Raw genomic sequence first — 72,089 nt, 5'->3', positions numbered from 1 at the left:
TATATAATGGACATCCAAGGGAGGGTGTTATGAATAAAATATTTATGGATGTCCATGCATGTTGCAACTCTTTTGAGCAATTACTTGAAAACTTCTCTTTAAAGAAATATGTTTCTCCCACATTTATCAATAGAGTTAATACTAGATAGCTTGTAATTTACATTTTCTAGCCTATAAATAGAGGTTTTGTATGGATGTATTACACACAACAAAAAGCATATGAATAAAGCATAGCCATCTTTATACAATCTCAATATCTTGTTTATTATTCTTTTACTTTATTTATAACATTTTTATAGAATTTTACGACACAAAAAAATTATGATATTTAAAGCCTCATTTATTTCAATGCTACTAAATTTTGACTTCAGTAAATACCAGAATCTCTTTCTTTCATTCAGGGGACTAGTATACCTTTTTGTTTTCAATAGTTGCCATACATAATCTTAAGCGCATCAAATCAATTGCATAGCTTAGGCCTTAGGCCCAGTTATTAGTGGGTTTCCCAAGTCCAAAATGAAAAATTAACAACTACCCACGCGGAGAAGACTAATCTTTGAGTTGCCTCCTGGTATCACTTTAATTATTATATTATTTATTTGTTTATTTTTAAGTAAGATTGTCTTCATTCTGACCATATAAATACGTTGAAAATATGAAATTTATATTAAAAAAAAAACTTTCTGAATTCTAAATAAGACCGAACCATCCGTAAATAACTAAAATAATAGGACTATTTTTCCTTTTTAGAAAAACAAATTAACTTGAATTTACTAACCAAACTTGAATTTAATGCATTATTAGTGACACAAGACAACGTTAAAGATCAACCGCTCGGAACGTGTTTTGACATGCGTGGCGCACTCTTAATATATGGTAGATAAATTAGGGGACAAAATTATCTTTGATCCCTGATAGTTTGCTTTTGAAATTGATAGATATTAGTGAAAAGTTAATGCACACAGTATTTTTTGTTTGAAATAATTTAGGAAAGAAGTTATTATTATATATATATAAAGAGAGAGATGGGTTACAGTGAGTTGCGAAGTAAAGCGATTATTTTACTTCACGCTCATATTTTGCGATTTTAAAGTTCAAAACGTCGATCCGAACCGTTCATCTTGTTCTCCATATTGAAATGTGCTTGGAGACCAAATTTTACATTTTTTGAAATTTTTTTACTATTTATTAAGCAATTTTGAAAGTCGCTGGTCCAGAAAATTTTACTGTTTTCACTGTTCACAACAAAACAGCAATTTTCAAAAATGCTTAATAAATAGTAAAAAAAAAATCAAAAAAATGTAAAATTTGGTCTCCATGCACATTTCAATATGGAGTAAACATCTAACGGTTCGGATCGATCATTTGGACTTCCAAAATAAAAATACGGCGTGAAGTAGAAACGCGTTTTACTTCGCAACTCACCGTAGCCCATCTCTCTCTATATATATATAAATGAACAATAGCTCATGCCTCCTTTTCTTTTCATAAACCTCAGTAGAACTGATTTTCAAATGTACTTCTTTCACATGAAAATCAATATCTTAGTAAATTGTGTTAGATATGATTATTGGACATTGGTTGTCAAATTTCTGTTAAAATTAATATGATTGATCAAAGATGTCAAATCGTCCAGGATGGGGAATATGATATAGCGTGGTGATGATAAAATTGAGGGCATTATTTAGAACCTTTTCTTTTATTTTACTTCCTTCAAACAAAATTAATTTGACTTCACTATTTTTTGTTTTTTTGAAATCTTCGCAGAGGCTGCGAAGTCGTGAGCGGATTCGAACTCTCGATCTTTGAATAACCACAGTCCTAAGACCTTTTTTCCTAACCAACTGTGCTACCGTCTCATCTAGACTTCTCTGTTTTGAGTATGTATTAATGTACATGAGCAGAAACAATTCAGCGTCAACCCAGTGGAAATATGCTTATACATGGAGAACAGCAGCAATTAATTGCCAATTGCCAAATTCCAGACCAGAATAACTTTGCTCGTATGGAGGTGTTATACAGTTCAATTTCCCGAATATCCAATGCTAATTAATGCAATGATCCTCGCATGCTTTCTCGGAGCACAGTTTGATGTAGCCAGGGCCAAACCAGAAAATTGAGATTGGGGGGTGGATAATTAGTGTCTTGTAATTTTATTTTATAAGGGATGCTAATGGTATTAAATCTTGTAAAAATTAGAATTTTTAAAGTTAAGGTATCTGTATTTGCATAATTTCATGTTAAGATCAGAGGATGTCAGTTATGAATGGAGTTCCGATCTGATTAATAAGTTATAAAGTAATGGCTTTCTGTGAATAGATGGGCGTTACACTCTTATTTGCAGAGTTGATAATGCAAATGTAAACAAAGCATAGAAGAAGAAGAAGAGGAGCGAAAAATACTAGAGAATGCTTGGACGTCATGTTATGGTTGTTATCAAAATGAAAAAAAGAAAAGAAAAGAATAATCGAGAAATAAAAAAGAGTACCACCGGGTACTACCTAATTATAGGTACAAGTTAAACATGTATTTTCTTTTTGGGACTTATTCTGAAAAGCCATGTTTCATGCTCAGATTCATGTTGAAATTTACAGTTTTTTTAAAAAAAAAAACCTTGTCAGCGGCATGAACAACGTTTTATGAATGAATCAATTAACTATATGTACTATGAATTAAATGACCATATTTTCAAAAAAAATAATTGCTATTATATGATCAACCACATGAACAATGTCTAATTTCTATTGAAGATATAATAAACAGTCGAGGGACAAAATTAATATATGAAACAGACAAGGAATAAATTTACAAAGGTGCCCTGACAATGCAAAGGCTGAGGAGTGAGGAACCAAAGCGAAGAGCTTTTTCAGTACAAAAAAGAGAAACAAGATCACCAAGAACAAATGTACAAACGTGCCCCTGGACCATATGCAAAGGCTGAGGATACAAATTAAGAGAATATTGCCTTAGTCGGCAAAGTAATTTACAAACAGGACCCTGCACCATACATGCAAAATGTTTTTTTTTCTATTAGACTAAGCTTTTTAAAGAATAAAATATAATTTATACAAACTTTCAGTTAAACTAAAAACTGCATTACTCAATTCCGAAAACATTTTCTAAATTGTAAAAGATAATAATTAATAATCAATTTAAATTGTTGTACTGTCTTGAAAAGAGTATTGCAACTGAAAAAGAATAACAAATAAAAGAAGAGAAAAAAAAAACAGAGCGAAAATCCTGCTGCGGAGTTTCCCAACATGCATTGATAAATATAATCTCAATGAAACTATTTCATCCAGATAAATTGTAAAAACAAAATAAGGAAGCAGAGAAGGAGAAGAGTCAATTTTTAACGTGGTATCTCCCGAAGGAACTAATCCACGGGCCTGAACACCTCTCCAGGAGGTGGTATGGTCGGCCACCCCAAGCAACAATTCCACTATTCCATGAATCATTCCTTCTCGGCGGAGCAGCCGTTACATACCTATTACAATATTTTCTTTCTTATTCTTTTTTCCTTCCTAGATCTAATTGAGCCTTTAGTTCTTTTGCTTAATTTTTTTTTTTTCATTTTACAAGGTTATAAAGGTGAAAATCCAGCATACAACGATCTAGTTAAGCTGCATCAAAAGTTTTAAATTATAGTTAAATAGCTAAATTAATATTATAGTAATAATCAAACATAAGAAAGAAAGTTATCAGTTGCTATTTACAGTTCAACATAAAGCATTTGTAAACCAAACATATGGATAAGATCCGTAATAGTCCTAACTTAATAATTGAAGCAGTTCGTACAATCCAAGGCATGACAAGTACTGATGAAGTACCAAAAAAATTGGTAGGTATATTAACATTAATGGAAAAGGGATGGAAGAAGAGTGACTCATACCAGGTACTATGCATTGTTGTATTCTTCTATAATCACCTTAGGTATCTGAGAAAGTTTAAGCCAATCTGGACCTGATTTCTCACACCTCATTCGCAACTTAGGACAGCAATCATAAATATATAGCTCTTGGAGAAGCGGTGGAAGTTCTGGCAGTGACTGCAATTCTGAACAATCTTCAATGATCAATTTTCTGACAGCAGATAGGTTCCTTATTGGCTCCACAGAAAGTAACAACGGATCATCTATGTCAAGCTTATCCACAGAGAGCATAGGTTTTTCCTGAGCAGAGGTTTTTCCAGTCTCCATTATGCTGCTTGGACTTGGTGGTTGTTGTTGGGGTGAAGATAACTTGGAACATCCACGAACTTCCATGTATTCTATAGAGAAGAGCCCAAATAAGCTCTCTAGGGATGTCAAGGCCGTGCAATCATAAAGAATAAGTTTTTTTAGTGTTTTCCATTTGCTAAACACTTCTTTAGGAGGAAGACTTGTAATATTTGCACAGTTACGCAACTCCAATTTACTGAGAGAATGAATGCTTTCAAGAGCTTTTGGCAAGTTACTGTCTAAGTTACCACATGATGAAATTTTGAGCTTGTGCAGAGAAGAAGGGAGAAAGCATTCTTGCACCAGTAGTCCATCTATTTTTCGGCATAAACCTATACTCAATTTTTTCAGTGAATTTAATTTGCTGAAACCTCCTGATGGTAAACTAATCAATTTCTCACAATTATAAATGTTCAATTCTTCAAGAGCCACAAATCGTTCAGGATTTTGGAGCAAACCTTCAGTTAGTGATACAATATTTTCACAAGAATTTATTGACATAGCAACAAGATCTGGTAAGCTCTCTGATTTGCTGCTTTGATAATTCACAAGATTTGGGAGAACATTCAATCCCAATTTTTTAAAGCTCAGTTCCTTAACGCCAACAGGAATAGGAGGCAAAACCCGTAAATTTGGGCAATTAAGAACATCGAGTTTTTTCAAACATTGCATCCATTTATTGGGTTGCTTTGCCACACACCATTCTTCTAGTGCTCTCATCCTATCAAAGGAGAGCCTTTCCAGAGACGGAAAAGCATCTACCGCAGATGACTGGTTGCATTCATGAATGATCCTCTTTATTGCATTCATAGAAAGAATATATATATACTTTAAGAGAGGTAGTTGTTCCAAACAAGGTAAGTGCACAAAATTACAATTATGAATTGTTAAACAAGCCAACTTTGAAAGAGCTAGTGTTGTGAACCAAATAGGAGGCCTTCCAGTACCCTTGTAGTCTCTTATTGTCAACTCCTTCAAACTAGGAGGTGGTTCAAGGTGATCAAGCACATCTTCATTAAGATGTGGTTTATTTGGTTCTATGGGAGTCCATGTCAAACTTAGTTCATTAAGATTAACTTTGTTTTTCAAGTTGGCTTGGATAACTTCCTGATAACCGCCAACATTTTCAATTCTATCAATTCTTAAGCTACGAAGCTCTCTCATATCTCTTAGCTCACATATTTTAAATCCAAGATCCTTGCCCACAATAAATGAGAGCTCTTGTAGTGAAGTGAGCCTTCCTATCCCAGAAAATCCTATCCCAGAAAATCTGTCTAACAACCACTCCGGTGCAATGAGATGCCTTAGATTAATAAGCTTACCCAAGGCATCTACCTGTTTTAGTTGTCTGGTCCCAAAATTATCATAAACTATTGTTTCTAGAAGGTAAAGCTTGGACACTGATTTTGGGATTGCATTGATTGAAGATGAACCAATATATAAGTATCGAAGGTGCAGTAATTTACTAGCACTCTCGGGAACTTCACTCAAGTTATGAGCAAAAAATATTAAAAGCCGAAGACTTTTCGTTCCTTTCAAGATCTCGGCAACAAGTGAATCCTGCTTGGGATGATGAGATTCGTCAAAATGTAAAATGAGAGTGCGTAAGTTCTTCAAACAAGAAACACCCAACTCATGACTAGGACCATCAATATGAGCATACAAATGACGAACTGTATTTGGTACGTGCACCAATTTATTTGTACTTGTTCTCAAGCATTCACCTTGAGAAACAAGTATCGAAAGGTCATGTATCAAATCATGCATGACAAATGCATCATCCATGATAAATATATTTTTTTCAAAATTATGACTAAGACGGATGAAAATTGATTTACTTAGCATATCATCAAAGTATTTGGACCCTACATCCTCTGGTCTCACTACACCACTGAAGCTTCGGGGCACCATACCCAGAGCAATCCACATGTTAACTAAATCATGCTTATGAAAGACATGATCTTGGGGAAATATGCTACAAAATGAAAAGCATGGTTTCAAATGTGAGGGTAAATACTGATATGTTAATCTCAAAGCTGGAATGATGTCATTATCCCCTTGCTCTAAGCTCCATAACTCACTTTCTAATATACTCCTCCAATGCACCTCATTTAGATCAGAGCACAATATCCCTCCCACTGTCTTTGCTGCCAGAGGGGACCCTTTCAGTTTTTTCACAATATCTCTTCCAATTTCCACGAGCTCCTTATGTTTTTGAGGGTCTTCACCTCCAAAACTGCACTCCTTGAAAAGATTCCACATACCGCAATCATTCAAACCCTCCAAAATAATTGAATCCATCACGTTAGGTCCAGTTAATCTGGCAACTGCTTTCAATCGAGTTGTTAGTAACATCATGCTCCCACTCTTTCCATTTTTTAAAGGAGCTACGAGTTTCTCCCATCCTAGTTTATCATTATCATTCCAAACATCATCAAAAACAACCAAAAACCTCCTAGACTTCAATTTATCTTTAAGTTTCTCTTGAATCAGATCAAAACTATCAAAATCAGCTCTTTGCTTAAAAGCAGATTCATACAACTTCTTTGTAAGCAAGACCACATCAAAGTTGTTAGAGATACAAACCCACATCCTCAACTCAAAATACTTTTCCACATTTGGATCATTATACACAAGTTGAACAAGAGTAGTCTTACCAACTCCACCAAACCCTATGATAGGCAATACTGTAAAATTCTCTCCCTCGGTTTTGCAATCGGGATTCAATAACATCTTAATGATATCATGTTTCTCTTTCTCTCGACCAAATACATGAGTTCCGACGTTCAATAGTGAGCTGGTTTCACGGCTACTCATGGCCGACTTAACCACCTCCTTGTGATCCTTGTCCAAGTCTTTCACGAGCATGTAAAACTCCCCGACACCAATAGCAACGTCATTAATTTCATTCACAGCCTCTTTTAACCTCTTTAAAAAGGGGTCCTTGTAGACCGCACGTAAAAAGAAAATTTTAAAATTAGTGATAGCATTTTTTACCTTGCTTTCCTCAGCCTCCACTCTTTCCTTCTCATAGTTGTACTTGATCTCGTCCATGATATCATCTGCGTGGTCAGCAGCATCCCTCAGCTGCCACAACCATTTCTGAAGTGGCGGATTCTCCACCCTAATCAACCCCTGGTCTACACTGTTCACCCCGTTGCATCTTTTTTTGGTCCTTAGAATACTCGATGAGCTCGTTAATCAGCTTGGAAATTACCGTGCTTGCAACCCGCCCACCAACAGCGAGTCCCGCCTCCATTAAGATGTCAAAATTTCAGAGAGAAATGAGAGAGCAATAACAGTTGACTTTTTGGTACTCTTGTTTAGAAAGCAGATTAAGAAAAACCATAGTAGGAAAAATCGGCCGATTCGAATCGGAATCGGACCAGACCGATCCGATTTTGGACCGATTTACACGGAGAGCGAGATTTAGGGGAAAATCTGGGTCAAACAGGGTTGAATCAGCCGATTCGTCCGATTCTGCACCAATTCCAGACCGAGTTACTTGATTTAGACTGAGTTTTTCTATTTCAGTTCGATTTTTTCTTTTTCTAGGCGGAGACAGGGATATCGTGAGAGAGAAGATAGCTAGGTTTTGAAAGGAGAAGAAAGAGACGGAGGGAGGGACGAGGTTAGGCTGACGAAGTGGGTCTACGTTTCAAAGAACAAATGAAAAGCCTCCCATTGGCATAGAGAGGCGGAGAGGTGGGGTCCCGTTAGTCAGTTTAAATGAGAAACATAACAATGGTTCTGTCAAAATGAACGTGGAGTTTGTGAACTGTGACACTTGGAGACAGCCCTTTCTTGTTCAGTTCTTCAAGACCAGGCCCAAATCATTTTATTCATTTTGTATTAGTGCAAGTTCATTATCCTTTTCTTTATTTCTTTCACTGATAGTGGGGTCTATTGTCAGGTTGATCTGTTAGGGGCCTTATGACCAGCTTGGCGGTTTTTTCTAGCTTAATGTTATTACTATTATTTTCATATGTCATACTTTTCTTTATTTTGTAACCCAATAAACCGTTTGGTGGTTTTCTAAAATCACAAACAAATCATAGTCTTACAAAGGATAAAATTAAGTCTAAATCATGGAAGGAAAAACCGTCGTTCAACTGTTTTAGCCAGCACAACATAGTTTCTAACGGTGAAAGAGTGTGTTTATAGTTTTAATGCTTGTATTATATTGTATTAGTGGATTATTTGATTGTGATCATTTATCCAAATATAAATTATTGACAAATTAATTTTTTTTATCAATTTTTTCATTTTTTTTAGTGTAAAACAAGCTTCTAATCAAAAATTCCGATTTTCCGATCCGAATCGGCCGATACCGGCCGATACCCCGATCCCATATAGGTATCGGCCGGGACCGATCCCAATCCCAATACCGATTATTCCTACTATGAGAAAAACCTGGCCGGAATCATTATATACATATATAATATGCTCATTATGCGTACTTTATTTAATTTTTTAAGTCAAGTTGATGATGCCAATATTGAAAGCAATATTAGAAAATTGAGGTCATTAATGTCTTCCTTCTTGGCTCTGGTGAGGGGACTTAAATCACATGCCACATTGAAATACTTAATGTGCGGTGAATCACCGACCATCCAGTAGTTTCTGAAATTTATCTTCACATGTGGAATTCACCAATGATTCAACTTCTGGTACACATTTTTTTCAACATTTAATTAGGCCTTCCTCATCAATTATATTTTTTTTAGCCTGATCTATCATTTATTCAGCCAGTACTTAGTTATATTACTAAATGTGATGGGCAAGCTTATTTCAATTTTGACGCATTATCCCACTATCGATGTAGATCAGAGAAAGATGAGAGAAAATCCAACTGTTTGGTGATTTGATCAGCATCTGCAAGCAAGATCGGAGGTGTTTAATTAATTAATTGGTGCGTCCATCAACATCAACAATTTAAACATGTTTAGATCAACCAGGTTTACCTAACACTCACTGCATGTGCCACAAATGACTTATGAGCTACATACAGTAGACCACACTCAAGCCTAGCAAGTGGTGCTATGTAACTCAACAGCTAGCTAGGCCACTGTCGTACTTGCACCGTTGTGGTTAAATTAATTAATTCTAATCGGACAGTCCGAATCCAAACCCGGTTATAGGCTGATCATATTTTGATCCGCTCACTACTACAAAACAAAACCGGTTCTTGTATGTAACACTCGTTGTAGGTTCTCTGTGTCAATTTGGTAAATAAGTATAACTTATCCCTGCCGGTTCATTTATAATAAACCGTTCTTAAAAGAGCAAATAAATACATAATAGTTTCAAATTAATCTCAAACATTATCTATTCTTTACGAAATTAAACAGTATCGTTTTAATATTATTTTTTTGAGTAAAATATTGTTTTAATGTTATTATTTTCTATGTAAATAATTTTATTTATTGACCAATAGGTTAAATGTTTTCATCTGGAAAATTGTTTAGAAATGATGATTCAGATAAATGTCAAATTTAAAGTCATAAAATTACTTTTTTCCTAACGTTTAGAAAGTATACCTCTTAATTAATTGGGTCAATTAATGGAGTTAGTTCATTAATTTCCTCTGGGAAAGCTCGTACAACTACAAAATATGTTTTATAAGAACCCAAATTATAGGCTGCTCTCCCTGACCCCAACTCGATAAAAAAGAAGAGGGCCAATTTCAAACCCCGACCCAAAACGGAGGACCCAGAAAAGATTAACAAATAATAGATAATAAATAATCGAACTGGAATTGGAATTGAAATATTGAAACAGCTTGTGGCCTGACGTATACTGTTCAGTAAAATTAGTGGATTCAGATTGTTGTTTTAACTTTACACAAATTTTAAAGCTGATCCCTTCATTTAAATAGAAATCATATTGAATTTGATTGGCTGAAAGTAAATCTGGACTCTGAGCCTCACTGGTTCAGTGCCACCGCCGCCAATCCATACAACGCACTGACAGAGATATGGTCTTCTAACCAATGGCATTCTTGTTATTTGTACATAATTGAGGACTTCTTTTATTTTCTACCCTCTTCTCATTTTCTTGTTTCTAATTTTTTATTTTCTTTTATAATTTTAACAGTAAACATTTTTAAATTGATAAATATATAAAAGTTTACACATAAAATGGTAATTTACAAGTAAATTGTTAAATAAATAACAACCTACCAACAAAATTTTAAACCATTTTCCAGTATTGTTTTGTTATGCATCAATGAACATTAATTTTAAACCATTTTCATTAATCCTCTAATCACAAATATAATTTTCTTAAACAAAGAAACTTTGACAATATTGAAATTTCCTAAAACAATAAAGAATTAGGAATTTTCGGATACGAAAAAGTCAGATGATAGATGAACATGAGCTTTCTGGTTCATCTACAATGCAATTTTTCTTCATTTTGGACCATGAGATTTTCGCTCAAGGTTATATCAGTTGTACGTTCATGTCCTCAGCGATACGGGAACAATTTGGTTCCGATACTGATGGATTTCCAATCCGTCCAATTTGTTTTAAGATATGTATATATTGCTTTAATATTTGTACGAGTTCGTTTTAATATTTGTACAAATTTAGTGCTTGTGGATGATATTAAAGCAAATTAGACGAATATAGAACTCATCAAATTCAAATTTGAGCCTAATAAACATTTGAGATCCAAATTGTTCCAGCGATATCTTATTGTATTTGCTTTTGAATTGAAAAATATATTTGTAGTCATATTTGTGACAAAATATCTATAGTTGTATTCGTAGTTGTAAAATATCCAAATCTAAACCTTCAAAAAAAATATATATATATCCAAATCTATATTTGTATCGGTGAATAATTTAAATACGGTCCGACTATGAATAAATAATATCTGATTTGTTTAATCTCCTAAGATTTGTTGCCAAAAACAGAAAAGAATGAAGCTAGCTGTCTTTTTCTTGGGCCAAATTACAACCAAACAAAGAAATGGAAATGGTGTTTTGCAAGTCCATTTTTTTGTTGCAACTTGTTTAATTTGCTCTTTCTTTCTTTTTAATTGTTGGTTGATATTGCCCGTGGATTTAATTTAATAAAGGATTAAGTTCAGTTACATATCACCATGGATTTAGAAATTCCATAGATTTTTATATAAAAGCAAAATACCCTTTGCGCTAAAAGCAGTACGACCTTGCACATTAATAACTCTAAGTTTTCCAAATAATATTTTCATTTGTAAGTTGCAATTTTTTATTCGAGTAACATCTTACATTCAAATTTATAAAACACCGCAGTAAAGAAAAAAAAAAAAGAACAGAAGTTTCAAAGTTTTTATTCGAGTAACATCTTACATTTCAAATTTTGGGCTTAACAACGGATTTTTTTATTTTATTTTTTTAGAAAATAACAACGGATGTTTTTGGGCCAATCGTTTAATAGGTCTGTACAAAAGCCTTCAATCTTGCGATTTTTAACCTAAACCCTAGCTAGGTTCATCCTCTCACTAGGGGTGTACAAAAATACTGTTGACCCACCCGATCCGTCTGACCCGTCCGACCCGACCCGTATTTTACCGGGTTGAGATGTTACTGGGTCAGGTACGGGTTGGATTTTGACAAACCCGTTACTTTGGGTCGGGTCATGAATTTGCTCTTAATAACCCGTTTATACCCGGACCCGGCCTCAAATATAGATTGAATATAGATTGAAGGCGTGTCGGCTAATATAATAAGTACTATGTTGTTCTTTTGATTGCATGATTAATTGTTAGTCCTCATTTCTGAATTTTTCGCTGGCCACTGCTCAAGCTCTGGGTACCATGCATGCATGCATGGAATTCTTATCAACTTATAAGGTAATATTATATTATTCCTAAATAAAAAAAAGCTAATATTATATTTCTATTTAGATCTGAACAGTTTGATAGGAATTCACACAGGTTCTGTGTATTTCACTTCGGGATCGGGTGGTCCGGATATAAACATAAATATTTAGTTATCTCAGGATATGAATTTACTAACATAAATATTTATAACTTTATATGATTTTATTTATGTTTGTCACTTTTATTTGTAACTAGTTTTAATAAAAATAGTAAAAAGACATAATAGATTTTCAATCAAAATTATAACCCGTTTAACCCGTCTAACCCGCATAACCCGTAATAACCCGTATATAAAAAAATAGATGGGTTGGGTTGGGTTATGGGTGGGTCAAGTAAAAAATATTTTTAACCTGGTGTAATCGGGTTGGATTCAAATTTTAATAAAATATTATCGACCCGCCCGTTGTACACCCCTACCTCTCACTCTGCAGCCTCCATTTTCCCCGCTTCTCTCTCATATCCGTCATTCTACCTAGTGATCATCATGTCAAATTCAATCCAATATTCAGTTGTAGTTGTCTAATTTATATCAAAATACATAAATATTTGATTTCACTGGTGAAAAAACAAGAATCATGATTGACCTATCTGAATCAGCTATATAAAACAACCGATACTAATACCTATTTGAATCGATTTTCTGAACAAAACCAATCCTAAAAACTAATCAGGTCGGATTTTTTAGTCAACCAATCATAATTAATAGACTATTAGAATCTGTTGTTTGTTAGAACCGATCTAGATATTATCAATGCGGGTAAATATAAGATTTAGAGCAATTATTCTTACATTTTTGTGAACATTTATGGGGTGCAAGAATAATTGCTCTAAATATTATATTCAATGTGGACCAAAAAAATGTAATAGGATGTTGTCAAAATTTTAGAATGAGATATATTTATAATTATTACTTTTAACAATAAATATATTTTTGCATATTTTCTGAAAAAAATTATAATAATGAAGCGTATTTTTGTATAAAAGAAAATTGAACCAGAAAATGACAAGTGTTGCTTTCATATAATTCTACCTCTTATTCATATTCATAATTGTGACAATGCGTAATACACGTCATGAAATTTTGGAAGGTAACGGAGAGGGTTCGTATCCTTGACGGCATTAGATGTGTTCGAATGCCCTCCCTTCAATAAAGATTTCATGACATGAATTTTGATTAAACATAAATTTTAATAAATTCTCTACATGCTGCAACTTTTTCAGGACAATAAATTTGGAAGCAACATTTTTGGTGAGGGTCTTTTGAGAATAAATTATTTTTTAATTTTCAAACTCACACATTTGAAATGTGACAAGTGCAATATGTACAAAACCTATAATAAATCTGATATAAATGTACAAAACGGCTTAAAATTTACAACAAATCATATTCTACGGCATTTGAAGGAATATTGGGACACTCAAATTGTATGAAAATATTTGATACAAGCATGACGAATCTATAAATCTAATGATACATATTATATTTTGGATACTTTTTTGACATCTTTTATGAATAGAAGTGAAAATTATTTCCAGAGTTATTAATTTAATTCATTTACTAGAACTAGATCTATAAATATATTTAAAGAGAAATTTTAAGCATTGATAAAGTGGTCTTAGTTGGATATGAGGGTAGCGCATCTTCACCCGGATCAAACCCGTTAATATATCAAGAATTCCGGACAAATCTCAACCTAATTGGATCAAGTTGGATCCATACAATAAATTATAAAAATCGCACAGACCAACAATTAATATTTCAGGTGGGTAAATATATTGACCGAGCGGTTTGTGCGTCATGCAGCGCAGGGACAAGAATGCCAATACATTGCTGCATACAACTCATGGGCTGCAGTTAGAAAATTTTACTCTGTCAATACTTAACCTATTTCAGGAAAATAAGCCGGCTCCGGGAACTATTATTTATGAACCGGCTTGAAATAGCAAGATGACACACCAGTCAGTCTCTAGGAACCTGAACCGGTTGCAGCGAATATCTAAAAGAGGATTTGACAGGAACAGTGCGGTCGAGCATTCCGGCAACGAGTTCCACAGACACTTTTTGCTTAGACCATGAATTTATGAACCGCAAAGTTACCGACATCGCTGGCCCACTAATCCACTATCCACTAGACCACTAGTCGATATCCGTGTGCTGGGTCCGGTCCTTTAAACTTTAAAGTAACCCAATTTTTTTAGTTTAGATCTGGACCGTCCCCCAGAATCAGGCCAATTCCTGTCTGATGTGATCATGTGAAAATTGTGAAATGCACGGGTGCCTGTAATATTCGTGCCAGAACAAATCAGACGATCTAAATCCAAACATAAAATTTGGTTTACTTGTCATAATTTCCAGCGACGAGTCCAAAGCCACTTTTGCTTAGACCATTGACTACGAACAGCAAGTCACCGACATCGCTGGCCCACTAATCCAGTATTCCCGAGTCGATCCCAGAGTGCTAACAAGTAGCTTTTTTGAAGTTTCGACCCGTCGTCGCGTTTGCGTGGTCCGTAATTGCTCCGCGTTAGCAACCACCAGTGGACTGCTTTTTCCATGCTAAGAGAGGGAGGAGAAGAGCGAGCGCGCGAGAGAGAAACGACGAAGCAAAGAGAGATACGATGAGAGTGGCAGTGTACTCATCGTATCCAGTTGTGGAGGCCAGGAAGCGGAAGCCTAAACCCAACAAAGTATTTCTCTTTTCAAATTATTTCCAACTCAAAGCAATTTTGTCACATATGCAATTAATTGCGAATATAAACAAAAAGAAGGTGAAGAATTGAAACTTTGATATCTAATAGACTGTGTGTGTGTGTGTGTATTGCTTTAGGATACTGAAAACACGGTTAGAAGAATCACTTCAAATGTTAGACAGAACTTACAGTTCGTCAAATTAAGGGTAAATTTCTTTGTTAGTACTGTGATTTCTATGTATTGTCTCCACCATTTTGCAATTTGATGATTTTGTTTATTTGGGACTTACCAATAGAACCTATATATCTTGGTAAATTGGTACTGGTACAATACCATGGTCCGTCTCAGAGCATTTTTTTTAATGCCAATGTCAATTATCAATTGTTGAAACCTTATGGCCTGGTGCTTCAGGCTAAGGTCAATTTATAACATATGCTGCCTGGTTACTTGAGGGCCTCCGGCTAAGGTTAACTTATACCAGAAATTCTCTTATTAGTCTCAATGTTAGTTAAAAATTCATCCTTTTGTTGGCATTTATTTGTGTGTGTTTTTTAAAAAAGTTGTCATCTGAATTTAATTATTATGATATAGATAATCATTGATTTTTCTTTTTGCATGTTCAAATAAATGATAATTTGACGGACTCATAGGTATTTATTCTATGTTGGTAAATTGGTACTGGTACAATACCATAATCTGTCTCAGAACATCTTTTTAATGCCAATGTGAATTATCAATTGCTGAAACCTTATGGCCCGGGGCTTCAGGCTGTGGTCAACTTATACCAGAATCTCTCTTATTATTCTTAATGTTACTTAAACATTTATATTTTGTTGGCATTTATTTTTATGCTTTTCTTAAAGAAGTTATCTGAGATTATTGTCATATAGATAATGATTGATTTTTTTTTCATTTTCAAATAAATGATAATTTGACAGACTCATAGGTATTTATTTTGATGTTGGTAAATTGGTACTGATACAATACAATAATCTGTCTCAGAGCGTCTTTTTAATGCCAATGTGAATTATCAATTGCTGAAACCTTATGGCCTGGGGCTTCAGGCTGTGGTCAACATATATTTAACTATGCTGCCTGTTTACTTGAGGATACTTGAATTTGATTTTGTCTGCTTTTCTGTTGATTGTAGGAGGAGAGAAATAGGAAGGCAAATCAACCTAAAATTATTTCTGGTTTTCGTAGAAAAAAGGGTGTGAAAGAACAAGAAGAAGAAGATATGAACTATGATGAGTCAGACTCTTTTTTCATTTTGTCTCTTAGTACTCTAAATTCTTACTTAAATATTCATAATTTTGTTGGCATTTATTTTTTTGTTTTTATTGAAAAAAGTTGTTTTCTGAATTTAATGTTTATCATAGATAAAGATTTATTTGTTTTTCATGTGGAAATAAATGATTATTTGACAAACTCATTGGTATTTATTTTGATACTCTGACAACCAAGTCATCACAACTTTTACTTATTCATTACCAACAATGTTATTTGTTGGGTTTATTTGCAAAATACTGTAAAGTTCTTGAGTATATTTCTTGACGAGAAAAATTGACATTTAAGAAAGTTATGAAATGGTTGAGACTTGTAACAGAATAATATTTCAAATTTTGATTAGCACAACAGAGAAGTCTGGAGAGCTTGTAGTACTAATCGATGCATACAATCTATGCGGTAAATGGGAAAAACTTAGGCCTGACTTTAAGTCGGGTAGACTTAGCATTGCTCGAGACAAGCTAATCAGTTCTCTCATCATGTACAGTGAACTTCGAGGTTTTTTCTATTTGCTTGAACTATATAGTTGCACTTATGCAGTAGTTAGTACAATATGCTGTTCAGAGAATTGTTTATTTATAGAAAATATTATAAAAGAGTAGTGGGAAAGAGAGAGTAACTTGAAATTTAGATGTATAGATTGACTGGAAAAATTTCTCCGGGTCCACGCACTGGTAAGTGGGTCCTACTTCCTATCCTTTTATGTAATGTCATTGTACAACATGTTTATACAATTGTCCAAGGCCACAGAGGATCCAAGGCAACAGGAAAATAAAATTAAAAAAAAAAACCTTTTGGAGCAGGAGAAATTTTTCCAGTTCATCTATGCATCTAAATTCCAAGGTACTCTTTCTTTTTTTTTCTCTATTATTTTATAATATTTTCTATAAATTAAAAAATCTCTTCTGTTCATGTGCTAAACAAGGTTTTATAAAGCATTGGGCTTTAACAAAGGCGAACAATGTCACTGGGTTTTGAATTGCTGTAGTACCGGCTGGTGTATTAATTCCTTTTATGTTGGGTTCCATTTCCTAAGCAATAGATGACGGAAAAATATAATTTAAATGGACAAATAGAATAAGTTGCAGTTTTGCTCTAGCTTAGTAATCAACTCTAATTTCTTGTTTTTTACTGTGTGGTACAGAGGTAAAGGTGGTGGCCGTGTTTGATTCTGGCAAATCAGGCATGCGTGCCACCAAAAAAAATATTTCGCGGTATTCGAACTTAACAAATATTCAATTTTCTTTTCAAAGTTTTGAATGGAAAATAGATTGGTTCTAATTTTGAAGGTAGTGGCTGTGTTCTTTTTGATTGATTTCAGTGTGGATATAGTTTATGTGGGAAGAATGGAGGCTGACGATTGGATATTAAGAGAGGTATTTGTTGTCTCTTTTAATCATTTGAAATGCATAATTAAGATATCAAAAAAGCTATTTGTTGATTGTGGAATTATTCCTATGTTAATAGCCAAACTTATTTGGCAACCATAACAACTGAGAAAATAGTTATTAAAATAAAAATAATAATAATAAAATTATAGATTTGTTTTTCATAGTTGAGAATTTAGATAGTTTGTGTGTCAAATTTCTTGCAATCTGAGAATTATTTGCTCACTGATCAATACAAATAAACCTGAACTATTTTCTTATTGCTTGGTGGATAACCAATCAATTTTCAAAATGTACTAAATTTTATGCACAACTTTCTGAACTATATAAAACATATATGTTATTTTCCTTTTATGATTTTGATAACTGTATTGTTAGTTGTTATGGTTGTCAAATTTGTTGTCACTTTAACCTATCCCGTGTTAATAAATGTAGGTTTTAAATTTGAAGGAGGCCGGCACACCCACTGTAGTTATCACATCAGATTCTTATGTGCAAAGTGAATTATTTGAGTTGGTATTTAATACTTCTCCTGTTAATTTTTCTTCTCTTGATATTTTTTTATTTATTCAATTGAGCATGTTTGCACTTTCGACCTCAGTTTTTTTCTTATTATGCACCTATAGCATCATGGAAATAAAGAACCAAGATATAAAGCTGCTGGTATCAGATTCCACATGGCGGTTTTTTTGTTATAGTTGGTAACTTACAGTGACCATTTTTCAGGGGACATCTTTCTGGAGCTGTGAAATCTTTGTTGGCGAGGTTAGTTGTATTTTTGCATCTTAATTTTTTATGAGTTTGGTTGGCGTGCTATCGATAATATAGCGACAGGCCGTACTACTGTCTCGAAAATTTATCAGATAGACTTCAAACGAGGAATCCAAACTATTGAAACCGATATACTCACAAGTGATGCGTTTATATCAGTGTTCTAAATAGCGCGCTATAGCGTTTTTTTGTAGCCATCAAAACGCGCTATTTGAACTACGGACGCTATAGTGGTAATAGCGGTCCGCTATAGCGCATAGCATATAGCGCAAATAGCGCGCGCTATGCAACATGATTTTTTTTCCTTTTCAATTTAAATGGGATTTAAATAAAGGCTCAAACCAGGCTTTAACCGTGACTTTTTTTTTGTAATATACGTACTAAGCTTTATATTAAACTATTAATTATTAAATGAGAGATCCATATCAATAAATTAAAACAGAAAAAAAGACAATTATGCTATGATGTTTAGGTTATTTTAAAATTTAAATAGAAAAAAGATAGATTATGTCATGATGCTTAAAATATTTTGAATAGAAAAAGATCGATAGTTTATGATATCAGTATTACTATGGATATTTTGAGTCGTAATTTAAACTTTGTATTGGTTCAAGATAAATATTATAATTTCTTAATCAATTTGGTGTTATTTATTGTTCTATGAAACTTAAATAATGTTGATATTTAGTACAAATATATAATATAATTTTTATAAAAAAAACGCTATGTTACATAGCTTTCGCTATAGCTTTTTTTGTAGCATTCCCGCTATGACGCGATAAACGCTATTTAGAACCTTGGTTTATATATAAAATTGATAAATTTTCAAATTATTTTAGTATAAAGTCAAGCGGTAAAAAAATGATGAAAAATAACAACAACAACAACAATAACCAAGCCTTTAGTCCCAAACGGAAAAAAAAAATGATGAAAAATTAATGTATTAAATTGAATTAAAGATCTTCATATTTTGACCGCTTGAATTTAGAATAAATGAATTTAAAAAATGGTAAACATTGCATATAACGCATCACTAATGAAGTAGGACGGTTTCAACAGTTTGGATTTGTTGTTTGAAGCCTAACCAATTAGTTTTTGAGACAATAGCACAAGACATCTTATACTATAGATAGCACGCTAGCCAAACTCATGTTTTATTGTTTATAAGAGCAATGTTCATTATTCATTATTTTTATAAATGGTTCCACGTATCTTGTAGAGTGATTAAATAATATAAGCATTCCCTCTCAAAAACATTCAATAGCAAGTTTTTCTTTTATGCATATTATATAATGAGGAGAGTTCAAATGCCTTCATTTTTTGTGCCTCCATCATGTCTTCATTTTTAAAAACTTCAATAACTCAAATTTTAAATTATAAATATCATAATAAAACCTTTAGATGTGATCTATATTTTCTCTATATCCTCATAAAATATTATCACGTTTCAATTTTGTTTTTATGTGAATTTATAAGTTGAAAAATCAACGTCTAGAAATTATCCACATTAGTACATTTTTTTACAATCTCTTGATGACAACCAAAATAAAGTTGAAATGTCGTAATATTTTACATGTGCATACTGCATAGATAGGATGATGTAGATCATATCCAACGATTTTATTTTGACTTTTAAGTTTCAAATTTTGAATTATTAAAGGTTTAAAAAATGGAGGCATGGTGGAGGCACAAAAAATGGAGGCATTTGAACCCCCTCTTATATAATTTTGAATGTTAAGAAACAATGACATAATTTTTCTTTCTTTTTAGATACAATTTGCAGAAGAAGAGCACAGTGAAAGTATCAAAAGAGATAGGTCTTCCATTTTTTTTTCTCAATCTCAACTTGCTTTTATTAATTATTATTATAATTATTTTCCCCAACAACTTGACATCTTATAAATTAAGCCATTTTGTTTAACAGGTTGAGACTAAAGAAATCTTACAGACCAGTAAAATATGATTTGCCATTTGCTATTCCAGCACTAAAAACACTCAAGAAGAAGCTGCAAGTTGAGGATTTGAGGTAAGCACTTTTAGGTACTGACTTGTGAAGTACATACTGGTCAGGGCGATTTCAATTTATTGTTCAGTTTACATTTTGTCTTTGATGTGCTTTTATTCTATTTTATTGTTTTATAAGTTTATTCTGGGCTATAAATTAAGAGGAGGGTTCAAATGCCTCCATCTCTCTCCATCATTTTTAAAGTTCAAATAGTCGATCCGAACCGCTCAACCTAACCTCCTTACTAAAATATTTTTGGAGACCAAATTTTATATTTTTAGGAATTTTTTTACTATTTTTTTAGATAGGTACAAAAATACTATTTTTAGACGGTTCAGATTTACTGATTTTGTACCTATCTAAAAAAATAGTAAAAAAATTCTTAAAAATATAAAATTTGGACTCCAAACATATTTTAGTATGGAGGTTAGGTTGAGCGGTTCGGATCGACTGTTTGAACTTTGAAAATGATGGAGAGAGATGGAGGCATGATGGAGGCACAAAAACATGGAGGCATTTGAACCCTCATAAATTAATTTCATCTTGATTGTTTTATGTGTCTCTCTTTCTAGCAATAATGCACAAAACACTGATACAAGCACCACACCTTTGTCTGCACCAGATTCAGATGCAACAGATCTGAATTCATCAAATCAGTCAAACGGCTCATTGCGCAAGTATGTCATTCACCAAGGCATTTCATCTCAGAAAAAAAATGTAATAACAAGTCAGGTCGGAGAAGCCATAACCTTTGAATTTGTGTATAAATTGCAGGAAAAAAATTCCGATAGTGAAATTGAAGAAGCGTGGCTACGGCTCACTTTTTAACACATTGGATGATCTAAAGAGAAGGATAAATTAGAAGAGTTACATTGATCGGCCTTTTTTGTAAATGCAAGTAATTTACCTTTTTGCTTCATGGTTGTAGTACTACAGATGAGGCATGTAAAGTAGTTTAGTTCTAACCAACTCTTTCTTTGATATTCCATAGTCCTTTGTTTATATGTCATCTATGCTTGCCAAGCATGCAGAAGCATTGGAATTCGGAACCTCTTAATTGCTTAAATTTGCTAACAAAATTTTGATGTGCTGAACTTGCGAAATAATAGAATGCAACTGACAAACAAGGGCACCGCAACCAAAAGCATAAATGTGTCTATATCGGTTCTTTTGTTTTTCAATCTTTTACACTGATTGTAAGGTCAATGGTGTCTCACATCCTTAGTTTTCTAAACAGTATTCAAACTGTGCAACATAATCCCCCTATTTAAATGTGCATTGAGAACAAATTTTATATTTCTTGACATTTTTTTTATGTAGGTACAAAAAACAATATTTATCTTTTAGTTTTTTTTAGTATATTTTTAGTATTTTTTATATTTTAGAAGATTTCAAACAATTTAAAAACAATAATTTTGTCTATTTAATAAATTAGGGCTCAAATGTCCCATTATTTCATGCCTTAATCGTATTTTAACATATTTATCTTTGATTTTAAAGTCCAAACAAAAGATCTAAACCACTTAACGTGATAGTGAGGTTAAAATGTGCTTTGAGATCAAATTTTATATTTTTTGAAATTTTTTTATTAACTCTTTAAGATAAGTGATTTTGAATGGTCCACAATTTTTTTAAAACTATTAATTTTGCACCTGTCTTAAAAAATAGTAAGAAATTTTTAAAATATATAAAATTTAACCTCTAAGCACATTTTAAAGTAGATATCATGTTAAACGGTTCGAATTTTTTGTTTGGACTTTGAAATAAAGATAAAAATGTTGAAATACAATTAGACATGAAATAATGGAGCATTTGAACCCTCCTCTTAATTAGTAGTAAATATTTCAAAAAGTATTAAATTTGAACTTCAAAATTGGAGATAAAATGTGAACATAAAAAACATGAAATATTTTAAACACTACTAGTTTTCCCACCTACAGAAGTATATCATCTGCACAAATGAAACTTTAATCTAAGGGCAAAGCAAAAGGATATTACATGTATCGTTTGACAAATTTCTTTTGTAAATGCCAACAGAAGCACGAGATTTTTGGTTTCCAAATCCTCACATTAAATCTTGCATCAACCAAGTTCTAAATTTTACAGTTCAAATTACAAGGATTACAAGGACGAGTAAAAAGAAGATCCAAATGAGATATTGAATGGCGTGATTCTAATTAGAGTATGCAACATCCATTCACTGATCCTTCCCGCCACACAAAGTTCATCAAATAAAAATATCAAATCTTCAGGGTATTTTTTAAGACTAATACTCTTCGGCAGCACTAGCTGCACTGAGATCAACTGAAAGATCAAGATCCTGCAAAAAAGTATAACCCATGTATTAAAGCTCAGATTTTCATTTCATAATCCATGAAAACCAAAAAAACTCTCATTGCTTGAGCATGGAGCATGAGAAATATCAGAAATCCCCATTATTGTCTTCAACGAGGACAATAAAGATCTCTAAAAGGTTATTACTTCCAGTGTTTTGCAGGAAAATTTTATGTATGAAGTTTGTAAAAGTTTGTAGAAGTTTGCAATTTCCCTCAATAAAGAATAAAAAACAATAAAGATGAATAGAAGGAAATACCTTTCCGGTTATCGAGGTGTACATGGAGAGCACATCCATCACAGTAGACTCGAAGTGTGTTGTAGGATCATAACTCTGTATACATAAGACAAATTAATGCTGAAAATATAATGAAACAATAATATCTAAGATAAAAGAGTTAACATGTACAAACCTAAAAATTAAAGTTGGGCATTAATAATAAAAAACAAATGTGCAAGCAATACACATGGGTTGTGGTTGTTTGGCCTTCTTTTTTTCCCTTCTTTTTTTTTTTGCTTGACCAAACTTCCGTTTTACAAGTCACAAGTCAAAACAATTTGCACATTGGAAATTTTATTATTTAAAATAAAACATTAACTGCAACAGAAAAGAACCAACAAAAAAGTGCAAGACAATAATAAAGGAGGAGGTACACACAGTAGAGATGAAGCAATTGTCCAGTGTAGGCTCATTAACAGGCTCATATCTATCATATGTCTCGAAGAATAATTCATCGACTGGACCAAGAAGGTCGACACCTGGTTTCAGTTCTAGTTCTGGGTTATCAGTCTCAGCTTCACATGAGACAAATGCTATAAATTTCCCTTTTGGCGCCACATTATGTGTGTATGAGCAGCAGAAGAGATACCTGATTAGAGGTACCAAATTTTATTTTATTAGTTCTACTAGAGGCACTTTCATTAGCCCCAATTGAACCTTGAAACCATAATATTAATAAAATACATTCAACATTTAGTCAAACAATTCCAAGCCAACCCTCTATCCTCCAAATACTGAAAGCCCAATAGGAGAGGTTAAAGCATAAATTGGGTGTCTGTGAGTGTTTCTCCAAAACCCATTATACAAGATGAGCACTTAATAATTAAGCATGGAAGATATGGAATTGTTTTATTTGATCATCTCATTCTTGAAAACTTGGATTACACTAATAATTAGGGCAGAGTTCAAATGCCTCATGTTCTTCATGCCTCAATTGTGCCTCAGGCTCACATCCTTATTTCCATTCAAAGTCCAAATAGTCAATCCGAACCGCTCAATATGATCTCCATATTAAAATGTGCTTGGAAGCCAAATTTTTTTTTTTTTTTAAATTTTCTACTATTTTTTTGGATAGGTGGTATAAAATCACTGTTTTTGGATGGTCCAGAATATTCTGAAAAAACAGTGATTTTATACCTATCTAAAAAAATAGTAAAAAATTTCCAAAAATATATAAAATTTGGTCTCCAATCACATTTTAATATATCATAATGAGAGGTTCAGGTCGACTGTTCGGGCTTCAAAAACGAAAATAAGGATGTTAGGCATATTGAAGCATGAATTACACGAGGCATTTGAACCCTACTATAATAATTGAGCATTCACATTGTTTTCACTTTTCTTTTCTTTTTAACTTTTCTTTTCTTTTTAACTTTCTTAGTTGAGGAGTCTTACATGTCAGACTTACGGCCCAGTTGCTTCTGAGGCAAAATAACTTGCGCCGAGTGAGACTCATCAGTGTTGGGTATAGGGTGGCTCATTATAGCAATTGCTCTTGCCACCTTACCAACCTTTCTTACCTATAACCAAATTTATAAAGAAAATCATTTATGTAATAATTAACAACAAATTGTGCATGTTTGGTTGTAAAGTTATAAAGGATTAAATTGATTACTCCAAGTTAAAGTGCGTTAAGTTAATTATGTTTGGTAGAGTAATTGTGGAGAGAAAATTGAAAGATGAATGTTACGGTTGGACCCACAGGTGGAGTAATTGTGGATTAAGTTACTCCCCCGCTTGAGAGGTAGAGTAAATTAATCGGATTAACCAATTGTTACTCCATCTTACTACTACAAATTTACTCCTTGTATGGCAGCTTAAAGGTGGAGCAAGGGGTTTACTCCACCACTTGCTCCACAACAAACATTCACATAATGCATAATGACTACGCACAGAAACCTACTAATAAAACAAGACAGTACCTTGTTGGGTAGATAGGAAGGGTCACAGACCACCTTCTTGCATCTAGCAGTTTCGCCTTCTGAAGTCACACCACAAGCTCTTCCTTCCATGTCAAACTCGACCTAGAAATAAGGATTTTGCATTGTGCTTTAAATGAAAAAATAAAAACAAATGGAATACATTATAAGGTCGTGAAAAGTAGGTTACCTTGCACTCTGGCTTATTCAACATATATGTCCCTCCATACACAGCACTAAGTCGTGCAAAACCCTTGAGAAGAGAACATTCAGCAGATTTAATAACCAGAAAAATAATATAAAAATAGGGGGGGGCTAAAGAGTTAAAAGGAAAAATATCAACCTGAGGCAGCTCTGCTAAACCATACAATGGATAGATATATGGTGATCCTCCTTGAAACCTTGCAAGAGATTCGGCATAAAGCTATCACAGCCAAAGAAAAACACAGTTGCTTAATAAAGAATTTTTGTCTTCAATGAGTGTAACAACACATTTTATTACGTTACTACCAATCAAAAACTATCATATAAATGCAAAAGAAGGCATACAAATTGAAGAATTGCAGCATGTAAATGCAAAAGATGAGAAAAAAAGAAGCACAGATATGAAAATAAATTACCTTCATTCTTTTAACAGTGTCAAGGGCTGGTTCATGCAGATAACGGTCATCTCTATGAAGAGCCAGAGCATGGCCAATAAAGTCTATTGTGTTGTCATCCAGGCCATATTTACTGTACAGTTATAAAAACAACATATATAAACTTGATTTTAACTTTTGAATCATTCAACAGTAAATTAAAAACTCAAGAAATGTTAATGCAGGCTGTTGACCATATGTAATGAATCTCAAAATCTAACCAAATTTTCCTAAAATAATCAATTAATGAGAAGAATCAAACAATTGGAAAACCTTAGTATCAGAAGAAACAAAATATGAACTTACGAGATAAGTTCCTTGGTGGTAACCCTAGTAAGGTCAATGCCTTCATGAGTCTTTGGATCACTCTCATCATAATTTTGGACATAGATAAAAAACTTGCGAGCCCTTCGTTTTTCAAACAAGCCCATCAAAGGAGATTTGAGAGCCTCCATGTCGGTAGCTGGAACTTTATGTACCTGGTCATAATATTCATTATCAATTAGAAGTGAAAAAGGAAATATTGTATTTACATTTCAATTGAAATAGAGAGCCTAAAAAGTTACAAACATGTGCCCCAAAAAACACTACAAAACTACTGGTGGTCTTCTAAAGGTGTCGGTTACAGAATTTTTAATATAGAAGGCATGGGCACATGCAAGGCCTTTAGGTGGTTTTCTACATATTTTGTTGGCGCATTTAGGAGGTATTGCATTCTGTGGTCTTCAAAAGATGCATCTCAAGAAGAAAAAATAAAAAAAATGTATGAAAATGAAGGCAAAAAGACTTTGTACCTTCCCTTTGTTGAAGACATAGCTTCCATCTACGGCCTTGAAGCTGAGATACCTTGTGACACCAGTATGGATGAGAACACGTACCAAAGTACCATTGGCCATCATAAACTGGAATGTTAAAGAATCACATAGTCACTTATGTTATCAAATAACCAAAATTTGAAAAAAAATCCTGAAAGGTAGTTGTCCTGCTAGGCACTCGCACAAAAGTGCACACGCGTAGCACTTTAATGGAACCCATATTCAGTTAACTTCTGCTCAAGCAATGAAATTGTCAAAGAAGAAAAGAAAGGGAAAATATTGGGATCGGTAGAAACCTTAGGAATCATGTCTACATTATATTCCTTGCTGGACCCCAGATGAGCGGGTGGTTTATCTTCACCCCTGAACCTCTTCCAGAGCTGCATTAAAAAAATAATATTTGGTATTAAATGCATAACCTCTAATTCTTTTACCATATTTACAGATAAAGCTAAAAAGTTCTAAGAAGCCCTAAACAAGTAACTACCATTGTCTACCGGTAACGGCATAATTCTGCTATTCAATAAGCAGTAGAACAATCATGAAGTGCAACAGCTAATTGCTGGGATCTTTTTTGACACCACAGGAAAGGTACTTGAGTAATTAAACCAACAAATAAAATATATGAAAACACTATACCTGGGTTAAATTGAGAGAGGTTGACTCGCCTCCATAGTAATCGTTCCTATCCATATGTAGTACCTACACACAAAAACACACAGATAAAATCAGAAAGAATCTGATCCCAATAAGAAAGACCCAATCAACACAAACATACAAAATTCGGCCAATAACCACACGCCAACTTCAAATCTATTTGCCATTGTTCAAATTGCGTGTAATGCTACAAAAAGATCTACTATTCATCTTAATTACAAATAACCATAAACCAATTTCTCACTACGCTTGTCATCCAACAACATGGCTAAAATTAAGATCAGAACAGCTGAATAGTCAAAAATTGAAAATTGGAGAGGACTGGATCGAGATGGATCCAGTTACAAGAGATCAGATCAGATCAGACTAAACCCCAGAGAGAGAGAGAGAGAGAGAGAGAGAGAGACCTTGAGGCCATCGACGGAGAGGAGACCGCTAAGGATGCACTCCTTGAGACCAGTGCCTAGAACTATGACATCGTACTCTTCATCCATGGCGAATTCGTTGGGTAGGGAAGGGAAGAAAGACGCGAGTTGACGCAAGAAGAGAGAGAGAAAGGTATAGAGAAAGAGAATAGATAGTGGGAGAAGTGATGAAGATGTAAGGAAAGAATAAGATGCCGATCAGCCGATGTGATGTGAAGATATAGCTAGGGGAATTCATATCATCTGAGTTAACTCAAATTTTGAATTTTGATCGGAACCGTTGGATCTTCTTTAGCAAGAATACTAAAGGAACCCGGGCATTCCACCTTTATCTGGATTGGTCCAGATTTTGATCGGACGGTCTAGATCTGAACATAAGACATACTGTACTTCAGTGGAGCATGACATATAGCTTTAGGGATCGATCTTTTAATAATACGGTCACCGCCGGTGTGAATCCAGGTTGTGACTACGCGTACAAGGCAATCAGATGACCTGAGTTATCTCAAATTTTAATTTTAGATCAAAACCGTCCGATCGTCTCTAGCACGCATATTAAGGAATTTCGTGCATTTGGATGGTCTGTATCTAAACTCAAAATTTGAGTTACTCAGAGAATCCAAGGAGTCATTTTTTTTATTTTGCTGGGCTTTTAGTTGTACACCATCCAACGACTCATATATGCATTGGATTGATTTTGAAAAGGTCTAAATAATCAGCCATGCTCCCTATCTCCAAAAGAAAAAAAAAGATTTAAAATTGTAATTGAAAATATAGGAGGTGTTTTCGTAAAAGAATTCGTATCGTCTTACACAATTTAAAATTCAAATTCTGATCAAATGGTCTAAAAGGCCTAGATGAACAAAGATGGCCTATTAAGTGGAGAAAGTTTAGGGGAAGTATCTTTAAAGCCTAAATTTCAAAATTTGGGCCGGAAAAGCAAACAGGCCTATAAGGCTAAAACATATTTTGTGAGAAGGGTGAGATGTAACTCTGAAGTCTATCAGTAGTTCACTATTTTTTTGTTTCTTACTAGTTTAACTGTTATTTTAATTTGCAAGTAACCACTGACGTTCCTATGCAAGTTGCTGTACTCCCACAGTCCCACTCGATTGTTTTCTCTAAACACATCACAGATCTTTTGCATGTATCTAGTGTTGTGACCAGCTCTAGTACAACATGAGGAGACCAGGCGTAAAAGTCAAACCATGAACTCTGAACCAGTTCCAAGTGCAGAGCTGGAAAAGTTGCCTTGGCCGTGGACAATTAAACAGGGTGAAACCAAATTCATATCAGCTAAGGTAACTGAATATTTTCTGTTTAGATCTGAACCATTCGATCAAAATATGCACGAATATTAAAAGGAGCCCCATACATTCCATCTCAGACCGGGTTGCCAAGTATAATTTTTCATTAAATAAAAATAAAATTACATCCATCACCGCAACATCACAACATCATTCAAACAACACAACAACATCTAAAAAACACAATACAACTACTAACAACATAACAATAACATCTAACGAATCGACTTCAAGCGATCGTCAATCTCCTCTCTCACCTTCTTGCTCTCTGCTGCACCAACCGGCTAACAACACCAAGGTAGAGGCATTTAGAAAAAAAAAATTTTAAAAGAAAAAGGGAAAAGGGGGTGGTGGCAGGTGGGGGAAGTCGGCACTGGCTGCGACCTCCCCCATCTCTGACTAGGATTCCGATGTAGAGGTTTTAGAGATCGAGAATAAGGTTAGAGTGACGGTTAAAAAAAGTGGTAGTTGGAGGAAGCGGAGGAAAGAGGAGGAGGGGCTACGTCTCCTCTCTCTCATTTTCTCTTTGAGATCTAGACTTTAGTGGTGAAAAAGAAGGAAGGAAGACTGGTGGCAGCCGGAGAAGACACTAACGGAGTAGAAAGATCAGAATTGACACTGAAGAGAAAGAAGAGAGAAATGATAGCCGGAGATGTCACGGAGCAAGACTGGTGGCTGATCGACGGAGTCCATACAGGTTGAGAAATGGATGCGATTGGGCTTCACTTGTCAGTTGTTACAAAATAATAATCATAATAATAATGTGATTTCACTTGATTAATTAGTTCAAAATTGAGCCCTGATATTGTACTAGTAATTAGTCTTGGTAGCCTCTGTTGTTTCAGATTTCAACTCTTTTTTGTAATATTTCAATATTTCAATTAATGATAGTACACCACGGGTTTTCATCAAAAAAAATAAAAATAAAATAGAATTCGTGTACTCTGTAATGCAGAATGAATCCCAGTCATCCGATATTGCAGAATGAATCCCAGTCGTCCAATCTGTATTGATACAAATATAACTGAGACTGTATATTTCACCTTGAGCCGGATTGATCCAAATCCAGATTGGACGATCGAGATGCTAAACTCAAAATATGAGTTAATGCAGAGGATACGAATTACGGATCCATGCTAATTATATGTAGCATTCAATTGTGTACTCTCTCCAGTCCTTTGTAGCCACGTAGGCATGTAGCAAAACAATAATGTTACGGATCTTAAGGCCTTATGCTATTTTCTTTTCCCGAAAGGAAATAAAAAATAAATTGATCAGAACATATTTTTTACTTATTATCACCATCGTGACAAAAAATTAAATAAATCCATAATAAATTTATTAAGACATGTACAACATTTTAAATTTTGAACCTGAAGACAAATATTAAATTAATTTACAATTTAAATGCTCTAAATTCGAAATTAAAAATCAAGAAAAAATAAATAAATTTTCATTAACATAGTCGATTGAATAGCTTGCCCTTCAAGAATCGGATTTTAAAATTTCATCCTAAACTCATTTTTCAATAAAAATAAGGGTTATAAAATAAATATTTGACCTTTAATCACCGCTCTTTAAGGGCTGCAATTCCAAATCACAGCCTAATAAAGTAATAATGGTCGAAATTTCCAAAACGACTCTTATTTTTTTTTTCAATCTAAAATATAAGAAATAAGAGAAAATAATTATGAAGCAGACATATTTTTTTTCTCTCGTTGTTGTTGTTATTATTATTATTATTATTATTATTATTGTTGTTGTTGTTATTATTATTATTAGAGTGTGGCTAATTTGCTACCGGAAGCACTTCGACCGAGGTGCTTCCGGGGCTATATTAGCATATGTGATGTTCAAACAACAAATCCAAACCGTTAGATGTTTAATCTATATTAAAATCTACTTGGAGACCAAATTTTATATTTTTTGGAATTTTTTTACTATTTATTAAGATGGTTTGAAAGTCGCTGTTTTTTATTGTGCAGAATTTTAATAAAAACAGCGATTTTCAAACCATCTTAATAAATAGTAAAAAAATTCGAAAAAATGTAAAATTTGGTCTCCAAGTAGATTTTAATATAAATTAAACATCTAACGGTTTGGATTTGTTGTTTGTGAAAGTTTTGATGCTTAGATAGCAAGGAATAAAACAAAAATTTTATTCGACTCAAAACAAACGATCTAGTTATTGTAAGTGCAAGAAACAATCTTAATTAGCCTAATCAAGAATGGAATAACATAATACCTTGGATTTGATCTCCAAATCAAATCAAGAAGAGTTGTCTTGCTTAGCAACTTCTTATTCCCTTCCTCCTTCAATGGTGGTTGTGCTTTAGCCCCTCAAATGACGAGCCTCCTTAGGTATCCACCGAGAGATTAAAGAAATACTTGTATCTCTAAGGCTAGTAAGAGATTAACAAGTAGAACCTTAATCCTAGTTTAAGCTTCTTCTTAATTTCTGAAAACTTATTAGAGGATTTCTAGATCTCAACACATGAGAAAAATTGGAAGAAAGGAGAAAAGAGCAAATTTCGGCCAAGATATATTTTCCAGAATTTCTGACCTTTCAGTACTAAAATCCTTATATCTTTTTCTAGGTAACTCCAAACGACTTGAAATGTTCACCATTGGATTCTAGACTCCAAGGGCTACAGATTACATAGGTCATGCGTCCAGAATGATTAGTATTTGCCCTTTCAAATTTCAGTTCAAAGTTACCTAAAAATCTGTCCAGAAATCTCTTTGCTCTTTAATGAAATTGATTAGATTTTATGACATATTTAAATATTCCTTAAATCATGTCATTACTAATCAATTCTCCCCAGCATATATTTGGGCTTTGGGCTTAAACATATTAATCATATTAATATTTAATTAAGTCCATAATCCCATACATTAAAAGAGGCCAACATATAAATTAATATTCCATGTTAATTTATATGCATCTCTCATGTGTCAAAAGCTATTTAAAATATGTCACACATACTTTAAATATTACTAGGATTATTTTATAACATCTCCATGTCATAAAATTGTTCATATATTAATAACATATAATTTGTACAAATTAATTATAACTTCTTATAATTAACATAGCACATATTATATACATATCACATATGCTTTATTAATATATTTTCTTTTAATCTTTCATATGGTGTGACCCTATGGGATCCCATCATTATGGCAATAGAATTAAACATTTTAATTCTATAAATCAATGATACAACTAACCATGGTATATTGATTACCCAAATGACGTGGATGAAAAAGAACAATGCAAAATCACGATCCCTGTAACATTAAAAATGTTGTTGTGTCAATTCCTTACCACATGATATCCAAATAATCGTAAGGTAGGAATGTGTCATCCTTACCAATTATTCTTTCTTGATTTCCTGAAGTTTAATTATGATATGATTATCATATAATCATATTGCATGCACATAATATAAACTTTATCAAGGGGCCCAGAGATATCATCACTTATATTAACATATAAGGGACAATGGTTTCTTGATACGTATCGTTCTTCCGCATAAGTTATATGCACTGCAGTAACTGCCTTTATAACTCCTGGTTAAAGAGAGCGTTGGACAGTACCAACAATACACATCCCTTATGTAAGAAAAATAAATATTTCAACCAAAGAATTCTAGACACAATGAAATATCAATAACACAGAACACAATCCATATGATATTTCATTCTTGGGTCTGTCCAGTGCCATACATCTCCATGTATGCACATGTGTGATTAGATCGATAACTCCTTATCGTATAACCTATAGAACATGGCCATCATCTAATCACCACACTTATCTTATATGGTCAACCAGTGTACCTTTGCTGATTGCCAAGATAAGGAACATTTAAGAGTAAACAAATTTATTCATTGTGAAGTTCTACAATTTAAGTCATCAACTCAAATGATCCACTAATATGAATACTCAAGGTACAAAATGATAGAATCATTCACTAATAAACTAAACATATCATAGATATGATCTGGGTCTAGGACACCAACACTAACAATTTGAACATCACATATGCTAATATAGCCCCGGAAGCATCTCGGTCGAAGTGCTTCCGGTAGCAAATTAGCCACACTCTTATTATTATTATTTAATTATGATTGTATTACTTGAGTACTTGACAACAGACAAAACATATGTTCAAGATGTTAATTGATAAAGCGATCAACTTTGTACGTAAAATTAAGTACGGAGTCCAATTTTCAAACTATATAATTAATCATATAATTTTTTTTAAGAAGAATAGTAATTAATTTTACAATATCATATCATTTTACTCTATATAATATAGAAAATCATATTTAAATAAATTTTTTTTAAAATGAGAATCAATTATAATCTCCATTCTTTTTTCTCCGCCCTGCATAAAATCATTATTGTATTTTTTAATAGAATCCAGATTTGATCATACGACACACTGGTAGTTCAAAGGAGTCTCTTACTTTTATTTTGTTTAATTATATGGTACGGACAATTTTGATTTACATAAATTATGTATTATTTATAAAATTTGGTTGAGAAAATTAATTATCAAAAATATTTTCCCCGCTCTCTTGACCTACTATTATTTTACTTCTGTTTATCAAAGAAAATGTAAATAATGAATAAATATGAGAAATTTTATTTACTGGTCCAATGACTATCTTCATTTTTGTTATCTTTTAGTATTTTTTTTTGTTTCTAACTTTATTTTTATATTTTCTTTTTTTATACAACTTATCTTATTTACCTTTTGTTCTATTTTCTGCTTTTTATGGGTCAACAATGATGTACAAATATGATAAATTTTATTTAAATAGATAAATTTCATATATATATTTTGTTAATAGTATTTTTAACTTAAAGTTCATGTGAGCTAATTATCTAATAATTATTTGTTTTGTATATGTATTTTTATGGGTCAACAATGATGTACAAATATGAGAAAATTTATAAATTTCATATATATAGTTTGTTAATAGTATTTTTATCTTAAAGTTCATGTGAGCTAATTATCTAATAATTATTTGTTTATGCTAATAATTATTTTGTATATGATTATTCATTTCGTATCTCTTTTAAGGTAGATTTGATTTAAAATTTTCACATATGTTTATTGTTCGTATTCGTATTTGTATCCACCTAATGAGCGGTAGATAAGAATTTAGTATTAGCATTATCCGCTCTAAATTTATTCCATTTTCACCCCTAGCTCTAGTACCGTCTAATTCATTTTAAAATTAGTGTGCACAAATATTAAAGTGGAGCGAAGTAATCTTACAGTGGAGCGAAGTGATCTTAAAGCGGATCCGACAGTTCTGAAATCCATCAAACCCAAAATATGTCCATCGAACCTACTATGCAGTCAATCCTAATATATCTTCCTATTAAAGCATATGTTTTTTGTGACACGCTGATCAGGATCTTCTGCATTAACTTAATTTTTTTTTTTTAGTTTATTACATTTCGACTGCCTGATCAAGATCAGAGCTAATCCGGTCCACGCCTATGACACACAGAGCCCTTTAACATTAGTGCGAATCTCAATAAGACGGTCTAAATCTATTAACACACGTTCCGTTAATACAAAGGATACGAATTACAAATCACGGATGAAGGGATACAACAAAATAAACTAAATTCTAAAAGCAGAACCTCACCCCATAGTGACAAGATACCCCAAATTATACCCGAATTATATCCGTTTAATTCTTTTTTGGGGTAATGCCGAACCGAACTTTGACCAAATTAAACCCGAATAATTCCCGAATTTTACGAACTTTTCCCGAATTTTACGAATTATTCACGAATTTTTCCAAGAACAATTATTTTATTTTATTTTTTATTTTTTTTGCTCCCTTTTAGGACTGAGATTTCTGATTCGGATAATTCCGAATCATTCCCGAATTATACCCAAATTATATCCGAATTACGAATTTTCTATGTTACCCTGACACTCCTAGGAAGCTGTCGTACCCGTGTCCGACACGTATCCGACACCGACACGCCCCTGACACGCGTACGATACGTATCAGATGAGCTGGTGTGTCCCTACCCTCTTGACACGGTCTCCGACACCTGGTTGACCCCTGCCAATACGGCTTGAAAATTCGGATACGGAGGGATACGCCTCAAGAGCATTTGATTTGCGCTATGAACCGCGCATGGACCGAGTCCATTTCAATTTTTGCTTGACTGCAGCGAAAATAGCAAAATCAGTGGCTATAGCGGGATTCGAACCCAGGTTATGAAGCAACCTAAGCTGAGCCTTTACCACTGGAATAGAACAACTTTGTTGTTATTATGTATTATCTTATTATATATATAACTTATATTGAATACTTATTCATAATTTTATTATATTTATTTTATATAATACAAGTGATGAATTAATAATATAATTAAAATAATATATAATAGCCGTGTCGTATCCTCTATTTTTGAGAATTGTCGTGTCACCGTACCCGTGTCGTGTCCGACACGATACCCGTACCCGTATCCATGCAACATAGCGAATTTTTGATCTCGCGGAACCGAACCCGAATAATTCATTTGTCACTATGCCTCACCCCAAAGCCAAAATCACAAACTTTTTTTTTTTTTTACATTGAGCGGTCAGTACCCTTATCTTTTAATTTTGACAACATAAAAGAAAAAGAAAAGGTACAGACTTTTTTTTTTAGATGAAGGTACAGACTACAGAGGGTACTCCTTTCAGGTCAATCTATCAGGAGTCAGGACTTTTGCTCAGACAACTTTTTTCATGTGACTGCTGCATGCACCAGATAGGATATACAGATTCTTCTCTTTTTAACCCATATCAAGCTTCTGCTTCTCTTTATCAATTTACCTTAAAAATCCCCTCAAATTAATATTTTTTATTTTGAGAGACCTGAAAATATTAATAATTCAGGAATTGAAGCTGCACCACAAGTTCACAACAATAATAACCTTACAGATGCTTTACCTAATGACCATCTCGGAAACTCAAATTAAATTAATTGCTTTATTATATATGAGGAGGGATCAAGTTACAACAACTTTTGAGTTACAACAAGTTATCACAATTATGTTCTACATTTTCAAAGTCTAAATCGGTGATCCAAACCATTCAACATGATCTCCACAATAAAATGTGCTTCCATATCAAATTTTATATTTTTTGGAATTTTTTTACTATTTATTAAGATGGATACAAAATTCAATAGTCTGAATTTGACTAATTTTTGTATCCATCTTAATAAATAGTAAAAAAAATTCAAAAAATATAAAATTTGGTCTCCAAACACATTTTATTGTGGAAATCCCATCTAACGGTTTGGATCGACGATTTGCACTTTGAAAATGTAGAAAATGATTGTGATAACTCGTTGTAACTCAAAAATTGTTCTAACTTGATCCCTCCTCATTATATATTCTTAAATATAATTTTTGTCATGTCAAAATCTTTTGACATAATATGAATCACTAACATTTATTTTACGAGACAAAAATAAAATATTTGATATTGAATGTAACACTGCAAAATACCATTTTTGTAGATAAATTTACTCATGTAAATCTAAATGTTATTTACGAGAAACAAATCATATAAATATAATTTAACTGAAATGGAGTACGTATAATATGAATTTTAAAATTTTAAAATGTTGAAAATAAGGAATATATATATGCTACAAATGTATATAAAATGATTATTGAGTAATTGAGAAATTAGCAATTTATATGACATGATACATCATAATTAAAAACCTGATAATATTTTATACCTTTATTTTAATTACTTTTGAAGAATGATGTAGAAAGTGCAAATTTAAGATGAGATCTATAAGATACACACGTGGGACCCGCTCATATTTCCATTCTCATCTCATTTTATTTATTTCATTTCCAAATATGTTTCTCTCTCTTTACGTGGCAAAATCTCCATGTTACAGCGTCGTTAATTAAGAAGTAGCTACAAAGCTACTTGCTCTCTAGTCTTTACCGTGTCCAACCTAAATGTCTCTCTCTAAGCTAATTGTTTCTTGAGCCAACTTTATTTTGTTCTCTTATCTATTTGTTTGATGCAACCTGAAGAGAAGATACACCAATTTCTCTTCCTTTAAATCAGCGCATATATATATAGCGCACTGTTTGGTATATTTCTCTCTCTGTAAGCAAATTACTTTCAAGATGAGTGCAAAGACATTATGTCTTAACATGTATATATATTATTTTGAACTTACTTTGTTATAAGTACGAAATTAGTTCAATGTTCAATTATAGTTTGACTGTTGTGGTGTTAACAAAATATAAGTTTAAAAAAGATTAATGAAACTGATTTATAAAATAATAACTGCCATAATGAATATGCATAGATATAGATTTACATGAGTAATTAAAATATTTGGTACTGGGGAGTAAAGTTTCAAGGGGGATTAAGGGAAGTTATCTTATTTGATTTGAATTATTAGAGTTTTGATCGAAACATTAACTCTTTTATATATGGAATGTTTTATTTTGTAAATTCTTAGAGATACATAACTCAAATTTTAGATTAACTAATTTTATATGAATTGGAAGAAGAGATGGTACAAATGGATATCAGCCCTTATATACATTTTTAAATTTATTATTAAAAAGAAGAAAGTATGTGTTAGACGATGCTGTATGATTTGTTTCTAAATTTAAATAACTGAAAGGTTAATTGTGAAATATATATGTAGTATGTTCCAATATATATATCTTGTACTATGAGTACAATTTTAAGTTCTTAATTTCAAATTGAAAAATCATTTTAGACAGAGATGTGAATTCGACCATACAAATCGAACTGGCTTATCGGATGCACTTACAGAATGGTAGCTTGGCATCGAATCATGTCATACCCTACAATATCAGGTGCGAGGTTATTAGATTAGTATGAGATTCATAACTATGAATTAAATCATAACTCGCTGTGGATTTTGAATATTTGATTGACTGCATTGATTGAATTGTTGCATCATATGCGTAGTCTAATACAATTGAAACTGAATTATAGATTGGTTGATTCTTTTTGTAATTGATTGATTGAGCCCACAGTGACTGAATTAATTGAATATAAAATACTGTAATCCTTGAACCTCCGAATAGTGGAAAAAATGATTAATATATCGTAAAGTCTAACTAGCTACTATACTTTACTCCAGGACCCAGTACCGATTGGGTAGGGGATATTGAATAAATTATGAATTGTGATTGTGAGACTAATGAACTGTGGTAACTGTCTTATCATTGATTTCTTTTTCGATAATGACAGTATTGTGATATTGATTTCATATTGTTTCCGTTAACAAGTTGTCAGGATAGTTAGAATGGTATAAGCCCTGACACAACAGATACATGATATGGTATCTATCAGTGTTACCAGACTATAAATTATAAAGTTAAGAAACTAAACGTTACCAGACTTAGTAGTTATAAAGATTAGGTCCCAAACGTTATCCGACTTTATGGATTAAAAGATTTTGACCCAAACTATTTATTCTGATAAGATTCTTAGAGTTCTGAGTTAATTATGTAATTTTTGTTGTTCAATTGGATATTGTTATTGAGCATTTGCATTCGTCATTTTGAAATGAATTGTTTGTTTCTCGTGTGGTGATTTCATTTTGAATATGGATTTCCTTCGAATCCAATAATCCGAGTGGCAATCAGCATTGAGAAATAATTTATTATTTCTCACTCGTTCCCCCTTGTGGGTTACAAGTTCATTATGCAAAGTCAGAGAAACACTTCCGGGTTATAATTGACAGCAGGGCCACCTAAAGATATGTGATTTGAGTTTATTATATCTGACAATGTGCAGAGAGTATATCTCTAGCATCATCCACTATAAAATGTCAGATAATTATTGTAAATAAATTGAGATGTGGCAAAAATAATGGATGCTATTGGCAATGCATAAAAAGATCAATATCATATGTTACGTATATTGAATGGTAAATAGACACGGTTGGTTCGTTGTACCTCCGGATCGGGGTGTGACATTGAATAAATATTTAAGGATATATTATTATTAAAATAATAGTATACTATTATTTAAATAAATATAAAAATAAAATAATTATGCAATAAAGTTAATATATTAAGAGTAAAAAAATATCCATTAGAGCTTAATAAATAGTAAAAAGATTTAAAAAAATATACAAAATTTGATCTCTAAGTACATTTAATACATCTATCGTGATAAACGGATTGCATCAACTGTTTGCACATTTAATACATCTATCGTGATAAACGGATTGGATCAACTGTTTGAACTTTGTAAAATCATGTTTGTTAGATGTTCTAACTATAGAATAATAGAAGTGGATCCTCTTGTTAAAAACACCTGTAATTGAAATAAACATAAAACAAGAAATTTGTTGGTTCCCAATTAATGATGTCATATTATGACTTGATTTTTAGTGCAAAAGTGGAAGCCAAGACACCATATCTCACTCTCTCGCCTTATATATATCTTTATTACTACTGTTTATCAACAGCACTACTTGCACAAAAACACACAAAAAACATAGTAACAATATTGGTATTTGCAACAAACACATTCCACTGTCACACCTGAAAACAGCAAATTCATTCCATTGTGCTCCGCAAAAGGCAAACATCCACAACAAATTAACCAACCTTTCATGGCCACAGCATTTTCAACTAACTAATACTTAGTTAATCAATATAACTAACTATATATATATCAACTGCTAATAAAGTTACATCATGCTCTTCCCTTCTCCAGTTAGGTTTTGCACCTCTTTTGGGTTCCTCATTGATTGGATTGGAATACCACTTTAGAAATTAACATACAGACACAGGAATTACTCATGCAGTGACCTAATTAATTGCCAATTTCCAATAAGGGACATAATAATTAACTAACTTGCAATGGTTAACAGCCCTATGGCAGGTGTGGCGATACGAGGCTCGTATGCAAACACCTTCATTCCACCTTGATGTGGGTATGGGCACGGCGGTGCCCACCTCCACTCCTTTCTCGACACATTCAACAAAACGACGTCAGAATTTGAATTTGTCCCGCCGGCTAAAAAAGCAATAAGCCCGCCATGACCGGCACACTCGAATACACCCTGCATGCAATTCTCATAAAACCTGGCATGCACATCAATTGGCATGCGAGAAATCTCTACCCATGAATGACCACCAGGCTGTAGCTGTAGGCTCCACACACGAACACTTCTAGGTACATTAAGCCGGTTCTTCTCCACAGCTGCCACCAATCCAATTCCAATACCTCCATCGTTAGCCAATATTTCCACAAGATTTGGAGAACGCAGGAACCGGCGCATCGGAGGTTGAATCTTCGACCAGGAATTTGACATCGGATCAAAAACCAGAACAGCATATGGTGAAACACTCATGCAGTACAACTTACCGCCACCACCAAAAACAATGCGGTTCGGTTCGATGCTACACAAACGAGGCAGAGAGCTAGAGAGATTCCATGGGGAGAAGGTAGGGGTGGCATCAGCGAAAAAGAATTCTGAAGAGAGGTTTTTGACGGAGAAAGGAGAGATGAGGTCGTCTCCAGCAATTACAACAGAGAGAGATGATGAGCTCACTGAAAGACCGACAGCAGGCAAAAGCCGTGGTGTAGGAGTTTGTGGAAGGTAGGCAATGAGTTTGGATAGTGGATTAACAAGAAGAAGGGTTTTGGGTCCAGGTGCAAGAGAAAGAAAGCATAGTAAACCACCAGATGAGGCAGCAGGAGCGATGGGGACATTGGAAGGGAGGAGAGCATTGAGGGGAAGATGATGCCATGAGAGGGAAGCGGGGTCGAGGAGGTAAAGAGAGAAGGGGTTGGAATTGGGGAAGAAGGTGAAGGAGAGGCGAAGAGGGGAGAGGAGGAGATGGGAATGAAGGAAAGAAGGGGAGAAGAGGAGGGAATGGATACGGCGAGAGAGTAGCTGGAAGCGAAAGAAGGCTGGTGTCGGAAGAAAGTGGAGGATGCGGTCGAAGAGGGATGGTGGAAGGTGGCACCAGATGTTAGGGTCTAGGCCGGTGTTTGAAGAGGAGGGGAAATTGGGGTTTCTTTTGCTCATGCTCATGGATATGTCTTGGTTGGTTGCATTCGCAATATTATTGAAGGTATAGTGTGCGGTGCTAGGGTTAAAACAGCAGCGTGCCATACATACATTATACATTATATAACTATATATAATACATACAAGGATATTTTGAAAGGTCAATGGGAGGTTAAATAGAGACAAAGATATATAATATAGTTGACTAAATTAATACTCTCCATGCTGTTTGTATTATATTGCCCAGTGCTACACTGCTAGTGCTAGAGATGAATGAGGAGTGATTAGTAGCTAGGAGTTGAGAAAAAGACAAAACATTAAAAAACCAAAAAATGTAATCATAGTTGGGGAAGAAGAAAGTACAATCCGTATCAGGTAACGCGACGTGAAATAGCCAACTCATGCACATGCAAGACCAAAACAACATTTCATTTCATTCATTCATTACATAGCATGCTTCTTCTTTGAGTCCTTCCTTGTCACAAGTCTAATTAATTAATTAGTCATCGAATCCTAGCAGTAGCAGCGCGTGAGAGTTGAGATATATACACCATGACCAAGTCAAACAAAGATCAAACTCTGCACATGTACTGCATCAGTCCTCAATTAATCTCTACAATAAAATAGTTACAATCAAAACAATTCACCATAATTTATATTAACATATCTGGTTCTGTCACAACTCACAAGTATAGAATTTACATTTTGTTACGTATTTTCTTGCACACATATATATTAGGGATGTTCAATCGGTCGGTTCGGTAAAAACTGAAGTAAGATAGTCAAACTAAACTTTTTTTATTTTTAAAAATAAATCCGAACTAATTAAAGTTAACAACTGATTAAGAACTGAACCGAATAAATTAAAGTAAATTTTAATTTGTTCATTTCGAACAGAAGTAAACCTATATATTAATTCCATTATTAACAAAAACTATACATTTTCATACACAAATTGTTCAATTTCATACAAAATATGTAGATGTTTTTAAATATTTAAACCAAAATAAAAGAAAGGAAGTAATTAGGGCTGCAAATGAATCGAACCGAATCGAACCTATCCCAGTTTGAGTTTGGTTTGAATTAATTTCGAATCAAATTTTTTATGAACTCAATTTGGAATCTTTTACGAACTTTTTTACGACAAGGGAGAGTGATCGTTGTCGCCAAAAGTGAGATGTGAATGTTGTCTGGGGTTATAGAACTGAGAGCGATGATTATGATTTAGGGGTTATATGACTTATGACTGGGCGGTCTTATGTTTTAACTTTTAAGGCATCAGCAAACATAAGTTATCAGCAAAAATTAACGATTCACGTTACTCTGAATTTCGAACTAGAATAGTTTGCGAACCTATTTCGAACAAACCAGGTCCAGTTTGAATTTGGTTTGAATTAATTTCGAACTATTTTGAATCGAATTTTTTAAGAACTTTTTCGAATCAAACTCGAATCGAATCACGAACTATGAATTTTTTGTACAACCCTAGAAGTAATGACTAAATAAAATAAAATATAAATTATACTTGAACCATTATAATTCGGTCAATTTTGAAAATTCTAAATCAAATTGGTCCATTTAAACTGAAATAATTCAAAATTTTAACTGAACCAATCCATTTAAAATGAAATTTTTTTGTTCAGTTAAAAATCAAACAAACCGAACCGTTTAAACACCCCAACATATATCGATCTCTCAAAATTCACAAATGATTGCGTTCAAAATCAAGAGCTTGGACGGTTGGATCCAAATAGGTCCAGAGTAGGCATGATTTCCAGTTCATGGTTTAGTCTCTAGTTCTGTAAGCATTGCTGAACAAGTTTTATCTACTTCTATTACATTCCAATTCTTTTCTTTTTCTTTTTTTTTGGCTGACAACAAAAGGATTAGTTTACATAATAAAATGTCCTTTTAAATCACAGTCTCAGTAAAAATTGAAGTCTTAAATATTAATCATGGATACTTATGATGGATGAGATTTGAATATTAGATAAAATATTTTTAGAGACACTGAGCGATTAACTTTTTGAGAAAATAAAGAACTTGTTTAATTCCATTCTGAATACACATAAGCAATTGTAGAGGAGTTATATACCAAAGAACCTTTTTGTGAACTCCAGGTCAGGTGAGGTATTATTCCCATGAAACTGAACACAGATATGTAACGTGTTCCATACCCCAAAGAAGAAATGAAATTTGAGGTGATTAGGAGATCAGACTGTGGGTCCTACATTCATATGTCCAATCCTGTGTTAGCATGGTATGCAAGTAATATTTGTATAGTCTTGTTCTACGCAGTACAAAAACAGAGAGAGAAATACTTTTTTTATTTTTAACAAGCCAATTTTTTTTTAAAATTTTTGACAGTTAATTTATTATCTATTTTCAGTAAATGTTAAAAAATGTAGTCATTGAATTTAATAGTCATATTACATGTCAGGTTTGTTATTTTATTATTTATTTCCTATTTTCCATACTCTTTTTTTTATATATGAATAATGTTTCATGGAAATTAGCAAACACTCTAAAGTAAGAAATTAATATTAATTTTTAGTTGATAGTTAAAATTGTAAAATTTAAAATTTTATAAGCATATCTCTCTAAAATTTAGTACGTGACAGCAGTTTACTAGACTTTAATTAATATATTTAAAAAAAATGTATATCTCATACAAGCATATAAAATGGTATATTATTCTTTGAATTAACATAGAGCACAAGCTTTTAATTTAGTTATATCATCAAGCACTTTGACTCATGATTTCTTTAATATATATATGACTTGATTATATAACCTATGGTTGTTCACGGGTCATATTTGTGAATCTTATAAGTCAATTAATATCAATATATATATACCAGAGGAGGAATCCAATTACACTATTTTATGGTGACACATCTTGACATCATATTTTTATAAGTTATTTTTGCGATTTCAAAATTAAAATAGTCGATCCAAACCGTTCAACGTGATGTCCATATTAAAATGTACTTGGAGACCAAATTTTACATTTTTTGGAAATTTATTACTATTTATTTAGAATTTTTTTAAATTGCTATTTTTCAATGGTAAAAAATTACCTGAAAACAACAATTTTGTACACATCTTAATAAATAGTAATAAATTTCCAAAAAAATGTAAAATTTGGTCTCCAAGTACATTTTAATATGGACATCACGTTGAACGGTTTGGATCAACTGTTTTAATTTTGAAATCGCAAAAATAACTTATAAAAATATAGTGTCAAGATGTGTCACCATAAAATAGTGTAATTGAATCCCTCCTCACATATCATAACAATGATCAACTTGGTTTGCTAAAAACGAACAAGTTATTGTTTCAATTCAAAGACAAGTCTATTAAGAGACATGTCCAGGCAACTGAGGCAAGTGTGAATTTTTAAATTTTGATATTGTTTAAACATAATTAATGATAAGTTTTCTTTAAGATTCAACAAAGTTAAAACATTGATGTTAAATATCATCTAATTAAGCCTCCAAAATGTATCTTATTCTTAATTTCGTACCCATGTTTGTTTGATTCTTTGGATCCAGCACTAAGCGATGATGATAACATATGGCTAGGGACCTAGTAGGCTGTCAAATTAAAGTCCTATGATGGAAGGAAAGCTCAGATTCAGAGATAGAAAGAAATTGAAGGCATGGAAGTCACAGTTTGCCTGTTGCCATTTTGTATCTTCAGTCACTGTCTTTCATTACTCTCTCTCTCTACAGTATTTCTACTTTTGTTAAGTTTTTGTTCCCATGCTCTTTCTTTTATTGTTCCACTTACTGACACCATCTAAAATACCTTATTTATTTATTTATTTCTCGGTCTCTGTTCCTTTGTTTATAATTTTAACCTTGAGTCTCCAGTGCCATATAATACTTAATTAATGCAGTACTTACCTTAGATTGATCTTATTTTACAAAGGATGTATATATGCAGCAGCGCAATTATACTTTCAAACTATATAAATCGAAATTAAATGAAGATTATTTATATAAAAAATTATATTGTGAATAAAAATCAATTTTGCTGGATCTATATTATTTTGTTCTAAATTATATAAAAAATTATAAATAAATACAAAAATTTGAAAAAAAAAAAATCAAGTAACCCCATTTGTCCTTAATACCTTTGCCAGATGCATGTACACACTGGATACACGATTTTAGCAAGAATAACACTAAAGTTATGTATTCATGCACTTTGAACATATAAATTCATATGTTCAATGGATACATTCAAAACGGTCCGAATGTATCCATGCACTTTGAAAGAACGGTGCCGAAGTTTAAAGAAAGGTCTAAAATTATTCATTGCACGTTAGGTATTGGTGGATACATTTAAAACAGACTCTTTTCATAGGCACCGGATTGAGTTTGACTAGTTGAAATTAATTTGGCCGTCCATTTTTTATTGCACTCGATCCTCAAGTATAACTATGGATTAAAAAATAATTCAGATATAATTTGAGAATAATTCAGAATTATACACCGAGTTCGGACCAGATATCTTAGTACCATAAGAGAGAAAAAAACAAAGGAAAAAAAATTGTGAATAATTTGTAAAATTTACAAAAAAAGTTTGTAAAATTTGTAAATAATTTGAGAAACTAAATAATACGTGGATTGATTCGTCAATAACTCAAAGTTAAATTATTTGCGAATCTTGTTACTATGCTGGGTAGACAAGTAGTTCGACCACGTCAGATTTTACGTGGTCAACGATATTTATGTATAGAGAGGGACGGATTTAGAATCTTTTTGTTAAAGGGAGCTTTAATTATACCTAAGTACGTACTGATTTGATGTGAGAATACAACTGATAAGAAAAATATATTGATAAGAAAAAGTAGGATATTTTCAAATCAGTTATATCCAATAACCAAAATTTAGTTTTGTCAGTCTATATATTCCTTGCTCAACATTAAATTTATACAAAATTAAACACTAATTAAACAATGTAAAAAAGTACATATTTTAGAATTGACGATGCTAAATATGTAGAAATTTGAGAAAAGGTAATGTCTTCCGGACTACAGTCCTCCGAAAATTTCTGTGTATAAAAACATTCCATTTTTAGCTTACTTCTGACGCGTTTTCAACTGCCACAACTGTCATAATTTCAACTGCCATAATTTCAACTGCATAAATTTTGTTATAAAGTTGATTTTTTTTAGATTGGGAGTTTTGAATTAGATCTGGGGAGATTTTTGGACTATATCAGATTGCCCGAGAATTTTATATCTAGTTTTTTTTTTCTTGTAATAAAAGATGTAGTTCTTTTCTTCATTTCTGAGAAAGCTATTTATTAGTTACTCTACACATTTTAATGTAATATGATGCACAACACATTTACAAAACAATAAATCAACACATAAAAGCTAAATTAGCATCCTAAACTTGCAACTTTGCAAGTAAGTAGTAAGTAAATTTAAATTAATCTAACCTCGGAGAGTACAAGCACACAATATATATGAATTCATTAAAATAAAGTTACAACGAAAAATAAATTGAGAAATAAATCAATAAATAAAGTTCATGGCTTGTATTATTAAATAAAAAGTTAAATTTTAAAATCAAATAATTTTTATAAAATTACATTGTATTAAGTAAATTTTATGTGCATTTTTTTTCCTAAACTCGAATAACATATACAATAATAAACTACACGATTAACTACACAATAATTTTACATAGAAATACCTAAAATTATATTGTTTTAACAGTTCTTAATTTAATACTGGGCTGGGCCAGGCTGGGTTGACATGAGACTCATATAGTGGGCTGGCTTCTGTTTTCATTCTAACAATTATTTTCAATTACATTCAATTACATTTTTCATCTCTGTATTTCTAATTTCAATTTGAGATTTTTTTTTATATTTTTATAAGAGTAAAGATGTTGTCCCCCTTGAATCTGTCCCCTATCTGTCCCCCTAACAACTTTTCTTTTTTGTTCCCCCACATGGTCCAAATCCACCCTCTTCAATCTTCTCTTAAAAAAAAAAAAAAAAAAAAAATTCAACACAACTCAAAACCCACTCTGTTCTTCTCCTCTACTGCTCGCCACCAGCTACCCACGCCGATGGTTGTGATGGCGGTCGAGATCCGACGAGGGGAGCGTGGTGCACCGTCGAGATTCGGCGAGTAGAGCGTGGTGCACCGTCGAGATCCGGCGAGGAGAGCGTGGTGCACCGTCGAGATTCGACGAGGAGAGCCTGGTGCACGGTCGAGATCCGGCGAGGAGAGAGTGGTGCACCGTCGAGATTTGGCGAGGAGAGCGTGGTGCACCATTGGAGGGGGTCCATGCTAGCCCAGCGAAGGTTGTCACAGTGCAACATATGAATACTTTATTAGTTAGATATGAATACTTCAGTTGTTAGATATGCATACTTCATGTTACATATGAATACTTCTTGAAAGAGGTGGGATGAGAGAGATGAATCTGACTTTGAATTTTGAATTGTATAAATTATTTCAAACATGTATGAATACTTCGTAATCGTCGGTATGAATAATTCTTTAGTTAGATATGAATACTTCATTGTTTTAGATATGCATACTAGTCTGTTGAGAATATTTCTTGGTCCCAATCTGGGCAGGTGTGAATATTATTAGTGTCAGATATGAATATTGCTAGTGTCATGTGTGAATACTTCATTAGTTAGATATGAATAGTGATATATAATAATATTTCATTTGTTAGATATTGAGTACTTCATTAGTTAGATATGAATACTTCATTTGTTAGATATGCATACTTCATGTTATATATGAATACTTCTTGGAAGAGGTGGGTGAGAGAGATGAATTTGACAATGAATTTTGAATTGTATAAATTATTTCGAACATGTATGAATACTTCGTAATCGTCAGTATGAATACTTCTTGGAAGAGGTGGGGTGAGAGAGATGAATCTGACTTTGAATTTTGAATTGTATAAATTATTTCAAACATGTATGAATACTTCGTAATCGTCAGTATGAATACTTCATTTGTTTAGATATGAATACTTCTTTATTTAGATATGAATAATATATAGATTCGTTGTAGTGGTCCCCAATCTTGGCAAATGTCGCTTTCAGACGATTGCGGTCCCCAATCCAGGCCGTCACAAGACGTCAGTGGTCCCCTGGTCGTTACTGGTCCCCTCCAGCTTGTGTTTACATATGACGAATGGTTCTGATAATAAGTATGAATACTATAAATTCGTAGGTATGAATACTATATGTTTTGACTATTAATAAAATAGCATTAATCTTGCTCTTTGGTGGTAGTTAGCACGTTTTAACTATTTTTTTTGTCTTTTAGTGCGGGGGACAGATAGGGAACTGAAGTAGGGGGACTGTTAGTCGATCCCTTTTTATAATGTATTGTCTTGTATTTCTAAAATTGATACAACAAATTATTTACAAACGGTAATTTAGTTTAAAAAAGATTGCTCAATTGGTACTGCAACTAAAACCAGGATATGACCGTGCCCCATTTGTTGCAATCTTCGCTGTTTGGGGCCTCCATTTTGAAGTCATGAATCTTGCTCGCGCGCTTCGATTATTTCAATCTTTGAATCCATTCGAAAAGAACAAGATGTACCATTTATGTTCTCCAACAGAGCTGCATGATTTTTGGTTATATGCTATACAGTATATCATATCTATCTAAGGTATCTGCAGATATTGGCTAGATCATTCATTCATTCAATCATTAGGTGTATAAGCCCAAATACTGATGGTTCACATGTTAGAAAAAAGAGCTATTTTGAGCATATCACTTGACACAGGCTAATTTTGGGATTAATTAGAATTTAGTGGCCATCCATGTGGCATCAGTCTCCACATTATCCGGCGCCCTTCATCGATCGATACATGTATAAATAGACGTTCAAGTCTTCGGTCTGAACCACGCCATAAATTACATCAATTAAGAAGACAAATCCAGTTCCCTAATTAACTTATTCTCTTACTATGTCGAACGAGCAGGCTTTCAACTCTGGCAAGACCATGGGCAAGGCCGAGGTATGCCAGTTTAGTTAGTAATTAATTCCTGATATCAGTTTTATATATTTTGCAAGCACACATTTGATCATGGATTGACAAACTCTGAACCAAATTAATTTTTAATTGTAGGAGAAGACGGATAATCTGATGGGAAAAGCCTCCTCAGCCGCATCCAGCGTCACTGAATCAGCAACGCAGGTTCGAATATATATCCATGCCTCAATTAATTCCTTAATCATTTTTATCATTTTAACTGTTTTTCTCTTGAGTTCTCAATTAATCTTACTTGAAAACAAGGTACTCATCATCTGATCTTGGTTTTATTTGATTATTATTCTCTATTATTATTTTATGTACGGCTTTAGACTGAAGGAAAATGTGCTGAACAATTTAAAACGCAAAACGATCTAATTAATTAACTAAATATTATATATAAAATTCACCATTTCTATTTTCAGAAGGGAGAAGGAATGAAGTGCGCGGCGCAAGATGCAGCAGGGACAGTGAGCGACAAGGCATCTGGTGCAGCGGATTCCATCACAAGCAACTTCAAATGATAAAATGCAACTTGAAGAAGAATTCAATTCCAGGGCTTTTTAATTGCATTTATAATTATATTCTGCTTTTCTTTTATGAATAAAGTTTTCCTGTTTAGAGTTGGTTGGCATTAATTAGTTTGCTTTGCTTTGTGAGGTTAATTAATAGTTTGCTTGTATGTGAGCCTTGGCCTTCCTTTTGAAAGTGAAGTGAATATATAATATTTATTATTATCCATATCTTGATGATGTGCAAGCTTGAGGAAATAATTAACACAATGGATTAGGAACTGGAATATTAAATAGCAGGCAGAAGGGGCTGCTTAAGAAGATAAGCAAATATTAATTAGATCTAAATTGTGTTAATTTAGATTGTGTTTGGCTCTAACATATATTAACTAAAAGACCCCTTATCCAATCTCTTCACTCACCGTATAGCGCATAAACAGTATCTAAATACATATGCGAGATGTCGAGACAGCTAGGGTACCTAAATCGCTTTCCATGGGGATCGATTCTATTTCTGGATCATGCTAATTTCTACTATCTTGCTCCTAAAATTTATGCTTGCACAAGCCATGGCCATTACTAAAATATAACAATAGGGCAAAAAAAGGCTAGGGATGTTGTGTCTCCAGCAGTAATTTATGTAAATTATATCATCATCATTGTTATTATTATATACGCTGCGTACTCAAAATGTATATACATGCCCCATTCTCTACACATGGATTAAGAATTAAATTGGCAGCCAGCATTATAGCACGAGTAATTGAGTATGTTAGTAACATAAAACTAAGAATCAAATGAATAAATTATAAAATTTATTACAAAGCAAGCAACTGATAACATGAAAGTGATATAATTTTTGCAAATGAAACTCTGAACAGAAACAAAGTCTCTTTAATTTCCTATAGGCTACTCAGAGGAACTAGTCCTGGATTTTTGTATGATAGGACCTAGAATTAGTTCAGGGGTGGTATGATTAAGTATGTAGTCATTTGAGGAATCTATTGAAGAAACAAGAAAAAACGAAAAAGAAATTAACAATTAAAAGAATGTTAATTAAGTGGTACATAAAAAACGAAAAAGAAATTAACAATTAAAAGAAGGTTAATTAAGTGGTACATAAAATTATCATTAATTAGGACCTATCAGGTTTGGTACGTACCTAGCTAGAAGTACCATCCATACAGAGAGTAGAGAGTGGTACTTATAAGCCTTGTAGGTAGCTGGGTGAAGCCTGAAAATTCAATTTAATTTTTCAATATTGTACTGATTAGTAATTGAATCAATCAATAAAGACGGAAAGACCCAACTAATTTTTTGTGGGAATGAAAGTTAGGGATTCAATATAAATATTTACGTACATAGATAATAAACGAGGTTAATATATATATACAGTATGTACCTTGAAGATGCATTAATTAGCGGTTGGTGGATTATTGCCAATTCGTGAGATGATTGAAGAGTAGGGTTCATGTTTGCAAAAAATTTCAAGGTCAGGGCACTTTGAAATCTGAAGCTTTTCAAGAGAAGAGAGCCATTCATGACCTCCAGGTAATTCCTTCAGCAATGAGCATTCGTCAATGATCAAGGTCTTGAGAATATACGTCGGCCTATGTGCCAACCAGTCTGGCAAGGACATCAGGCCGTAACATTCAGACACCCAAAGAGTCTGTGCCTTTAATTCTCCTCACTTACTTGGAACTTGTGCATGAGAGATACAAGATATGCATGAAATGCCATGTGTTTCCAAACAACTTGACTTCAGGACACTGTCTAGTTCCAAAACATGTAGTGCTCGCAATATGGAACTTCTTTTAAAGAGTTGCATCCATAGAATTCCAGCTTTTGCAGCTCAGGAAAGGTTACTATATTCTTTTTAGCCTAGGCAGGAAGTATGCCAGTAAGGTTTGGACACTTCCGGATTGACAGCCGTATCAACCTTTTCAAGTATCTAAACTCTAGAGGCCTTATCATCTCCCACTTCACTGACGCCAAAGTCCCTCAGCCGGAACAAAATTGGAATAATCATCTTGCTTATTCCATGCTTCTCAATCTTCCATGTTTCAGTGAGCTATCACCAGACCCCATGCTGACATTAGTGAGCCAGACTTCATAGTCTAATTCATTTTGTGCCAGATCAAAATCAATTTTATTCTTCAGTTTCAAATTCACGTGCAACAGTTTCTTCAAAGGAGTACTTCTGAAATTTTAGTTGTTTGACAGTCACAATGGTCTGTTAAAGTAATAGGCACAACAACCAGCAGCACAACCATAAATTTATATGGAATAACACTTCCCAACTTTATCTCATGGTAAGTGCTCTTGATACCCTATAAATTTAACCACTGGTACATTGGTCTCTGAACCAATAACGATAATTGTACCATTGTCTGGTATCAGCCCTAATACCAGATTCCTATCATTGCTCTCAATCGAAAAGTCGAAGTAAACATGCGCAAACACACCCAAAACGAAATTCAAGACAAAACCTGAATAACAATGGAGTCTATTACCTCAACTGGTCTGACCATAATATTAGCATAATACATAACTTGTGCTGTAAAGAACTGTGGTTCTTAACCAGAATTTGATTTCATTTCATCAGACACATCACCAGAAATCAGATAATGAAACCACACAAACTAAAATTGAAAGCTACATATTATATAGCTGTAGCTCCACATATCAAATGCAAATCCCATATAAAAAAAGTACAGAATACCAGGTTCTAGACTTGTAGTGCTAATTAAAACAAGCAGCAAACCCCTAGAATAAAATATTTAATGAAATAAAAGCAAAGACATCCATATTATCAAAGCATACATAACTGTTCCACCAGGCTCTCCATATCATATGCGCCAGTCTATAAAGCACTTTGTTATAATCTCGCATCCATTACTGTCAAATGCACAATAAATAAACAGGTATAAGCAACTTACCCAAGTTTTTCCAAAAAGAACTACACATACTATTACTTGTTCTCAAAAGAAAGGTGCCGATGCTGTGTGGTAGTACCAAGTACGAATATACCTGATATACATTATTGGGGGAATTTCATGGATACCCCTCAAAAACTTCCAAATTACATTTTCCACATCTAAAATTTATAATATCATATTTACTCTTCTAAATTTCAAAAACTCACAAATTCACCCATTTTATCGTCTTTTCTATTAAAACTCAATTTAAATTTTTAAAGTACCTAATTAACCCTTTATTAAAAAATAAAAATATGTAGCATGTTTAAGAAAAATGTCAATCTTCTAATTAGTCAATTTCAGAGGGCAAATAGTTCATTTCTCCACTTCTGACGCTTACACAAGCGTATAGCTAAATGTCATAGTGTTTGCGTCAGGAGTAGAGAAATGAACCATTTGCTCCTGGAAACCGACCAATTAGAAAACCGAATTTTTGTTAAACATTCTACATTTTTTTTTATAAGGGCTAACATAGGTACTTTTTAAATTTTAAGATGAGGGTTAATAGAAAAGGTAATAAAATGGATAAATTTGTGAGTTTTTGAAATTTAGAAGGATAAATATGATAATTGTAAAATTTAGAGGGAGAAATATGTAGTTTCAATGTTTTTGAGGGATATACATGAAATCCCCCCTGCATTATTACATCATATATGATCAGCTTACTTATCCAGTAACCAAATCCCACCATAAACTAAAAAACAATACATGTCCAGCACTAAATCAGGTACGAACTATGAACAAATAAAAGTTTCCCCAAACTATAATACAAGTATATTTACCTCATCATCGTCGTCATCGTCATCATCCTCTTTCTTTAGCTTAGTTGTACCGCCTTCCTTAATGATCGGTAATTTCATATTACCAAAAGGGGTATCCGCATCAATATTCCCTTTTATAGTGTAACCAGTACCTCTCCCTCTAATCATGTCCCACAAGGCTGACCCAAAGTCCTTTGGCCTGAAAGAAATCGGAATAATCATCTTGCTTATTCCTTGCTTATCAATTTTAGTAGATTCCGTGAGCTCAGCGGACCCCACACTGATTTCAGAAAGCCAGATCTCGTAATCCAAGGCATTTAGCCCCAGATCAAAATCATTCTTGTTCTCCAGCTTCAAATGGAGATCTGCATCTGTTTGCTCAAAGGAGAACTTTTTAAATTTGATTTTTTCAACATCCACATCTGGTTTGTACGGTATTGGTATTTCACCGGTTTTCTCCAATGGAATAGTTATTCTCCCAATAATCGGCACGTCTACCAACAATGCGACTCTAACCTTATACGGAATGATGCTTCCCGGCTTGATATCACTGTATGTATTCTTAATATCATCAAAGATTAAAACCACTGGTATTTTAACAACTTCGGAACCGTGAGCATGAATTGTACCAGCATCTGGTATCAGACCCGATACCAGTTTCCTCCCATCACTCTCAATCAAATAGTCGATATCGACCAGAGGGATTGGAACAGGGTTAGGGTTTTTGATTGTGACATCAACAACTATCTCAGCCTTGTGGAGGCTTATGTGCGGGATATGGATGCCGCTGAGATCAGCATCTGGCTTACCGAAACCGATTGCACCCTCGATTTTTTCACCTATGTCATGAAAGAAATCTTTGACCTTTTCAATGAAGCCTTCCTTCTCTCCTTCTTTTTCTTCTTCCTTCTTTTCTTTATGGTGTTCCCTGTCGGTGGTCTCAGATGAAGACATGGTTGATTGAACTGAAATCAAATGCAAATGTTGTATCAGTGAAGCAGCAAATGTTGCTTATAAGCTCAATGAACTCGGAACTATGCAAACATTTACCCAAATTGTTGACTTTAGATCTATACCCACATATATTGGTTAACAAAAATTAAAACTGAAATGACCAGTAGTCTTCCTGGAAAGGATAAAAAAAAATACCTGATTTGTAAGTAATGTCAATATCTGTTATAGTTAAGAAATTCAGTGGCTTATAAAGAAACATGCTTGATCTCAAATTTAGAAGATCTAATAAAACCTATAATTTAGGGGTATATATTTTTCAGTTTCCATCGAAACGACACAAGACATTTCTGTATTATAATACAAAATTATTGCCATTGATCTTCCCGATTGGATCAATATAATCAATGAGAAACAACAATAGCAGGATACCAGTTGTTGTTTACAAAAAGGCTTGGCACCATAATGTAAAACCACACAAAGAAGAAGTCAACAAATGATTATTAATAGTGATTATCGGATAAAACGTTGATCTACACAAAGAACAAAAATTTCAAATGTACCCGTAAAAAAAGTATCTGTCACCCAATCAGAGAAAGTCCTAAGAATTTGGAAAGAATAAAATGAGAAACTTCAGACCAGCATGCTCCGTGTATTACAGAGAGAAAACACAAGCAGTCATTTCCCACACAAATCAAATTCTGTTTAGTTTTCCTTAAAGCTATAAAGCTTGTATAAGCAGATCGCAGAATAGATCTATCTAGGATCTACTATTTTTCTTTCTTTTTTTGTTAGAGAGAGAGAGAGAGAAAAAGGGCAAACAGACAAGATCAAGACGCGATTGAAATCAGATACCTCGATCAATCGATTTTATATAGATACCAGCTACAATGGTGGTAAAATAAAGAGAAGGATCGATCATACCTTGAGAGAAATTGAGAGAGAGAGAGAGAGAGACAGAGACTGATCGGAGAAGACCTTTATCGGATGGCAGAGCTCATGAGTGTGCCAATATTTCACACAAGTCCTTGTACTTCTTTAAATTATTAGTAAGAGCCCGGGTCTATTATTTGGATTTTGGAACCATCTGCGTGGTCATTTGCAAATGGTCCTGAAAGGAGTTGTTCGGCAACAAAGGATTAATAGTGAATAATTAAGAGCTTAATGAGCGTTAAGGAACTGATGTTCGGTTGTCTTAATCCGTGAGTAAAGGCGAAGGAAGCTAAAAGATGGGGTATGGATGCCTTAAAGTCCGGGCAGGGGATTAAAATCCGGACAAAAGGAAGCTAAAAGAGGTGCTCTTAATCCGCGTTAAGGAACCGGTGTTCGGTATGATTAGGCGGCTAAGGAAGCTAAAGAAAGCTGATTAAGCCTTAAGGAGGCTTAATCCTTTGTTGCCGAACGGCCCCGAAAATCTTAAATACCTCCTGGTCTGTGACAAACTGACACTTGTTGTTAGCAGAAAATGAGTAATTATTTTGAAAATTAATAATAAATTCATAATTTTTTGACAAAAGTATAGAAATAAAAAAACAAATAATTAGAATAAGATATAAATTTATAATTTTGGTATCTTATATATATTTTCATAATTTTTTTAGAGAAAACTCTAGCTCGCCACTGGGTAGGAGTCCAATATCATTTTCAAATCCCATAAATAAGTAGTTTTTATTATTTTTTAAATTTAAATGTATTAATCTCCAGCCTCTTAATTTTTTAAATAAGAATTAGAAACTTATATTTTTCCTAGTAGCATCCAATGCTCATATGCATGATACAGATCAATCGTTATGATTTTATAATTTATTTAAAATTTAAAACATTGATATAAAAATGAGTTATAAGAAAACTATGACAACAGCAAAAGTACCGTTTAAAAAAAAATAAAACTCAAATGGATCATTATTAAAATTGTTTACAAAGAAGTTATACATATTGATGGCAAGATGATTGGGAATCGAAAGGGACTATAACAAAATATAGAGAAATTATCAAGGTGGTATTGGTAATAAGTGGTACCGTCTTGATCGACATGTGGGTCCCAAGTCCGAACGAGGTGAAGTGAAGTACAACAGACTTAAATCGTGCCACGTGATGTGCATGAAAAGTCAGAGTGGCAGAGACGCGGAGTCACCGACCATTTGGTGAATTCGTATCCTCTGAGATATCTCAAACTTTGCGTGATCTTTTGGAAAATCCCAACCGTTTAAATACTCTCTGAACGAATCTCAAAGCAAACATAATACTGACCCCCTACATCACCCCCGAATAGGCACCGGACACGTCGGTCACGCAAAAGTTGAGATATCTCAGAGGATACGCACCCCCATTTGGTGGTATTCGCCGAACATATCGGATTGTCTACAACGTATCATCTCTCAGCAAACGGATCATGCCGTCCAACCAGCATCAAGATTCTTATGATTTGTTTTGGATTCCGAGAATAAACCCTTCTATAGTAATCAAGCAGTATTAATGCGCGCGCTGGTCATTCCGCGCAGTAGACGATAAATGTATTCAGTTGATGGCCACAGGATTGGGGAAGCCAATCTGCTCCTTTTCTTGAGAAAAGGAGGACTCTCCTATTCTCCAATCCGAACCGTTCAACATTGATCAAATGACTTCAATTTCTTTTTAACATGGCACGAATCTCAAAGCATAAATAAATCAGATGTAATTGAAACCGTTTGATCGATTTTAAACGGTTCGGATTGGAGAATAGGAGGGTTCTCCTTTTCACAAGAAAAGGAGCATATTTCATTCCCAGGATTGGATAAGGTTCAATGTCTTGCCACTTGTTTTATCTGTTCTTTTGTTGATAGCTGCAAAGAAACAAGAAAAGGACTAAAAATGCCGAGTTTTTTAAAAATACCCAAAAAAAATAATATTAAAAATAACTATGTTTCAGGAAATTTTTTTAAAATGTCCAAACCGCTCAATTTTTCGGCGGTCCTGAATATTTATTCCGAACTGTCAAATTTCCTGGCGGTCCGAGATTTTTTTTTTTTTCCGAACCGCCAATATTTTTGGCGGTCCGAGATTTTTTTTTTTTTTTTTTTTGCAAATTTTTTTAGGCACCTCAACTTTGTCAAGAATTTCCTGTTCAGAGATTTTGTATGAAACTTCACAGTCCTGTTCTACCATGTCAAGAATGCATGACGGTCAATTTTACCGATTTTTGAAGGTGGTTTGCTATGTTAATCAGAGGTGCAAAGTTGGACTCAGAATAAAATATTCAGCAATTCGGGCAATTTTTGAGAGCCGATATCTCACGACCTGTTTGGAGATTTTGTATGAAACTTCACAGTCCTGTTCTACCATGTCAAGACTGCATGTCGGTCAATTTTCATGATTTTTGAAGGTGATTTGCTATGTTAATCAGAGGTGCAAAGTTGAGGTGCCTAAAAAAATTTGCTAAAAAAAAAAAAAAAAAAAAATCTCGGACCGATAGGAAATTTGGCGGTTCGGAATAAATATTCAGGACAGCCGAAAAATTGAGCGGTTTGGGCATTTTTAAAATTTTTCCTGAAACATGGTTATTTTTAATAATTTGTTTTTTTTTTGAGTATTTTTAAAAAACTCGGCTAAAAATGTTACGATGGATGCTAGAGATGGAAAAATAGTTTTGGGTTTATGGTTTAAAAAAAAATGATTTTCCTTTTCCTGTAAAAAACGCAACAATTATTTTTCAACCTATGTCAGAGACAAAATAATGTTTTTGGTCCTAATTTTTCTTAAGAAAGAATAATTAATTGACAATAATCCTTTAAATATCCAATATCAATTTAAATGAGATTAAATAAATTTTAAATCTATAAAATATGTCATGAAAAATATTAATCGTCTAATAATTAAAATTTATTCAATTTAATTATAGTTTTTATTATATATTCAAAACCTTAAATTGAACCCATTAAAATTCAAGTCTTTGAATATGATAAAATATACTTTTAATTTCACCATTTTCTATAAACATGACTTGTTTTGCAATTTATAATTTCAAATTAATTTTTTTATTAAAGGTTGAAGGTCAAGTCAACAATTTTTTTTTTTTTTTTGATGGATAGTGGGAACCCACTAAGTCAACAACTATTATAAAGTATTGTTTTTTTTTTTTTTTGATAATAACAAAGGCATTTACAGAGTCATTGCTCAGCCCAAAATGGACTGGGGCAATAACAAGTCAACAACTATTATAAAGTATTGTTTCTTCTTGTTTTCAAATATGCAATTTCTTGCACAAAAAATATTATTTTTGTCAGTAGATCAAAATAAAAATAAATATTATCCTCTTTTTTTTTTCAAATTAAAACTTTAATTTAAAGATTGTTAAAAATAAATGTGATCCTCCTTTTTTCGAAGATATGACTTGTCTGTACATCCAATTTGCGCAGCTTGGACAAAACAATACTTTCAAATCGAAAATAATTCGCAATACCAATAAATATATCAGGGAATATGCTAGCATCCTATGCATAGCATAGAGCCCCTCCATGCAATGCTTTGGATTTTAATTTTTTAAAATTCTAACGGTCGATCCGAACCGTTCATCTTGTTCTCCATATTAATATGTATTTGGAGACCAAATTTTACATTTTTTGGAATTTCTTTACTATTTCTTTAGATTTATTGAAAATCGCTGTTTTCAGCAAATCTGGACCATAAAAAAAGAGCGATTTTCAATAAATCTAAAGAAATAGTAAAAAAATTCTAAAAAATGTAAAATTTGATATCCAAATACATATTAACATGGAGAACAAGATGAACGGTTCGGATCGACCGTTAAGACTTTGAAAGGTCAAAATTCAAAGCGTTGCATAGAGGGGCTCTATACTAGCATATTCCAATATATCAGATCTTATATATCAGATCTTTATCAAGTGGTCACAATTTTAGGTTACTGAAACTCTGTCCACGTCACACACATCTATTAAGTGAGAGCGATTGTAATTAATAGTTTTGTATTCTCTTCAAACTTCTGGTTCCGTATACGCGTACATTTTTCTTAAATAATGCAAATCATGATTTGCAAATAAATATATCGAGTATAAGTAGGGTGTTCTTAAGTTAGATCAATTTTTTTAGTAAGTTCAACTTTAAAATTTATCAAATTAATTTTAAATAGTGAATTTAAACTTGAAACTGATTTATTTTACAAGTGGTTCGTTTATATGTTAGATTTATAAATTTTTGAATTAATTTTAAGTCAAGCAGTAAAAAAGTTTTTAAAGTAAGTTTAATGCGTTTATTTTTTTTATTAATTTTTTGATTGCTTAATTGACTTTATATTAAAATAAATTAAATTTTTTTATATTTGACATATAAATACATAACTTGTGAAGTAGATAAGTTTCAATAATTTAGATTCATCATTTAAAATAAATCCGATATATTTGAAGTTAAGCTCATCTAAAAAGGTTTTTAGTGAATTAACTTAAGAACCTCTAGTTCTCCTCCTATGTATATATCCTTTTTTTTTCTATAAAACTTTATATTTTTCATGTTTTTTTGGTTAAATTTATGCATGAGCGTGCAATCTCTCGTGCCGAAATTTTTATTTTTACTATTTTCTGAAAAATAAAATAAAATAACCTCAATTTTTGGAGAATTCGAAATTTACCATGGCAGCAGAACATCGGTGCAGACCTAAAAATTGGGGTCTGCACAATGTCGATGCTACCGCAAATAGCTGTTCGTATCGATGTTCTGCGGCCGCATCAGTTTTTTTTGTCTAAAGAAATAAAATGTTGTTTCTTGGAATTCGCATTCTTTGGGAGGAATTATGGGCCTCAAAGTTGAATTTCAAAGTTGAAATTGGAATAAGAAAAACAAAAAGGAAAATGTTGAGCTGTAGAACATCGGTGCAGACCCTTGTTTAGGACTGCACCGGCATAGTGTGGACCTCAGTCTTTGAGTCCACAACAGTGTACGTGGACAGATATAGTGTGAAAGATTTGCGTTAAATGTTGCCTTCATTTTTCTAATATATATATATTTTTAATTACACGTTTAATTATGCGATATACTTAGTAGGATTTAGGTATTTTCCAATTAATAAAACGCACATATTTAACTTGCACACAGAAATGACAAATGTTTCCATCATCGATTCTCATTCTTACAATTTATATTTCTAATGAAATTATTATATTAGTACCAACATTTCTCATTGTTACAAAGAAATTAATGACAAACGTTTCCATCATCGATTCTCTTGTCCAATACGTTGGCACTTTACTTGTAAATTTAATAAAGAGTGAATATTGTACGAATTTGACTTTTAAAATTGAAGAACGAATCATGTAATACTCGACGAAAAATAAAATTGATTTTTCAATAAAATATTTCAACATCTTGCAAAACCTATGCATTCATTTTGTTCATACTTTTGGAACCACAAACTAGTTGCCCTACAATCACACAATTGTGCACACATAAGAATTTACCTCTGTGGTTAGTTCGTTTAATAGAACAGAAGAAAAAGTCATTGTTGTGATGGAACATGAAACTTACCAACAAAAGTGTGAAATTGATCTCATGCAATTACTAAATAATTATAAACATATTAGGTGTGAGACTCTCTAAAAGTAAGGCCCATAAATAAAAGAACACATTTTACTCCTATTATTGGGCCTTGACAGAAAGGGCTTACACACACATGGTACATTTCCAATTTATTTTCTTAAAGGACTGGGTTTTGTTCAAAGGGCTTTGAACAAATCTTAATTAGTTACCACTCTTAACTTTCAAAATTCTTACCTTATCATTGCTTTAAGAAAAATTTAAAACTTGGCACCAGTGGTTTGCTAACGGGTTACCCGTGACCCGTTCCGGGTAACCCGTTAGGGGTAACGGGTAGGACGGGTAAAGGGGTAGGCCGGGTACGGGTAAAACCCGTGACGGGTAGACGGGTAATTTTTCCAAAACCTCTATCCGGTCCGTTTATTACCCGTACCCGTTGCGGGTTGACGGGTACGGGTACCACGGGTACGGGTCCGGTCCGGACGGGTTTTTTTTTTTTTTTTGTTTAATAGAAACGAACGGCCCAGATTTACTTAGGATTGTAGCAGATTTAAATAAAAGGTTGGATTTGGAATTGGAGGGACCCTACAATCCCTTAGGATTGTAGCAGATTAGAATTGCACTGGATCTGAATTTTAAAAGGAGGCCGCCAAAAAAAATTTGAAATTCAAATTTTGTAACGGGTCGGGTACGGGTAACGGGTACGGGTAACGGGTACGGGTAACGGGTACGGGTAACGGGTACGGGTAGACGGGTAGACGGGTACGGATAGGCGGGTACGGGTAGGCGGGTAAACGGGTACGGGTACAACGGGTTTTTTTTTCAAATGCCTTGTCCGGCCCGTATATTACCCGTCTACCCGTTTGACCCGGGCAACGGGTACGGGTCAAACGGGTAACGGGTACGGGCCGGGTAAAACGGGTTTAACCCGTTTCGGGTATAGCAAAACACTACTTGGCACGTGAGCAGATGCAATTTTTGACAAGTGCGCAGACCTATTCTACATTTTGGTAGTTTTTTTTTTTTTTCCTCTGTTCTATTCTCTTTCTTCACATAACAACATAATTTTAGTGTGCATATCAGGTTTGCGCATGCTCCAAAAATAATACGCGGACCCAATCTGCACACGTGTCAAGATTTAAAGTTCCAGACAACCGGTGGTAAGTTCAGAATTTACGGTCTGTGCGGACCCTATTACTTGACAAAAAAAAAACCTTTTGATAAAAGCTAAATATTTTTTAATTACTAAAAATCCTTCTCAACAGTTCTTGGGATGAAGGTCCAACATCTTTAATTAGAAGCACCTGAGAAGCTTACTCACATACCTACAAATAACAAAGAAAAAGAGAACCATAATTGGTGGAACACCAATTTGCAATGCTCTTATTTTATTTATTTTTTTGTTCTCACTGACATATATATGTTTGAGTTAAAATCACTGAAGGAATAAAAAAAAAACAACGCAGCCCAAATTTTTCATTACCACTTCTGGAAGTTGCTGCCCCAGAAAAAAAAAAAAAAATTGGCCAAACAGCAAAACCAAGCAATGAAAGTTTTCACAAAATCAACCAATCATAAATTTTGAAATATTTCTGATTTGATGGTCCATATTTTTTTTATTTAAAAAAATGTTACAGAAAATAATCAGCTCGTGTTAAAGAAGAAAGATGTGAATTCTTCTGAATATTCAATTGGTGCATACAGTTCTTTACAACTGGAGACAACAGGACCCTTCCGATACAAGACTCCAAACTAAAATCCAAAATTCCAAAACCTCAAAATTAACCTTACACTTTGTTCTTACGGGGCATGACACAATCGGATACAAAATGCTTGTTAGCCAGTAAAAATTTGACATCTCATTGTAAGTAGATAAATGTAAATCAGCTAATGACTTATTATAATTTATCCTCTCACCTCAAAGGTGCGCCATTTTTTAAATTCCTCAATAACGGGTTATATATGTCATATATAAATTAAGAGAATGCACAAGTTGTTTAATCTCTTTCTCTCTCTCTCTCTACCTGTCTCTCTCTCTTCAATGGACATGGATTGTTTCTCAGGTCTAAATTCAATCTTACCATTTCTTCCTATATCCATCTCTACCACCTCTTCTTCTCACTCTCACCTCGCCTGGCCTGAGGAAGCTGAGACTTCTCTAAAGAACCTGAAACTGGGCCCCACTGTCAGCCACGTCGACTCAGGTGCCAAATTGTTCGACTTCATATCTAAACTCCGTGAAGAACTTGGTTTCTCATCACAGCCTCCCCTCTCTTTTGGTGTTTCCAATGGTTTCTCTATCTTCTTTGACCAGGTAATTACTTTGCTGTCCCTAGATATATTGTCATTATGTTTCCTTTTTTTTTTTTAAATTTTTTTAAATTTTTAAATTTTTAAATTTTTTTAAAATTTTTAAATTTTTTTAAAATTTTTTTTAATTTTAATGACCCAAAAGCTTGGGCTTTTGTCAGCATTTAAGCTTTGTGGACATATTACGTGCAAATTTGGCACTCAATTATGCATTATATATATGTTTGCCTAAGCAAACAAAGTTTTATTATATTACTGAGGAGGATTCAAATAATTTTCTTTTTTATGGCTATATTATATCTTCACTTTAAATTTTCGAAAAACAATATTCTAAAACTTATTATTTGCCAAAATAAAACTGTCAAATGTGATATATATTATTTTCTACATGCACATAAAATAAAATATTACTTTTCGGATTTATTTTAGTATAAATCAACAAGCATTTCAAAAATAAACATCCATAATTATATTTACATGAGTGTGTTTTTGCAAGTTCTTGATACTAATTATTTTTCAATGTACATATAAAATAGTGACATATATAATAAAAGCAAAAAAAAAGAAGTAAAATAATTTGATCCTTCTTCATTACTGATAGGTTGGTACTATTAATTATCTTTACCTTTTCATTTCATGAGGTAGGTGTTGATAGTCATCAAATTTTGGTAATTTCCGAGTAGAAATAATTATAGTTGATGACAACAGCAACATTGAATTTTTTTCCTTTTTAATGTTTGCACATTTGATAAGACAGTCAATATTGCTTCCAACAAAATTTGTTAAATATCATATATATAGGAGTTGCATGCATGTTCTAAAATGTTAATGTATAGTCTCTATAAAATAAATATTATAGAAAATTAGTTGACCAATTCAGGATGGCAAAAGTTTCCTCACATTTGCTTTAATTTAAAATGGAAAATGGTGTCATATCCTTAAAGAGGCCATGCATGCATGTATGCATGCACGATTTAGAGGAGTTCAGTTTGGTTCAACTTTTTTATTCTAATGTTGGGTGTCATGTTTCTTAATTTAATTAAGATTTAAGGGTGCTAATTAACACAATAATACCTTAAGTTAGGGGATAATTATTTGTGGATAGATAGACTGCTGACCTTGAGACATTTTATTTTTATCTCAAACATTAAAAAAACCAGACTAAATTAGGAGTTTAATTAAAACTAATATATATGGAAAAGGTAAGAACTATATTAATTAATGATTTGTTAATTCATACATTCTTGCCATTAATGTTAATATTCTGCCAGCATATTGCACATGTATTCTAGTAAATTAATTTTCCAAAATGTTGCTTCTACCAATTAAAAAAAAGTTTGCTAAAATGTTATTTTGCTTAATCTTTTTACCATAGCACATGTCTAGAGATGACGCAAAGGCATGGTTTGATGAGGTTATTCCCAACCTCGCTTCTCTATTACTGCGGTTACCATCTCTATTAGAAGCTCATTATCATAAATCTAATGAACTAAGTGGTAATGACAAATGTGAGCTCCGGATTCTCGGTTCACAAGATGCCGGCATTTTGATCCTAAATCGGGTAAATATTATTATTTACTATTTTTTTTTAATTAATTTCCCATGGATTTTGCCACAGAGAGATGCCAATTGTGTGTTCAGTTCAGTACTGTTTGGTAACAATAGTGGTGCTAACAATATTAACTCTTTGTACTTGGAATAGTGGTGCTAATAATATTAACTCTTTGTACTTGCAAATTGGCCACAAAATTTACAATAGTGGTGCTAACAATATTAACTCTTTGTACTTGGAATATAAACAGTTCTAAAGTAAAATCTTTTATATTTTTGTTAGGAGCTGATAGCTGGTCTGCTTGCTTGTGCATTCCTCTGCCTCTTTCCTACCAAAGATAGAGATTCAAAACATCTACCAATGATTAATTTTGACCAATTGTTTGTGTAAGCTACTTCTTTAAATCAAAAATTTTAAACAATTAAATTTCTTAGCGAAGAATCATTGTCTTCTAGTGTGGTTAACTCATGTATAATCATATTACCTGAAAAGAATTGTGGTTCAAAAAACTGATATTCATTCCATTGATCCCTCAGTTTATATAGGCATAACAATTTGCATTTGCAACCCTATAACTTCTATAATTCCTTTCTTACCGATATAACCCTATAACTTCTATAATGCGATAAAGATACATAAATCTCAACACTCCCCCTCAAAATGGGCAAAAGATATCCATCAAGCCCATCTTGTCACATAACCTAACTAGATCCATTGAGCTAAGTCCTTTAGTGAGGCAGTCAGCTACTTGGTCTCTAGTAGCTACGTGACTCAGCTCCAATAGCCCAATTTCCAGTTTTTCCTTAATGAAAAACCTATCGATCTCCACATGCTTGGTTTTGTCATGCTGCACCGGATTGTTGGTAATGCTAATTGCTGATTTGCTATCGCACCACAATTTCATCTTCCCTTCGTTCTTCACCTTGAGATCTTCCAGTAACCTCTTCAACCACAGCATCTCGGCAACTCCTAATGCCATGGCCCTGTACTCGGCTTCTGCCGTCGATCTCGAGACAACTGGCTGCTTCTTGCTCTTCCATGAGACCAAGTTGCCCCCTACAAACATACAGTAGCCAGATGTGGATCTCCTGTCATCTTGGCAACTAGCCCAGTCAGAGTCACAATAACCCTCAATGTTCATGTGCCCATTTTTCCTGAAAAATAGGCCCTTTCCTGGTGCACTCTTCAGGTACCTCAGAATGTGGTACACTGCGTCCATATGATCCTTTCTAGGGTCATGCATGTAACGGCTCACCACGCTCACTGCAAATGAGATATCGGGACGAGTGTGACCCAGATAGATCAACCTGCCTACTAGTCTCTGGTACCTCTCACGATCAACCTGTTCTCCTGCCTCTGCACTCATCTTGGCCTTTACATCAATTGGAGATACTGCAGGCTTGCACCCCAACATGCCTGTCTGAGTGAGCAAGTCTAGGACATACTTTATCTGAGATAGAACAATTCCCCCTGCTTCATGAGCCACCTCAATCCCAAGAAAGTACCTAAGCTGTCCCAGATCCTTCACCTCGAATTCCTTCCCCAATCTTGCCTTCAACTGTGCAATCTCCCCCGCATCATCCCCAGTAATGATCATATCATCGACATACACAGCTAGCATAGTAATGTGACCATCATGTTGTCGGGTAAACACCGTGTGATCAGCATTGGTTTGCTGATAGCCCATGCCTACCATAGCTCTCCTGAACCTATCAAACCATGCCCGAGGGGACTGCTTCAACCCATAGAGTGACTTCTTTAGTCTGCATACCTTACCCATTGTCTGGTTTGTGCCAAACCCTGGTGGAACCTCCATGTACACCTCCTCCAACAAATCACCATGAAGAAAGGCATTCTTCACATCGAGTTGGTGTAACTGCCATCCACCATTCACTGCCATGGAAATCAGTGTCCTCACTGTGCTCATCTTCGCCACTGGTGCAAAGGTCTCGTCATAGTCAATGCCATAGGTCTGGCTGTACCCCTTCGCTACCAATCGAGCCTTGTAGCGCTCAATCAGACCCTCTGGATTCTGCTTTACTGTGAAGACCCACTTGCATCCAACAGCCTTCTTGCTTGGTGGTAGTGACACAAGTTCCCACGTTTTGTTCTTGCAAAGGGCACTAAGCTCTTCTAGCATGGCTGCTCTCCACTTTAGATCTTCTTTAGCAACCTGCCAACACTTAGGGATAGAGACAATGTCTAATGATGCAATGAATGCTCCATGTACAGGTGATATGTGTGAGTAAGAGACAAATCTGGCAATGTCATGTGGGAAACCATATCGGTCAGGAGGAATGCCTGCATTCTCGCGAGAAGTCCTCCTTACCGATAGAGGAGTGGGAGGAGTAGAGAGAGGAATCATATCACCTGTGTATTCTGGGTCTGAGGTGGATGGTGAAGGTGTCTCGAGAGTCGGAGTAGGCAGGGACAAGGGACTTGGCACAAGTGGCACTGTAGGCACGGTTCCCTCATTCTGTTTCGTTCTCCTTACATACACCTCACCATATCGCAACTCCCCCTGAGCCTGAGTTCTACCACCATCGGGCTCAATCCTCTCAACTTCTGTCTCAATGCTAACCGAATTCTCCTTTTCCTTCTCCTTTTTCGGCTCAACCACAGCCGATTTCTCAAGAATTGGGCAACTAATACCACCCACCACACTCACCGTCCTCCTCTCACCATCACCACTACTCTCCCCCTCTCGCCTTATACCTCTTGTATCGAGTGAGTCTTCAAATGGTGATGTTGCTTCTGAGGAGTAGTATGGTTCGTGAAAGGTAACATCCATACTCACAAACATCCGCCTCTCAACTGGGCTCCAGCACGCATACCCCTTCTGAGTGGCTGAGTACCCCACAAAGATACATCTCACCGCCCGTGGATCAAGTTTCCCCACATTTGGTCTGTTGTCATGTACAAAGCACACACACCCAAAAGTTTTGAGAGGAAGAATGTCTCCATTCTTACCTGTCAGCATCTCAATTGGAGACCGCCAATCCAATACCCGTGAGGGCATCCTGTTGATCAAATATGCTGCTGTCAGAACTGCTTGCCCCCACAAGTACTTTGGGACTTTCATCGAAATCATCATACTCCGAGTTACCTCAAGGAGATGCCTGTTCTTCTGTTCCGATACCCCATTCTGCTCTGGTGTATACGGACACGTGGTCTGATGCTGTATCCCCTGAGATGACAAGTATTCCCCAAACGCCTTATTAGTGTACTCTGTCCCGTTGTCAGATCTCAATACTTTCACAACCGCACCGTATTGAGTCTGAACCATCTTGTGGAAATTTTTAAAGCAAGCAAGCACATCACTCTTATTTTTCATCAAGTAAAGCCAAGTTGAACGAGAAAAACAATCAATAAACGACACAAAGTATCTAAATCCATTCAAAGTAGTTGTAGGACAAGGTCCCCATACATCCGAATGAATCAAATCAAAACTACAAGACCTCCTACTACCAGAGCTAACATAAGAGCTTCTGGTATGCTTACCTAACTCACACGCATCACACACCAATTTTTCCTTATTTGCCTTTTCAAACAAAGGCGGATACAACCTACTCAAAACTGGAAATGAAGAATGACCCAATCGCCTATGATGGAGCAACAGCAGGTCTTCTACACTTCTCTCAACAATGGATGAGAGGGCCGAGTCCATACCCTCTTTATCCATGTACCACAGGCCCTTATGCAGTGTGCCAGTCCCAAGTTCCTTGCCCGTCTCCTTCTCTCGGAAGATCACCTTGGGATTATCAAACAAAACAACACAATTTAATTGTGAGACAATGGCACTTATAGATAGAAGATTCACAGGAAAAGAAGGAGCATGCAAAACATTAGACAAAGTCAAAGTGTTGGTACATTTCACTGTACCCTTACCGACCACCGGCTGAGCCGTACCATCGGCTATCCGGATGCTCTCTGGAACTGCTAGGTGAGTATAGGAAGAGAACTCCCTAGCAGCACCAGTCACATGGCGAGATGCACCATAATCGACTATCCAATCATAGGCGATAAAGATACATAAATCTCAACAACCTGAATAAAGAAAAATCAATTATATAAAGAACCTAAAAAGAAATGCTTTTTTGAATGTCAAAAATACAACACCAAACAGAGAACGCCGGGACATGCATCTCGGCAACTGTACATAAAAGTGTTACCTAAGAGGACGTGTTTCTAATGCAAGATAACACCTCTTTAATTTACTCAGGACCTTAGTCAATGGATGGAGACAATCCCAACATGAAAAGGTGAAGTGCTTTGTGCATTACTTTGAGAGGATTTGCAAAGATATGCCAAATGGTGTGGTATCTTTCGAGCGAAAAGTTCTCCCTTCGTTCCCCGATGCTGAATTTTGGAAAAGTTCTGACACCCCTCTATGTCCGATCAAGGTACAATTGTAAAGAAATTTTGTATTTCAGTGATTTTAATAATTTTTACTTAGCTTATATTGGTAGGAATGAGAAACAATAATATAAATTATGTAGATGTTGGTCTACTAGCTAGTTTCCTTGAAAATCAAGATTTTATTTTTATTTTTCAATAAGTAGATCTTTACTTCTGGCTCAATTGAAGATCAACCGCATGAAGCTCTTGAAGTTATCTTTTCAAATGAAAAATTTGGAGGCAATTCACTTTATATGGGCTGTGTCCAGGTATTAAGTTGTTAATTATAAACATTATACTGTATATTTCTAAGGAGAAGGTTTTTGTGTTTTATTGATATTCAATTTTATGTTACTTAGGGAAAGACAAAACACATTTCTAAACTTCAATTTAACTTATTTTCAATTTCTAATTTCTGACATTGTCATTACACAGGAGCACATCAGGTTCATGATAAATCCAGAACTGGTTGTAGGGATGTTGTTTATGGCATCCATGGGCGATAATGAGGCCGTAGAAGTTGTTGGAGTTGAAAGATATGCAGAGTACACAGGGTTAGATGCATGCATATTATCTGTTTCTCTATATTTTAATAGTTTAATTTCTTTTCGAGAGGAGTATTAGTACATCTGGTACAAAGGCTGCATGAAAAAGTTGCATTCAGATGCTATACTAGGTTGAAATTAACTGACATACTATTATATAAAAAAGTTTTGAATGCTATACTAGGTTGAAATTAACTGACATACTATTATATAAAAAAGTTTCAGCGATGATATTCCTCTTTTTAGCAAATAACAAACTAAGAGAAACACCATAACAAGACTCATAAAAAAGGTATACTACTTGTGCCTAAATGCTATATGCTGTTACAAAGTTGATTGAATAAAGCAAGTTTATACCCCGGGTAAAAACTGCATTTTTGAGACGGTTTTTTTAATAACGTTTTCCTTCTAAAACTTTGGAATTATTGAAGAAACTTCCCCTTCGAAAAACAAAATTCTGTCTGATTGCTTTTGTAGGTATGGTTCATCATTTCGTTTTAGCGGAGAATATATGGATAAGAAGCCAGTTGATTCAATGGAAAGAAGAAAAACACAGATTGTAGCTATCGATGCTTTGAATAAACCATCAAGAGAACAATTTTATAGCAAGTCTCTCCTAAGGTAAGTGTACCAGTCAGTACATTGGTTTTTGTTAAAGTGTATTTTTATTCTTGTCTACAAACACAGATCACCATTTTTTGTTTAATCTTTATTTAAATTTCTGTTCAGATTCCATGAACTTTTTTAAAGCAGGTATATACCGAAATTTAATAAAAAAATATGGCTTATTTATACTGTTTTTCTCAATATCTTTAATTTTTGTTTTAGGGAAGTAAACAAAGCATTTTGTGGATTCAATGGATCAAAGTACGAGTCTAATTATGTCAATTCACAGGTACTAAATTTTTCATACTGCCATATTTTCTTAAACCATATTGCTACACTGACAATAATTGTACTGTCATACCAGCACTGTATTTGACTGGTACCAAAATGTTGTTGGTGCCAGAAAATCAGACAAACTTAATTAAGCACTTATTTAACCATAAGAAGATCTCAAACATATATTTATAACAACAAATGTGTACCAGTAAAAGGAAGCAAAATACTGTTCCTTTGTTCTTGTCAAGGTCTCATGACTTGCGCAATTTTCAGAAGTGCCAAGTACCACCTGTAGATGGAGATACTGCAATTACATGTAACTCAATATCCAATGAAAAAGAGAAAGGTGATGACAGCCAGAATGGACAAGGAATTGGAAATCGAAATGAAAATGGAAGCGGCAATTATACAAATGAAAACACAAATGTTGGAATTGCGACTGGAAATTGGGGGTGTGGAATATGTGGTGGGGACCCACAAATTAAGTGCATAATTCAATGGATTGCCGCTTCTCAGGTACTTTGTTTACACAATATTAAGTAACAATTAGCATATTTATATTATTGTTATGACTTATGAGAGCTCTATGTGACTTTGTGTCTAATTAACATCTTTGTTGAGCAGTCAAACAGGCCATTTATTCATTATTACACATTTAATGAAGGATCCATGAAGAGATCTGAACAGGTACAGTTTCTTGAGAAATTCCATCTCATTTTTACTATTAATTGTACGAACTCCATTGCAATTCATGATATATATAGCTTTTTAAATGAAATAGTTAACTTTATTATATCAGAAAAAACAAAATTAGAAATAATTTATAATATATAGATGTGCATTGTATCAGATGCTTATGTGTTAGCTGGTTTCATAATTTATTAGTAACTGAGTATTAATGTATGATGTAATTTTTAATTTTATTGACAACAGGTAATTGAATATATCACGAATAAAAAATGGAATGTTGGCGATTTGTGGAAAAAACTGGTAGATTACACCTCAAGGAAATTGGATGAGAAGACAACACTAGACCTCTTTTCTTGGATTCAATCTGGAAATAGTAACACTAATGGTCATAAGGGGCACAATTCCATGTTGGGTTCCAAACGAAATCCAGATCCGATCCAACAAGATGATCGGCCGAATCGGGTTAAGCGCAAACCAGTTTGGTTGAAAGACTATGTGATCCGTTGATTTGGATTGATAGGAATGCAATATCAATCATTGTTTGCTTCCAATTGAACCCCAATTAATTTTTATTACATGTTAATTTGTTTTACTGTAGTGAGGTTTTTGTACATCAACTTTTCTATACGAGAGAGAGAGGGAGAGAGAGATAAAGAGCAACAGGTAGGTGTCTTGTAGGGATCTCAAAAATACAGAGACGTTAATTAAATATGATATTATAAGTTCTTTTTTCTTAAATAGTGAATATATTTTACATGATTAATTTCCAGAGCTGATGTTTGATTGCAATAATATGTATATATAAGATCTAGACGATGATCGCAAAACATAAACTGTAGATTGTAATTAATCTATTAACAGTTGATAACATGGTTGGTTGGGACAACTACAAAAAAAATATAATTGAAGTATTAAAAATATGTTAAATCTGTAGTGAACACAAAAAATTAAAAAAAAGTCACACAAAATTAATTAAGAGGTCCCGGCGTAGAAAAATATGGGGTTTTATGTTTTATTTCCACAGCGAAAAAAGTGGAAATGAATAATTTAGTACTTCAGTTAAAAAATCCAAAATTTATCTTTCTTAGAAAGTGTAAAAAATGGACCTACTTAACCTGTTATTTTGAACATTTAATACTTCTTTCGTTGCAGATTGTTCGAGCTCAGTGGAAATCCAGGACAATACCAGTATCCTTGCTTTAATTAGAACCAAATTATTACAACCAGGAAAAAATAATATAAAATGTTTCAGAAATGAAGTAAATCA

General features: G+C 33.7%; 6 protein-coding genes and 2 long non-coding RNA genes across 9 annotated transcripts; 3 read left to right on the top strand and 5 right to left on the bottom strand.

Annotated features, from left to right (window-relative positions):
- Window positions 1-3,194: 3,194 nt before the first annotated feature.
- LOC144564282 (putative disease resistance protein RGA4) lies at window positions 3,195-7,498 on the bottom strand. Its single transcript, XM_078313869.1, has 2 exons — window positions 3,893-7,498; window positions 3,195-3,623 (listed from the first exon to the last, which is right to left on the bottom strand). The coding sequence occupies exon 1, from the start codon at window positions 7,271-7,273 to the stop codon at window positions 3,899-3,901; it is 3,375 nt and encodes a 1,124-aa protein (XP_078169995.1). The 5' UTR covers window positions 7,274-7,498; the 3' UTR covers window positions 3,195-3,623; window positions 3,893-3,898.
- A 7,078-nt stretch (window positions 7,499-14,576) lies between these two features.
- Window positions 14,577-21,310, top strand: LOC144564349 (yacP-like NYN domain protein). 2 transcript variants are annotated; one of them, XM_078313952.1, is made up of 12 exons: window positions 14,577-14,776; window positions 14,917-14,985; window positions 15,931-16,031; window positions 16,411-16,565; window positions 17,212-17,281; window positions 17,389-17,443; window positions 17,891-17,971; window positions 18,182-18,220; window positions 19,997-20,043; window positions 20,151-20,252; window positions 20,804-20,908; window positions 21,006-21,310. In XM_078313952.1, the coding sequence occupies exons 1-12, from the start codon at window positions 14,708-14,710 to the stop codon at window positions 21,091-21,093; spliced, it is 981 nt and encodes a 326-aa protein (XP_078170078.1). In that variant the 5' UTR covers window positions 14,577-14,707; the 3' UTR covers window positions 21,094-21,310. The 2 variants fall into 2 exon arrangements, with proteins under 2 accessions (XP_078170078.1, XP_078170079.1); XM_078313953.1 differs by lacking the exon at window positions 14,917-14,985 and having other exon boundaries at window positions 14,578-14,776.
- On the bottom strand, window positions 14,906-15,984 carry LOC144564350 (uncharacterized). Its single transcript, XR_013514603.1, has 2 exons — window positions 15,857-15,984; window positions 14,906-15,558 (listed from the first exon to the last, which is right to left on the bottom strand). It is a non-coding gene; the product is annotated as an uncharacterized LOC144564350 (long non-coding RNA).
- An 873-nt stretch (window positions 21,311-22,183) lies between the features above and the next one.
- On the bottom strand, window positions 22,184-27,500 carry GDI1 (guanosine nucleotide diphosphate dissociation inhibitor 1). The gene is made up of 13 exons (XM_078313867.1): window positions 27,282-27,500; window positions 26,857-26,919; window positions 26,514-26,597; window positions 26,197-26,304; window positions 25,709-25,881; window positions 25,385-25,496; window positions 25,108-25,188; window positions 24,955-25,017; window positions 24,768-24,869; window positions 24,241-24,365; window positions 23,224-23,434; window positions 22,825-22,899; window positions 22,184-22,551 (listed from the first exon to the last, which is right to left on the bottom strand). The coding sequence occupies exons 1-13, from the start codon at window positions 27,366-27,368 to the stop codon at window positions 22,498-22,500; spliced, it is 1,338 nt and encodes a 445-aa protein (XP_078169993.1). The 5' UTR covers window positions 27,369-27,500; the 3' UTR covers window positions 22,184-22,497.
- Window positions 27,501-39,517: 12,017 nt separating this feature from the next.
- UFO (F-box family protein) lies at window positions 39,518-40,789 on the bottom strand. Its single transcript, XM_078313322.1, has one exon. The coding sequence runs from the start codon at window positions 40,787-40,789 to the stop codon at window positions 39,518-39,520; it is 1,272 nt and encodes a 423-aa protein (XP_078169448.1).
- Window positions 40,790-48,597: 7,808 nt separating this feature from the next.
- On the top strand, window positions 48,598-49,464 carry LOC144564738 (uncharacterized). Its single transcript, XR_013514728.1, has 3 exons — window positions 48,598-48,706; window positions 48,818-48,886; window positions 49,147-49,464. It is a non-coding gene; the product is annotated as an uncharacterized LOC144564738 (long non-coding RNA).
- A 2,373-nt stretch (window positions 49,465-51,837) lies between these two features.
- LOC144564279 (Late embryogenesis abundant protein, group 2) lies at window positions 51,838-54,880 on the bottom strand. Its single transcript, XM_078313866.1, has 3 exons — window positions 54,779-54,880; window positions 52,994-53,937; window positions 51,838-52,131 (listed from the first exon to the last, which is right to left on the bottom strand). Exons 1-3 carry the CDS (start codon window positions 54,843-54,845, stop codon window positions 52,129-52,131), a joined length of 1,014 nt encoding a protein of 337 aa, XP_078169992.1. The 5' UTR covers window positions 54,846-54,880; the 3' UTR covers window positions 51,838-52,128.
- Window positions 54,881-64,132: 9,252 nt separating this feature from the next.
- On the top strand, window positions 64,133-71,571 carry LOC144564276 (poly(ADP-ribose) glycohydrolase 1-like). The gene is made up of 10 exons (XM_078313863.1): window positions 64,133-64,316; window positions 64,590-64,693; window positions 68,530-68,710; window positions 68,870-68,974; window positions 69,141-69,259; window positions 69,728-69,871; window positions 70,079-70,145; window positions 70,406-70,648; window positions 70,757-70,819; window positions 71,066-71,571. The coding sequence occupies exons 1-10, from the start codon at window positions 64,134-64,136 to the stop codon at window positions 71,327-71,329; spliced, it is 1,473 nt and encodes a 490-aa protein (XP_078169989.1). The 5' UTR covers window position 64,133; the 3' UTR covers window positions 71,330-71,571.
- Window positions 71,572-72,089: the final 518 nt, after the last annotated feature.

Source organism: Carex rostrata, chromosome 13 (genome assembly GCF_964058835.1).
Source record: "Carex rostrata chromosome 13, lpCarRost1.2, whole genome shotgun sequence".
Lineage (NCBI taxonomy): Eukaryota > Viridiplantae > Streptophyta > Magnoliopsida > Poales > Cyperaceae > Carex > Carex rostrata.
The sequence above is the reverse complement of the archived record's forward strand: the minus strand, read 5'-3'. Positions and strand labels throughout refer to the sequence as shown.

Bases quoted from the DNA above. Each gene is read 5' to 3' on its own strand.
- LOC144564349 (XM_078313952.1), top strand. From the start codon at position 14,708: ATGAGAGTGGCAGTGTACTCATCGTATCCAGTTGTGGAGGCCAGGAAG. The intron at 16,566-17,211 runs GTTTTTTCTATT...TGTGTGGTACAG, and splicing joins CATGTACAGTGAACTTCGAG to AGGTAAAGGTGGTGGCCGTG. The intron at 20,909-21,005 runs GTATGTCATTCA...TATAAATTGCAG, and splicing joins TCAAACGGCTCATTGCGCAA to GAAAAAAATTCCGATAGTGA.
- UFO (XM_078313322.1), bottom strand. From the start codon at position 40,789: ATGGCACGCTGCTGTTTTAACCCTAGCACCGCACACTATACCTTCAAT.
- LOC144564279 (XM_078313866.1), bottom strand. From the start codon at position 54,845: ATGATCGATCCTTCTCTTTATTTTACCACCATTGTAGCTGGTATCTAT. The intron at 53,938-54,778 runs GTATCTGATTTC...ATTTGATTTCAG, and splicing joins TATAAAATCGATTGATCGAG to TTCAATCAACCATGTCTTCA.
- LOC144564276 (XM_078313863.1), top strand. From the start codon at position 64,134: ATGTCTAGAGATGACGCAAAGGCATGGTTTGATGAGGTTATTCCCAAC. The intron at 64,694-68,529 runs GTAAGCTACTTC...TAATTTACTCAG, and splicing joins AATTTTGACCAATTGTTTGT to GACCTTAGTCAATGGATGGA. The intron at 70,649-70,756 runs GTACTTTGTTTA...TTTGTTGAGCAG, and splicing joins AATGGATTGCCGCTTCTCAG to TCAAACAGGCCATTTATTCA.
- LOC144564282 (XM_078313869.1), bottom strand. From the start codon at position 7,273: ATGGACGAGATCAAGTACAACTATGAGAAGGAAAGAGTGGAGGCTGAG.
- GDI1 (XM_078313867.1), bottom strand. From the start codon at position 27,368: ATGGATGAAGAGTACGATGTCATAGTTCTAGGCACTGGTCTCAAGGAG. The intron at 26,305-26,513 runs GTTTCTACCGAT...TTAACATTCCAG, and splicing joins ATGTAGACATGATTCCTAAG to TTTATGATGGCCAATGGTAC. The intron at 22,900-23,223 runs GTGTGTACCTCC...TTATGTATACAG, and splicing joins ACAATTGCTTCATCTCTACT to AGTTATGATCCTACAACACA.